Consider the following 61,173-nt stretch of genomic DNA (forward strand, 5'->3'; position numbering starts at 1 on the left):
TTCCCTGAAGCAGAAGATGTAAATTTGGCTCCCCAATGGTGGAAAGATGAGTCAATGGTACTTAAGAAGGCAGTGATTGTGTTTTCCTTTTTCACATGAGAGATTCTCAACCATTGTTATGGACTTCATGTATTGTTACTCTTTCTGTATTGCGTTTTAAATACATGCAGTTCAATGTAAAGAGACAGATTCAATTAAGTTCCGATTTGGTGCAAATGATCGTAGGACCATCAGTATGTTAGAAGCTGTCAACTTCTACAGATCTCCTCCAGATTACTACATTTTCGCAAAGCTAATAGCTCAAGTTTGGGGAAATGGTCGCTTGATATATTCCACTGTACAATCCTAGTTCGTCCAGTTTCAAGAACTTGGGCTGTTGAAACTCGTGGTCACTGGTGTCCCATTTCATCCTTTAAGGAAACAACTAGTTTCAAGACCTCAAGATGCGACAATCTCCCAATCATCGAAATTTCTATCCAAGAAAGTTTGAATTTATGTAGAGCTCGTTTTCTCGGAGCAAGAGGAAACTGAGCATGTATTGTAACCAATCCAAATTACAGATTGAGTGATTTGAGCTGTGTAAGGAAGTCTATCACGGGATACATTCGAGATGGATGCTGATAACAAAGAGGATTTTAATATAACAAGATATGAAAAAAAATCTCAAAATTTCATTATTCATATCACTATTTTAAATATAAACAAAATTAATCCGTCTCAAGAATAAACTGTCGCACAAGAAAATACTCTTATTAAAAATCTTGGAAGAATGGTTTGAGATAAAGTTGGACATCAATTAAAATTACCAAATATAATACTAATTATTTAGAATTTTTAAAATATTATAATATAAAAAGAAATTTGAATAACATCATATTGTGCTTTGAATCTACATTATTTGGTTATTCTTTATACTAATGCATGGACAATAAACGTTATATGTTCATATAATATATATTTTTTGAAATAAAAAATTATTTTAATAAATTTGAATTTAATTATAAATTTTGCTTCAAAGTTAGGATAATGTGATAGTGGTTACTGTTAGGATAATAGGGTAGTGAGAAGAGAATGTGAGAAGTCTCTGAGTGAAGAATTTACTCTTTTTTTTTTTTTGCATCTTTATTATTACAAATCTTGGAAGAATAATAAAATATAAATTTAGACATAATTTAATTTTTCTAGGTTAACTTGGATTGATGAATTTTAAAGCTATTGATTTTAAATATATTCAAATTCTATTTTTGTTATTTAGCTATTTGTTATTTATACATTATATTTTTTATTATTAATGCGTAAATAAGTTAGTTGTGAATTTAAGGTTTAATCTATTGTGTTATTGTAAAATAACAAGACTATAATTGAAATCAACTAATTTAAAATCTATCAACCAAAATAAAATATAATTTAAGGCGTTTATGCATTATAATAAATATTAAAGCACAAAATGTTGAGATGTATAATAACAAAAAAACTAAAAGTAGCCAAGATTTTGGAGCAAATTATTTGTTAATAAAATCTAAATTACTGCCAAAAAAACCAATAAAATGCAGGTTTTTATCCTTGTTGAATTTGAGTAAACCGATTACCACGAAATTTATTTCACACCCACTACACTATGGCCTAATATACTCTAATTCTATACTTCAGATCGGCTTAATTAAATCACACACTCCATTTCTATTTCAAATTATTTTTAATTCATTGTTGCAAATAATTTGACACTTATTCCTCAACTTCAAATCATATCGTTCTTGGTATTTCAATTTATTACTCTCGCGTCTTCCACTTTATACAGTATTAAATTACATCCAAATTTAAACTTATGTCCATTTATAATCCAGAACATTTTTTTTTTTTGGCGGATAGAGAGAAACTTAATAAATTACATCCTCCATTTTAATTTGAAAGCATTTTTAAATTTGTTTTTTTTTTAAGAAAAAACGTTTTTAATTTAAAGCCTCATTCATTACATCATTTCCCGAAACTTTTTTATTATTATTATTTGACTATAGCAAATACTAATAACATGCCTTCATTTTAATAAGTGTCCACATCAACCAAAAAAAAAATGAATATCGGAGAAGGTTTTTAACAAGCTTCGGTTTAAGCCCATTTCCGTCACCTGTCAGCAGCGTAAAAGATATTCATTAATATAGCACTCCGGCAGGTACAATTCAAACTCAAAAATAAGATTAGTTTCACAGACTAATGTCATATAAATATATGTTGCACCTCTTCCTTCGTGCATTATGTATAATAATATATACAAAATCATTTTTAAATTTAACTTCAAGACATATTGCTCATGCGTGTGTGAGTAGTAAAACATCAGATGAAACATCTCGAGTGCATCGATATGCAGCAGCTAATACATAGACCAGAGCACCTGGACTTTCAATGATATTTCTTACGAACATAGGAAGACAAAAACGATGGCTTGCAAGTTGTTCTTTTTACCATTTTCGACCTTTCTCTTTTGCCCTTTTCTTGATCTGCTGTAAGTTGTAACTAGCACCTTCAAATATATACCAAATTTGTGTAATCCATTGTATAGTTCCACTCACAATGGCTTTGCATATCCCCGAGGGCTGTCATCCTTTCCATGACATCATATCTTAGTACGTTTCAGATAGACCAAAACTCCTATGCTTGTTAAAACAACAGCCCCTGCGAATATCCCAGTGGTGAGAGAGATCAATCCAATTCTCTGTGCAGTCTCTGATTCAGACGACACCTTCCTCGCTACTTGACTTGCATCATAGTAATCCAGATGTAATCTTAAAACCTGGTTGAAAAAAAAGAGGCAAGTTATGGACACTGACATAAATACAACCAAAATTATCAGAAATTAAAATAATCCCACTGAAACCTAGGAAACATATAACAATGAATATCAGTGCAATTTCCCAAGCTTTACCAGCCACTAGCAGGTGAGGCAAGCGCGACACACAAAAACATGGTCCATTCTAAACCTTCAGTATACACATCACTGACCACATTCCAAGCTCTCATCTCTTTACATCAGATTGTGTTTATCGTACGCCGTAAACAGAATAAACTAAAATTATTATGGTTCAGAAGAAGAAGCATGCTTCTTGGATGCACAAATTATATAATTTCGCATTTTATGATTCTAAGAAGTAGATATAAAAGCACATTCATGAAAAACTTGGAGACCACAATAACTTTGTTGATAGTCATTTATAATTGCGGTGATTCGTAGGATATAAAAGGTAAGAAAGCTAATTCTTCTCAAGAAAACAATGGTAAAAATTTATTAGCTCAGGCAAAGTGGATAATGACTCAAGAATCAAAGTTTGAAAAAATAATTTGAGGTCACAAGAGATCTGGTTATAAGAATGAGATTGCTGAATAGTCTAATAAGATCTAAAGGTGCCAGGCATGAAGAGAGAGATTTTTTTGGCATTGACTCTGTTAAAGATGTCTAAAACTACCATCAGAAGTAGCAGGAACCAATACTGACTGTGTAGAACCACCAAAATTTATACAAGATTCTTACTATGCAAATATTCTAAATCTTTTCACCAATCAAGAAGATCAAAATAACAGACATTGAATGTCCTTGTAAGATGTGGTGGGTAAAAAAATCATTCTCACACCTTTAGTCCCACTGATCTTGCATGGCTAACAGCACTGACAAGATCTGAGTCTGTCATGAGCAGGACTTTATCTCCTTCGTCATCTTCATACTAAACAGAATTAGAAAAATAAATTAAAAGGTCTTAATTGGTTTGACATGAAAATTTACCAAAATTCTTCAATGTTCTTTTTACTCACCAAAAGTTGAGAGAAAATCTGATCGTTTGATGCACCCAGCCTTTGCATAACAGCAGAAACAAGCTCAGATAAATTCTCAAAGCCTGAATGGGAGAGGGAATCAGAACATGGAACATCAAAAGGGATGACTTTGTTCATTAAACTTGATAACAAAAGGACTGCAACCAAAAATTCGAGCCCACTGCCTATTGTAAAAAAAAAAATTCAACAGCTAGACATTTAAACAAATCAACCTTCTCATAGAGAACAATGCAATTTCCTGTTGCACAGCAACTTCGACATGTTATATATATTTTTCTTCATTTTCTTGCTTCATTTGTTCACAAAACCAAACACTGAATGCACCACCAACACTTGATGCTGCTGTTGTAGTACTAACAGTCCGGCCTTAAAAGCTGATTTTGAAAAACAATTTTGGGTTCATACAAGAAATGGACTAGAATAAATACAATACCAAGTAAAAGATATACAATCATATGAGAGAGTATGAATCATGAGGTGTTCAGTTTCATCTAACCTATGCCGCCAATAAAGTCTAACTCACCAAAATTAAATCGATGCACACGTCCTTTATGGTCCACAAATTTGAAAGAAAATGAACTCCCAAAACCGAGAGATGGGTATGTAGCCTTTGTGTGTTCAGTTCCTTCTGATGCCATGTATTGGGACATTGACATCTCACTGTACAGCAAAGCATGCAAGGGGAACAGTCATATCTATAGATCATTAATTATGTTCTCAATAGAAAGGTGAAGGACAACCTGTGAGTGTCATAATCATCTGGGGGCTCTAGATTTAGTGCTGAATCCCAGAACTTTTGCATCACTGTATTTGCTACATCATTGGCAACATCAGAGCTACTTTCAACCTTCATAGAAATATTTAACCCTCTCAATTCTCTAAACTCTCTGAAAAAATCATCACTACCATGTTCAATTAAATTCTATTTTGTTCCCATTTTATTAAATGCTGATTCTTATTCATATAAATAAAAGCATATTTCAAGAACATTTTACCCAGAAGAAATGCCTCAGCAAAAGAATATGTACCCACTTTCACAAAAAAAAATTCTACTTCTATATCATAACGACTCTCTAAAACGAAAGGCAGAAGTATATAAATACAAGATTACAGTCATTCACGATGTAAAAATTTCCCATAAAAAGTTGATACAAACAAAAGAAATGCTGACTAATGTCATTTTTTATCATCCAATAAATGTGTCCTTCAAAAACACAAAAAGCAGAGAAAAGCATAGAAATATCTTATTTATGCAACCTCATTGAGTGTAAGAAGTAAATAGACAGCCTTACATAAAATATGTGCCATTAAAATTCAAAGAACTAAAAACAAGTTGATAATATCATCAACTAAAATGGCCATCTACTTCCCCAACTGGAAGAATCATCTCAAGTTACCAAAACTCAACAATAGATCGTATTCCTTGAAAAAAATCAAGATCGCATTTAAGAAATGGAAGACATGAAGTAAGTTGGTAACAGTTGGCAATAAAAAGTTTAAAACATCCATGCAGGCAATATATTGTGCACGGGCCTTAAAACAGCACTCAAAGGATAAAAATAACTTTACCATAGAAATTGCTGCCTGAGTTATCTGCAAAACATCCATGCAGGCAGCAATACCTCCGTCTGCCGCCATCCCCAAATATAAAAAGTATTAAAAACTCGAAGCTTGTAATCAGATCATTTTGCATAGAATAGAAAAGGATGACAATACGATCACCTTTTTCCAGAACAGGCAAATGTAAAAATTTCCCATCATGCATTATGTGCAATGCTTCAAGGATTGTTGACTCCAGTGTTACACATTCTGGGTTCTGTGTCATTACCTAGACAAAGAGATGTAGCATTGGAAAAAGATAAGTCAGCATTGGGAAAAGATAAGTCAGCAGAAACATCTACATCCAAACAACCGTGGAGTAAAAGTTCGGCAACACAGTCCACTAGGTCATTCGATTTTTAGTCTGTTATCACACAGAAGTGTTCTCCAGCACAATATACAGCACAGACAAAAGCCTAAAACAAGAAAGAAACAGCTCCAAACCTTTTCCACTAAAGTCAACTCGGGAGAGAGATTTTGGGCCACAACTCGCATGAGTATATCCTTTGAACTGCAACAATATCCAAATAATAGCCATGAGCAAGGATAAAAAGCACAAATCAATTCAGAATCCACACATGAATATACGTAAACATATATATATATATATATATATATATGAACATACGTAAACATATATATATATATATATAATAAAGTAAAAGAAAGATGTTCTGGACAAAAGTCGTACGTTAATATCCCCTGAATCTTATTTCCTGTCACGACAACCACCGAATTGACTCGTAACTCACGCATCATTTTAGCAGCAACATAAACAAGATCTGATGGAGATATTCTTGCAACCCTGAATTTGTGATCAATTACATGGTAATTTTTTAAATGCAGACAATAAGACAACTTTCCATCTAAAGGAATAGGGTATCAATTTCCGTTGTACCTAGAATTATCGGAAATGATAGCTGATAAAGAAGGCTTGAACATGCGTTCCCTGAGAGTTTCTACAAAAGCTGATGGTGCTGAAATATAGAAGAACAACCAAATTAAAAAACAGCTACAGTGGAAATTGAATTAGCTGACAAACAAACCTTGTAATTTTTTTTGACAGAAAATATCCCTTTTATAGAATTGTTATTTTACACAATAGCCACAGAAATACAAACTGACCAGAGAAATTGCTCCCGAACTGACGTTCAACTCCTTCAACTGCTGCTGCAATGGCACTTCCCTGCTCTGCGGCCTTCTCCATTCTCGATATTGCATCATAAAGACATTTTGTGATGTCTAAAAGAGCTATAACTTCTCCATTCTCGACAACAGGGAGGTGCCGGAATTTACCTATTGTAGGTAAAAGAATACCAGGAAAAGTTAACACTGTACTTATAAGTAAAGGTGCATGTTCAAAATGAGATTAGTGGAGCAAGTTAACAGAAACATAAAACCTAAGTTCATGAATATTACGCTAAGAGTAATTTTTTTGACATATCTTGTTGGGATAAAATGGAAATAAAGTTGTAGCATATAAACACTTATAATCGACATTTCGCAGAAAATTATAATCTAGGAAGGTAAAACATTTTAAAAATGATTACACAGGTACCATTAGCGTTTGAGGTCATAAAGCATTAATGTTTGAGGTCATAAAGCAAGACAACCACCCAAGGTCAAGGAGCAGAACCATTGTCACCTGTTTAAATAGCTTGTTTTTATCTGGTGATCAATCTACATGTCCCATATTTTTATTCCATGGTAGCAATTTTCTAAGTACAGAATAAGGTTGACTTTACCCTGTCACCATAAGCTTCGCCATAATACACCATTATCTTTCTGTACAATTGCCAATTCTTTCGACTGTATTACGTTGTCAATAACATGTAGATTTTTTCAAACTCACTTTCTTAAAATCAACCAATTTTAAAAGGCCTGTTCAGAAAGTATTACAACAAGGAAAAAAATACTTAGAAGAAGAAACCTTGAACCATCTTCTGAAGAGCCTCAATAGCCAATGAATCTGAATTCACAAATATTGGGTTCCTTGTCATCACTTTCGAAATTATTGTTTGCTCTGGCCTCAACCCCTCAGCTATGACTCTGGTTGCAATATCCTATTCACACAACACCTGAATTAGTATATAAAAATCATAGACGGTAATGTTATATGTCACGTTTTCCTAGAATTGGAGATCATTAGCTCCATGACAGATAAGGTGTTCACTGCAATAAGCCTATTCAGAAACATTGCCTTATAATGCACCTTCTTCCATCTCCTTCAGGAAAAAATCATAATTTGAAAATTGAAACCAAACCCATTTACTGTAATCATGGATTGTCAGCCAGTTACACACCCCCAATAATACCTTATCAGTTACAATTCCTGAAAGCAGTGCATTAGCATCAGTGAGCAAGACAGCATCAACGCGCCGGGCTGCCATCCTCCTACAGGCATCTGACACAGTGGTCCCTTCAGGAATTGTAAGTGCCTTAGAGAGCCTTAGTTTCTTCACTGTCCTTTCCCCAACAGAGCTACATAGACAACAAAAAATATGATGTCAGCATAGTGCATAGACAGGGAGCGGAACAAAAATGGAGTCAGAATATACATTCGAACATAGAAGTAAAAGAGGGGGAATCCACTATATATTTGGACCTAAATTGTCTGCCTTGATACACTACACTACGAAAAAATGCACAAATACAACGTTAAAATATAATGAGATGGTCATCTGCTGGTTGATATGTTTCACTTCCATATGATACACGGATAAAAATTTAAACCAACAAAATACAAAAAATAAACCAAAGGAGAAACTGAAATAATCTGCATTGATAATGACAGAATATGAGTGCAAGAGACAAGCCGAACCCCCAACGACTACCATTCTAGGTGAGATCTTTTCATGCTTATTAGTCATTCCACATTTTGTTGTAGTGCCAATACGGGGCATGTAACATTACCGACAGTCACCTGGTGGAAACCCTTTCCACCATAACAAGAGCACCAATATTGGGATTTGGGCCATAAGTCCAAGAGAAAGTCCAAACCCAAAAGACTAGCCTTTTAAGTGGAACTGTGGAAGAACCCCTCAAACCTATTGAGCACTCCACTTTTTATAGTGAAGCAAATGTCGACACAAACCATACTACAGGCAGTTACACAATAGTAGCTTTCACAGGTTGCCACCCTTTCTGCCATGTCAACTCTCTGAGCAAGTATATGAACTTAGGCCATTAGCGAAAGAGAAAGCCCAAATCCAAAAACATAGCTTTCTACATTGGAGAAATTATCAAGCCAATTAGTCACTTCATAGCTCATTATGAGGCCATAGTGGGACATGGAACATAGATAGATAATTATGTCAAGACTTGGTATCAGAAGGAGCTCCATAGGAACAAACTATTTACCAAAAGACAATGTTATTTCCATATATATCACTCTCAAAACACACCTGGCCGATCCCAAGATGATCTACATCATAAATTCCAAACCCACATGTACATTTAAATTTTCTGCTTCTGAATTTTTCAATTAACGTGGCAAGCAGTTCCTGACTCAGAATATTTCAGGAACCCGGAATATTTCAGCTTGTTCGAGTTCCTGACTCAGAATATTTCAGCTTCAAGATTCAATCTCTTTCTCCCAAGACCCATAATTCCAAAATTGAACTTAATTATTAAATATGATGTAAAAAAGAATTTTTACTAACGAGAAATCTGACACAAATAAAATAAATCACGGAAACTTACGATTGAGTAGGGGAAGTAGGCTTGGCGTGAAACCCATTAGCAGCAGCGGCTCCGTTCTCGGAAGGTGGAGCCGACGACTTCCTGACGGTTGATGAATTGCGTCTTTGAACCGTACTGCCGCGTCTGGGCGGCGGAGGACCCATCTGACCACTCATTTCTTCCAAATATATTTCCTTTTCAATCAATCACCGAGTCATCTACAATTACGAAAATTCTACGGGGAATTAGGGCAGACATTCAGGGGATGCCCTAACACTCTCCCCTTGTGAGGAGCCACAGCAGAAGTTTTTAATTTATACTATTTATTTAAATGGTTGAAATCAAGTGTCTATTCAGGTTGGTCTATTCAGTTCTTACGTTTATTAGCGGCCCTCGCTGTACTCCAATCCACCAGTGTCAACACACCATCAAGTAAAACGCGACTTTTATAGTTGCTAACGACTTGTCAGGTCCACAAAATCTATGAATAAAAAAAAAACAATCGTGAATCAATATTTTGTGTATTCTTATTATTTTGCAAGGCGTAGTATTTCTCATAGCACAAGAGTTTTTTGTTTCTTCTTCACGGGGAGCTTGTAGATGAACACTGAATAAACTCTGAATATTTATTAATGCATACATTTTGTTTTTATTTTTGTTTTTCCGTTTCAAACAATACATGAACATATGTAATTTATTTTTCTAAAAAAAAAATAATATGAAATCTCATTTATTTCAAGATAATGAAATATTGTATGTTTTTTTTTAAAAATAATATGAAATCTCATTTATTTCAAGATAATGAAATATTGTATGTTTTTTAAAAAAAAAAAACATTTTAAGACCCAATTAAAGCATCAAGACAATATTAAAAGAGAAGCTAAACGAAACACATGGATATTGGAATTTACATTCTTCTATGAAAGAACTTTCATGCCAAACAAACAAACATGTATCAAAGAACAAACTATTTAAGAATCTCCTACTTGTGGAGTGAAGTTTTAACCGATCCGGTATCTCTTCATAACATCGTGCGAAACCTAGTCGATCTCCTATCAACATTCCCGCATTTTCGCGATCATAATTCTCAACTCGGACCATCTAGAAATGCTCAAAGTATCTCATATATCATTGAAGGTAAAAACTATGAGAAACCTACATATCCAAACTATATGTGCTATACAAGGAGCATCTCTTATGGTCTAAGAGAGACCATAGCCCGCATATATCATCGAGCTATGTTACCATGAGACCATCGCAACAACCAAGTAAATCAAATTTGAGTAGCTAATTTTTTTACTAGTTCCTAGTACTAAATATCACCCATTGCATAGTTACAGAGATTTTTCTGTCCTGCCCTTTCTCCTTTCGTAGTTTTATGTAACTTAAACTATACAATAATCTTTTCTAGAATAAACATATTTGAGAGGGCCATTGGAACTAAGGATAAATGTCTTGAAACGTAGAGAATTGATTATTATACTGCATCTGGGAGCCAAAAGGATCATCATCTTGAAAACCACCCAAGTAAGTGTGTTGTAAATCAACGGAATTTTCAAATGCACTACACTGAGACACACTTTGAACCTCTTTCTCGCACGTAAACTCGGGTGACGATGCATGCTCTGAGCTGCTCGAATACGGCTGAACCTTAGGTAAATACTTATTCATCTTTTGTAATGGCAAGGACATAGGCGCCTGCATTAGGTTATATATTGTTGCATCAATCTTTGGCTTTGGATCATCAGTGTCAGCTAAATTCATTTCCATATGATCCATTTTGTAATGCTTTTCAAGAATTCCTCTTTTGTTGTATATTCGACATAATACCCAATCATCAAGCTGCATCAAGTGCACACATCAGAAGATAATTGTGAAATCAAGTTTGGAGATCACATATGAAAATTTTGTCCAAACTAATTATAACCTAACTGGCAAAAAAAAAATCAAGATGCACGAGTTAGCAATAGTACCCTCAAGTTGTTTCTATTTCCAGCAGATCTGTCAACGTTAGCCAGACGATATTCATGCATAATCCAATTAGTCTTGATACCCTTTGGAGCTTTTCCGACATAAAACACCAAAGCCTTCTTTATCCCGAGTGTCGTAGGCTTCCCAACCGCCTTATCAGCTCCAGTTGCCTTCCAGTAACCGGATCCGGCTGTCCGGTTGGGCCGTGAACCATTCGGGTACTTTCGATCTCTTGGAGAAAAGAAGTACCATTCTTTTTCACCATACAGTGCCATACCTGACATAAAGCATTTAATGTAAGCATTCTTTTCTTAGATATTAGTTAGATTTTATAGATGGCCAGCTAAGATATACGTACCAAAACAATCGAACCGAACTTTAGAAACTTGAACGAATAAACACATTTATCATACAAAGCAGTCTAAACAATCCATGATCAGAGATACCAAACATCAGGGAAAAAATATCTGTTCCAAGTTCCATCAATAATTTTTTAAGAACAGTTATTAATAATAAAAAATCGAACTTCTTTACCCGATATTTCTAAAACTCAACCGCCAAACTAGTTTGGTTCTCCAGGTCGGTTTTGGTCATATCAAATTCGACTACCCACTAACCAGATATGCAAGAAAATGAAGAACATATTACGGCCAACTTTCAGATACCATCTTAATTTACCTTAAATCCCATTGGACTCAATCTGGATAACAAGTGATAAACTTGGAGCATTTCAAGTTAACCATTCAACATTTTCGTGAATTACTCGAAGCAACAAATTAAGGAAGTGTGTCCGTGTCCGTGTGTCTGTCAAAAAACCAGGAACGAAACCCATGGATCGAACTTATACAGATCAATCTCAGCAATGATGTGAACATCAATTTGCTGGTCAGAGCACTTGCGGCAGAGGTAATGCACTACCAGCTCCTCGTCGGTCGGATGGAACCTGAATCCCGCCGGCAGAATCAACTCCTGATCACCACCCTTCATTCACACTCGGGAATTCTTCGTTTTTGTTTTAAAAAAAAATTCTACGATTTTGCTACGCGCAATTAGTTTGGAAGGAAAGAAAGAGGAACTATCTTGCTGGTTGTATATATATACGCCAATATCACACAACAGCTGGCTTTTGATGTGGGAGGGCGGCGGTGCAGCTGACTGCGAGTCTTGGTGCACGTGGGGGACATTTCATCTGTTCCATTATACTATTAATAATTAATTAATGACATTTATTTATTTCTTTTATTATTATAAATGGCTAAATGGTCAAACATTTTAATTTTACTAGTCTTGGGTGTGTCATAATTATTATCAAAATCTAGATCAAATCGAATGAAATACCTATATTTACTATATTCTATACTATAATATAATAATAATAATAATTCTTAAAAAGTAGAGCTTATTATATCGATATCAATTTTTTTTTCAAATTTTATCTCTTTATCGTATTCTGCACGTAGATTTATTAATGTGATTTTATTTAAAAAAAATTGGGAATAATTTTATTTTTTAAGTTACTTGAATTTGTAATATTATTAAAAATAAATAAATTTAATTGTTTTATTATCCAAACTGTAATGATATTAATGAGGTTGACCGCAGACAAGAAAATAGAAGTTGACTCTCTAATCATAAAATTCCACGTGGATGGGAAATCTCACGTGTGGTCATCGCTTTCGTCACCCTCACTAAACTCTTGTGAAAAAGAGCAAATTAATTTAATGAACCGCAATTTCATTTTTTTAGAGAGGACCATTTTTATTTTATATATATATATATATTTATATGTAATAAAATATATATTTCTATCTATTTCATAAATATATGAAATTTCAATATTTCTCAAAATATATTTCTATATGTATATATACCTAAACAAATACACACATATATTTTGTGTGTTATTAATTAATTGTATATGTAGATAGAGAGAGAGAGAGGTCGATATAGATGGCTAGTAGATTCACTTAACCAATACTGAAAGTAGAAAATTCATCTTGTCGACAAGAAAAACAAGATTGACTCTTCAATGTTCAACAATTTGTCGACCATGCCAGTCCATTCAAACCCAGAGAGAACCTGCTGCGCTGCTTCCTCCAAAAGCCACCTTTATTTTTTCCTTTTCTTTTCTTTTATTTTAAGTTATGGTAACAGCTATAGTTTATTCAATTATTTATATTTTTTGAGTACGTAAGTCACTGTTACTTTTTTGTGGAAAATGAGTGATACATAGTTTTTTTTTTTTTTTTTTACTGTGACAAATCTAAAAAATTTTGTGAGTGGGAATATTAATTATAGGAGTCAAAATCTCATTGGAATGCTTAAATTTGTAGCTAGAACGTACCTACAAATTTCGTTTAATTAACTAGAAATCACTCTTTTATACGATCTATAGTTAAATCTTGATTAATTGTTTTTTGCATTTACCTTTCATGTATTTAATAATGTGTTTGACACTTGCATGTTATAATATAATTTCCACACGATAAGACAGATACGTGCTAAATACATTAAATACATGAGAGGTGAACACAAAAATCCCGTATCTTTTCTATTACTATGTAGTATGTTAATTGTCAACTTCAGTTAGATGATGTTCTGTAGGTTTCTGCAGCCAAGTGGGGAAGAACAAGGCAGGTGATGATCCAAGAAATAAGCCGCTGCATATGATCGTAATGTTTGAATCCAATGCCTCATTACTTAAAAGACTTCCAATATATTGGATCCCAGCATGCAAGTTGATATGTGGGTATATGGATATAAAAACACTTTAAAAATCAACTTTACCTAGGACCCGAGAATTGCTGTGACAAGATAAAGATTTACATGGGTAGGAGTAGGATTATTGGGTGGTCTTTGTTACCTTAACTCATTCTGCTCAACGGGGTCATATCTCCTCAGAATGCTCAGACACTCTATCCTTGGCTTGCCATGGGTAGGAGTAGGATTATTGGGTGGTCTTTGTTACCTTAACTAATTCTGCTCAACCAGGGTTATATCTCCTCAGAAAGCTCAGACACTCTATCCTTGGCTTGCCTAATGGCATCCAGCCTTCTAACAGCCAACCACATCAGCCCAGACCTCAATTTTGGTTCTACATGCAAATTAAAATGTGGACTAGTTAACTTATACGAAGGTAATTCTAACAAGTGGCAGGAGTATATGACCTTCATTCCTGGTCCCTTACTCTTGTGCTCTTTTGTATAATTACCCGAAAACATGTCTATATCCGACACAGTAGGTGTGTGTGTATATGGTGCGGAGAGCTGTTGTTAACTTTATCATATGTTGAAACCACTGCCAGACATTATAGGGTGTGTTTGGTTAAGTTGATTAAATAAGGATAGATTAATAGTTAAATATTTATCGTTAAAATTTTAAGATGTTTTAATAATCATTTTGACCCGGTTTATGATCCAATTTTATTAATCAAATAGTTATCCATAAAATTGGATCATAAACCGGGTCAAAATGATTATTAAAACATCTTAAAATTTTAACGATAAATATTTGACTATTAATCTATTCTTATTTAATACACTCAACCAAACGGAGCATATAGGTTTAGAAATTGCAGCGGCTTATTTCTTGGATCACATGTTTGAGTACTTCATTGCAAATTACAAACTTCTAGGAACATCACATATTTGATTTGTAAAAAACAATAAACATACAGAAATTACTCTGAGTTAGCAATTAGCATATGAATAACGATATTTAAAATGTAAAATCCATAATTTTGCAAAGTTTGACGTGAAAAAGATGACAGACCATTTTTTGAAATCTTATATTAAGCCATAACCATAAAAATATTTAAACGTAATTAATTCTCCAACATTAAATACATCTCATTTAAATGGAACATGCACTAAGACGTAATAATATATTTCATCCAACTCCCGCACCATCAGGAGTTCCTATTCTTCTTCCCTGAAACACAAAAAGCAAATCAGAAATGCCACTAGACTATATTGTATATCTAAACAGACGACCATATTAGTATTAATTGAGAAAGTAAGTTCAATAATTTAATAGCTGATATATAAAACTAACAAACCTCATATAATCTTCCATTATGCGACGCAATTCACGCTTGCGTCTATAACATAGAGAATCTCATCAGATAAGTAATTTTTTTGCAAAAATCAGATAATACTGTATATGTATATTTCTAGCAGTAATCAGAATACAACGTAATGTTCGTAATTGCTGAAAAGGGTAAAAGATAATTTAAGAATACATTTGCATCAAACATCGAAACTTCGTTAATGATGTGCTTATCCTCTATACACATTAAGGCATAGTTTAAAAAGGCATGGACGTTTCAAGCACAAGAATTAAGAATTTGTATTATAATTAGTTTAGTCATTTTCTGTAATGTTGTGTAAATTTCGATAAAACCATGTAAATATATATCTATTAGTTTAAGGATAGGAGTAGGCAGTTTTATTTACTTGGATACCGCTAAACAGTTTTATTTCTTGGTTGGGGAATATTCTGTATATATTCTCTATAACGAGCCTCACTTCGATATTAAACAATAGGTAGTTACAGAAGAAAATAGAACAAAAAGAAACACACGCAGGAAATTTAATGATTTTACAGCAAATACACCCATAACAAGATCCATTTCACAAACACATGACAAATTGGTATCAGCCCCAAGAGTAATGGGGGATTTAAGGTCTTGCAAGATCAGTTTGAGATGTTCCTGAAAATATCAGGATGAAAAGTTTCCAATTAAAGGCGACAACGAGAATGGAATAATTCAGTTAAGAGGAAATGTCCAAGAATGAATCAAAATTGCGGAAAGAAGCAAAGGAGGATCGAGGTACACGCAAAGTCCCATGACTCCTAGCGACCAGCACTCACGACACAAGCAGGTACAGGGTGAAGGTCATTCTTATGTTAACAGGTATTCAAAATTGGATTTCCCTTGTTACGATGGTCACACAAATCCATTGAGGATGGCTTCATCGATTTTGAGCATTTCTTTCGTCCCCAACATACATCAAAGGAAGATAAATCGGGTCGGCATCCTTCCATCTTGAAGGGGATGGCCAATTATGTTTTTTGAAGTTGGAAAAGGATTGACTAAATCTGTCATGGGAGGACTTCAAGCACCAATGTGATTTGTAATTTGGACATCCTGTACAAGGCAACACATTGGGGGAGTTATATAAATTGCAGCAACAAGGAACCGTCGAAGATTATCAATGCCAGTTTGAGCTTTCTTGCAGCAGGGGCTTGCTTGCTCTTTATCAGGCGAACAAGAAGTGAAGATTTTCAATAATAAATAGCAGTGAAAGTTGAACCGCATCAACTCAAGGATTTAACAAGTACAATGAGACTTGTGAGGTTGTATGAAAAAAGGTGTGCATGGCAATCCATAACTTCAGATCTGCCATGAAAATCATCCGATAATAATAATAACTTCCAACCTCGGTTCGTAAAGTAACTCACAAGATCCGAGATGAAGGAGCGACAATTAAAGGATTGTGTTCGAATTGTGACAAGTTATATACTCCAAGCACAGATGTAAGAGAGTATTTTGGTTCGGTTGGAAACGGTTAATGAAGGAATTCCATCAAATGAAGTTGACGTGAATTCTGAGGATCTGGAAATTTCAATTCATGCGATCACAGATACCAAGGGGCGTAAACCATGCAGGTTGATGGATCTATTCAGCAACATTCTTACTTGTTTTCATCGACTCCGGAAGTACGCATTGTTTCTCAGGTAATTCATTGGTAGAGATGTCGGGTCTGCCGAAAGAAAATTAAATTGCTTTATCGGTAATCGTCACTGGCCATCTCTTTCCATGCTTAAGTGGTGTCCAGGGGTCGTAAATTTCTTTGACAAACACGCTTTATGCTTGAATTTTTTTGTTATTCCATTAGGAGGTTTTAATGGGAGTCAATGAGCTACAAAATTTTGGACCAATCCAATGGGATTTTGCAAAAATGTGCACGCAGCTTGAATACAATGGGATGACAGTCCTTTGCATCATTGGAGCAAAGCACGTGATATAAGGACCCGGAAGATACCCACCAGACAAATTCAAATTGTTGGTAGAATTTTAAAACATGGCGTCTTGTCAATTTTTATCATATACTAGTGACGTGACGGCATTTTCTGTGTTGTATATAATATTATATACAAATATTATGTAATATTTATTTTTGTTGGAATATTATACAATATAACATATTTGAATTAGATCGTTTCTACCAACTATATCTTTTAATAAAATTTTAAATACTTGATCTTACAATAAATATCATTGGTTGTTTATGTATGATATTTTTAAAAATTTTCAAATAATTATTTTAAATATAATTATTATGTTTAATGATGATTAAATACATTAAAAAGTGATTTACCAAAGGAATTTGTTGAGAAAATTTTGGTGACATGACTATATAAAATAAAATATCTACATATTAGAATGTTGAGATAAAAATTGGAAAGATTTTGCTGTTACTCTAATGATCTCAAGCTTTATATTATATATTATATTATTAATATAAATGAGGCATGAAAGGGAAGTGTGAGAATTATACAGAGACTAATCAAGCACAAGGTGCAGATCGGAAGATTACTGTATGACAAAACATCTGCGGTTTTAACAAATGCAGGAAGAAAGAGCAACTATCCAGAAGTTTGTATTAGTGTAACAAACAAATTACATATGTGAACACAGTGAAAATAGAGTGTTCTTGGCATCCCCACATCCAAACTCCGAATTGAAACTTGCAAAACCATAGTGCCTGAAGATAAAATTGGAAGTTAGCTTCAATAATCTTTATTTTAATATAATGATTGTTAGATTTTGACACCTTATTTTGTGCCCGTGAGATATTTTAATATAAAATATCTGAAAATGGAGTTTGACACCTTATTTTGTGCCATGTTATAGCCACCTCTACATTTCAACCACCGACTCAAAATTTTCCGTAATCTCTATTTACATGTACCGATTAATCTGCAAATATAATCACATAACAAACTCTAATGGCACGTATTTTGTAGAAAAGTAATATACAATTTTTTATTCGACTTATTGGCCGTTCGTCAACCAAAAACAATCTATGTTGGTTTAAAATCTAATAGCATTTTCGGGAGTTTGCACTTGAACTATACCTTGGAATATTTGGAAGCATTCCCAACAGCCAACAAGTGAGCATATATATTTTATTTTTTCACGAATATCGTCTCCCTTTTCATTGCATTAATTTGGTTGACTCGAAAGAATTAAAATCATCTTCACGCTTCAGATGCTGGCTATCTCGATCAACACTTGCCTACCCGCCCCTTAAACAAAAGCGTGCATAACCGATGGCCGCCTCGCCTCTGTCGCGTTTAGAAAAATTAATCTTCTGTTTCAAATTTGATATAGAAATATCAATGATATCAAATCTTGCTATTTTTTTCTTAATAGTAGAGGACATCTGAGAATCTTGATCATCCTTTGATTAATTCTTTTTTATCCAATCAGACTTTATTTGATTTTATTTAATACTCTATTTGATTGCATATCTGACTGTTAAATATCAAATTATTACTAAATTATTGATAGGCCTAACATACTATTTAAAATATTCCGGGTTCGACCTTATTGACATGTTCATGCTCAAAAAGATGAGATCGAGAAGCAATATCTTCGCAATGAATACAAGGCATGACAGTGCTAACCTTTCAAACCATATTCGTCTTCCACGGGACGGGCACGAACAATAATTTTCCTCTCTACTTGTTTTGATAAAAGATTGCGAACACCATTCCTAAAAACACATGAATTAGTTGTTATTGATAGAATATTAATAGGGGAGATTGAGCTCATACCTAATCGGAGACATTTCCGCCCGCCGTTCGTCTCGTTTCGTGGGGAGAAAGGGAGACACGAAAGCAAAATAATTTCTTTTTTCTATAATTTATATTTATATTAAAAAAAACCATTTTCAATAGGATTCAATGTTTGTGTGTGTGTGTTTTTTTTTTCTTTTGTAAATAATACCAACAAAATTTAAATTTTAGTTTCAACTATCTATTGACCAAACTTTATTTTTTTCCTTAATTATATAATATCAAATATAAACATCCCCAAGTCATAAATTTTTTTGTTATTATAAATAATTAAAATTTAATAAAATTTTAATTTTTATTGAATTAGTTAAATTTTTTAGTGTTAATATTGTGTTCTTTATTATTTTATGATTAATATTATATTATTAATTTATTTTCTTTCATTTATTGTTATTATTGTTGTTTTAAATATTATTTTATGAATATTTGATTATATAATTTAAAAAATAATCGAAATAACGATTTAGATTATTTATTATTAATAATTTTTTTCTTATAATTAATTATATTATCATCTAATTTTCTAAATTTTTCATTTTTTTAATTAAAATTTTATAATTAACATTATCATTATAATTATCAATCCAATATTTCTTTTGATCATAAAATAAATATTTTAAATAATTCTCGCTATTAATAAAATTATAAATTATTATTATTATTTGAATTAATATCGTATTATTATTTAAAAAATGATAAATAACAAGATAAAATTATTTTAATTATTTTGAAATGTGATTTTAATTTTAATAAACTATATTAATTTATTGACATGAGAAAATGAAAATAAGATATATTTTAGGATTATTAAACTACAAAATATTAAATGATATAATTTTTAGTAGTTAAGGCTATTTTTAAAAATAGAGTATCAACATGAACTAGAATAAATAATTTTTTTTTATTTCCCTTAGTTACATTTAGATACTGATATTTTAGAATTATTTATTAATATTATTTATTTTTAAAAATAAACATGTTACGTACTCGTGATGGAATACGATTATATACTTATTTGAACTAAAACATATCTAATTTGGATTAACATACAAATGATTTTCCATGTTGATGCTTGCATTTTGTGAGAAAATAGTCAATATTCAAGTTGTCACAATACACGAATTTAATGTTGATGTTGCCATGGAAGATACGTTATGATGACTTACTAATGTTATTTATTTTAAAATAAACATGTTATGTAATTATCGTGTAACACAATTAAATACTTATTTGTCATAAAAAAACACTTATTTAGATTTAACAGATACCTGATTTTACCACGTTGATACTCAGTTTTGATAAGAAAATATTTGATCTTCGAATGACCACCATATATAAAGTTTGTGCTTATGTTATCATAGAAGATGCATTATGATGACTTATTAATGGTATTTATTTTTAAAAAAATAAATATGTCGTGTAGTTATCATGTAATACAATTAAATACTTAATATGACCTAAAAGTACTTAATTTGATTTAATATATATCTGATTTTGTCAAGTTGATACTCAATTTTGATGAAAAAATATTAGATTTTCGAGTGGTCACAATAAATGAAGCATGTGTCGGTATTGCTAAATAAGATGCATTAGGATGTCTTACAAATGCATCTTCAATGGAAACTCTGGTAGGACATCGTTTATAGTGAACACTCGAATATCAAATTAAGTACTTTTTAGGCTGAATTAACAAGGAAAAAATCACACACACACACATATATATATAATCAAATTAAGTATTTTAAAGTTGAATTAATTATTTAACCGTATTCTATTATAACTACACAATATGTTTATTTGTGTAGTTATGTCTGTATATTTAGCAGTATCATCATTTGTTACCATTTACTTTACGGTGCTTCGCTGACAAACCCTGCAACGTTTCTTTATAAATTCAGCTCCAGTTGCATCAGCACTAGGTGTTGATGGCTCTATGGAATCTACTCGACTCCTTTGTCGAACAAGTTTTTGGTCGTTCCATAATTTGAAATTTATAGCATCCACCTTTCTTTCTTTGTCAGATCCCAGGTCATTTCTGTAACCCTGATCCACTTCTCTAGCCATATGAAGTCGAGAAGAATGCTCCTTAATGGTGTTATCTGTTTGCTGCAGATGAGAGGCAAATGGTGTCCTTAATATTCCCACTCGACCAGCAAGTATCTATGACATTGAATCAAACTCGGAGTCAGAGGACGAGTAATTGGCACAAATTAATAATGGATCCAATTCCATGAAAAGTTTGCCTTTAAATCCAAGCCAAAAGAAAGCACAATAATACATACATTAAGTGAAAGAAATACAGGAAATTACCTCGGAATACACTTTGAGTGCCCTCTGAGTTGCTGAATCCAAAATATGCTTTAAAATAAGGCGTGCATGATCATCCAACTGTTCAAAAAATAATAACAACAAATAAGAATATGGAAGGGTCTTATGAACTTTGTGTCATCTTTTAACCAAAGTCCTGGCAGTTGTAATATCTATAACATGTCAGAACAAGCCTGGATTCTAAGATGCTAAAAATTATTGAGACCACAATTCTAGCCACATGAACTGAAACCTCGTCCATGGTTCTGATATATCAATGGAGAAGTTCTTATGCATGTTCTAGTACAACAAATATATTTGCAGAAAAACCAACCAAGAATTGTAATTTTCTGAATAAATCCCAAGGATACATTTGGATTCAGAAATATATAACTAGCAGTTGCCGCAGCGCGATGAGAAAACATCATTTTATGCAAAGAACAATAAAATTTCAATATGTGCTTTCATAGACAAGTATAAGAGCACACAACTTCAGGAGATAAGAGTCTGGAGTATTGGCAGAGAAAAAAGAAAAGAAAAACATGAAAGACGAAAAAAATGCATGAGAGCATACCATATTAGAGGCTGGATTTGCCGTACCATCTCCATCGCATTTAAGAAGACCATACAACTTCTGTAGAGCTAGAACCTCTGATTTTATATCCCTGGCATCCATGATCTATTAAACAACGAAGTTACGGAATGCCTGTCAGGCTGCCACCAAAAACGTAAATGTATTAGCAAACAAAATTAGGAAGTTATTTTACCTCGGCTATTATTTCCAATATCCCAGTAGGAAAAAACACAAGGATGCAAAGTGCAAACATCACACGAATCTTAGTTAATGAAGCAATTTGAAGATTATCAATTCAAAATCTTCAGTTAGTCTTATTTCGTGGCGAATATAGAAAATATGACTAGAACCAATAACTTCACAATGTTCCCATAACTAGCCCAATGCAACAGAATCAATATCATGTGAAATGCCAATAGCTTCAATCGATCTTCACCAGATGTATCGAATACTATCTGCTCTTTTACTTCTATAAATCAGTCAGCAAACCCATTTCTCCTTTAAAAAAAATTTACCAACTGAAAAACTTACGGTCTAAAATTCTCAAAAAAACTTGCTATAAATTTACCATTTCAATTAAAAAAAATTACAACGGAGAGAATTACATGCCACTGCTTCTTCCAAGAATTGCTTCTAATTTTGAGTGGATTTCTACCAAAATATTCCAATATAATGTAGACGTAAACCGATTGCAGCTTTTGAAGGGAAATGGTGCGGTAAAAGAAACGTTCCAAGGAGGGTATAATAGGAATATTAAGAAAAATCACCATTTTCAGTTATTATTATTTTTTAAAAAGAATTTCGCTAAATGCACCACTACACTATGGCCTAATATACTCTAATTCTATAAAAATATATAATATATATTTTTCAGATCGGTTTAATTAAATCACAGACTCCATTTCGATTTCAAATTACTTTTTAATTCATTGTTGCAAATAATTTGACACTTATTCCTCAACTTCAAATCATATCGTTCGTGGTATTTCAAATTATTACTCTCGCATCTTCCACTTTTATACAGTATTAAATTACATCCAAATTTATACTTATGTCCATTGATCGTAATGTTTGAATCCAGTGCCTGATTACTTACTTAAAAGACTTCTAATATATTGGATCCCAGCATGCAAGTTGATATGTGGGTATATGGATATAAAAACACTTTAAAAATCAACTTTACCTAGGACCCGAGACTTGCTGTGACAAGATAAAGATTTACATGGGTAGGAATAGGATTATTGGGTGGTCTTTGTTACCTTAACTCATTCTGCTCAATGGGGTCATATCTCCTCAGAAAGCTCAGACACTCTATCCTTGGCTTGCCATGGGTAGGAGTAGGATTATTGGGTGGTCTTTGTTACCTTAACTGATTCTGCTCAACGGGGTTATATCTCCTCAGAAAGCTCAGACACTCTATCCTTGGCTTGCCTAAAGGCATCCAGCCTTCTAACATGCCAACCACATCAGCCTAGGCCTCAATTTTGCTTCTACATGCAAATTAAAATGTGGACTAGTTAACTTATACGAAGGTAATTCTAACAAGTGGCAGGAGTATATGACCTTCATTCCTGGTCCCTTACTCTTGTGCTCTTTTGTATAATTGCCCGAAAACATGTCTATATCCGACACAGTAGGAGTGTGTGTATATGGTGCGGAGAGCTGCTGTTAACTTTATCATATGTTGAAACCACTGCCAGACATTATAGGTTTAGGTGGATCATTCATAAGCCTTTTGAGTACTTCATTGCAAATTACAAACTTCTCCACCGTATGTTTAAAGTGGACACTGATGATTAAATTCATGTTTCTCTTACAGGCAGAACTATTGATACGGCATGTTCCAGTGTTTATAGAAGAGTTACATCAGTACAATTTCGGTTCAGTAAGTCCTTATATTCACAGATTGAGTTTTGCATGTACAACGAAAGTCATGGAATTTCGTTATTCATTATCATCTTTTCTATTACTATGTAGTATGTTAATTGCTTAAAGGCATCCAGCCTTCTAACATGCCAACCACATCAGCCATTCAAGGCCTCAATTTTGGTTCTAACTTGCAGTGACCGACAACTGTGTCGTGACACCCTTTTCACTGATTATTTTTCCACCAGTAGCTCTATATCTTAAAAGTATGATAGACAACCGTTGAGCATAATACACATGGTCAAGACACATGATGCCTTTAGTAACGTGCTCAATCAGGAGGCTCTCATTTTCAAGTTTCAGCATATACTTCTGGTCACAGAATTCTATCAACTGTTTTCTAAGAGTTGCTGCATCGGCCCTCAGTCCCCTAACTCCAATCAAGATGTAAACAACATAGCGGATATAGTCAATCTTCCTAGTCTTATCTGGGCCACTTAAAGCAACTATCAAGAACTTCATTACGTGAAGCCAACAGATCCTGAATCCTCCAGAGCAGAGCTTGTGATGAACTAAGTATTCAGGTGTATGCGTACATGCTTATACCCTCCCTTATTTCCCGGTAACAGAAAACCAAAAAAAGAAAAGGTTAAACGGTAAAATAAAAAATTCAGAAGCCTTATGTTAGAAATATAAGATAGAAAACAATTTTTAAAAAATGATGTTTTCGTAAATAAACAATCCAATAGATGTACATCAATTGTACGGAGTTGACATTTTCGTAAATAAATAGTCACTAAAATGCAAAAAATAAGGTAAATGGAGATGATAAGTCTGAATCCTATAGATATTTTAGGGATTTTAGTTTATCGTGCTTATCTGATATTTTTATTCATTATTTTGTGGTTATTTAAATAAATTTTATATCGTGGGTTTGATTAAAAGATGAAAAAAACTTAATTTTGAAGATAAGTGTACAAAGTTAAAACAAAATTATTATTATTTCTCTCGGCTTCAGATTTTTAGAAGGAGAATTTTCTTCTTTATGCGGAGATTAGAAGGGCGGTATGCAGAGAACTTCACGTCGTGCAATATATCAACTTCGCTCCCTTGGGCGTGACAACTAGGGCTTAAAAACTAGGAGAGGAAGATTTCAAGATTCACAATAAGACACATTAAAACGAATTAGATTTCTTTTAATTATTTTTTATAATATTTTTTTCTATGAATTTAAACACGATTTTTTGTTTTGTTTTAAATTTATGAAGTAGACTTTTATAAACAAAGACCACGATAAAAGACAAACAATATTGTGCTTGATATTTGATTTATTTTCAATAAATTATAATCTTGATTTCATTTATTGATTAATGTTGGTTTAATATATATATATATATATATATATATTTGTATGTTTATTGATTATGATCACAAATGCATAGTATTTTCGTAGACACATTTTATTAATATTTCAACTTGTAGAACCTGCAAATTGGACTGCGTATAAGTCATGCATAATTCTAGTATTTAAATTAAAATGATTTTTATTGCATGAGTATTTTAAATTCTTTTCTTTAAATTTATTTATTTTACGCTGTAGTTTCATTGTTACCTTTTCAGTTAAATAAGTGAGGTCGGACTGGAGATGGAGTATTGAGATAAGTTAATAAAGACTTATTTAAGAAGTGGTAATTTAGCATGTTAGTAAATATATTTTTAAAAAAAGTTGGCATGCATGCAAGTTATTAAACTTCTTTGGTATTTTATTTAATTATTTTTAAAGCATTAAATACATGTTTATTTCACTAATTTATGTTTAATTATTTTTATGCATTTTAGGCATAACTCATGCATGATAGGATTTGTTTCATGAAATTTTAAAAGTTCATGCTTAAAGATTTTTAAGTTGCATTTCACGATCGAATGAGGAACGGATGCCGGAGAATTTTCAAGAAAATTATTTTATTACATGGTTAATTTTTATTAATTAATATAAGGTGTTTTTAAGGGTGTTTTCAAAAATAGGATTTTATTGAGTATTTTACCCGCAGGATTTTAATTTTTGACGGTACATAAATTTTATTGAATCGAGAGACTTTTTAATGGTTCGGCTATTATTTTCAAAACCATTTCAACACGAAATATTTTTCGAGGGTGAGTTTGGGCTTAATGGGCCTACTTTTGAGTTTATAGGACTTAATTATCTTTTTAATAGTTAATTAAACAATTTAGGCCCATTAACTAATATTTTATCTATATAATTAACCCAAACACCCATTTAACCAAAACCTAAACTCCAATCAGCCGACACCTCCACTCCTCCCCACTCACAAACCTCCCCGTGAGATGCAACATCCAGGAAGTCGGTTTCTCCATTTCCTTTGAGCTCAAGCTTTCCCCGTGCCTCGGTCGTGTTCACTTCTAGCATTTGTTCACAAAAGAATCATCAGGCACGCATTGTATTATTCTTTATGCATCATATACGTATTATATACTGATGAAGGTGTCCTTGCATTCAAACTTTCGATCTACCCTTGTACCTGAAAGATTTTCGAGTCACATATATTTTTCCTTGCATTCTTGTTTGTGCTCACGGTTTTCTGAATTTTTGCGTGTAAGGGGGCTGCTGTATGGAGTCATAAGAAGCTGTGGATGTTGAGAGAGATGAGAATTAGTACCTGGAGTCGAAGTTTGATAGATCTAAATGTCATATCTTGAGGGCTGTTCGGAGTCGGTGCGTGTTGTGAGGGTGAAAATGGGTTCGATTGATGTAGGGGGGATTCGGCTATGCATGGGCTCGTACCCAGCCATGTCTCAGTCCTTGTAAGGTCTGGTGTGATGTTAGGAGTGAGCCATATGTACTTGGTCGAGGGAGAAGCTCGGTCCTTGGAGGCTTAGCTTGATCGAGAGAGGTTGTGAGAGGAGTGATCGATTCCTACGTGTAGTTTGTTCAGCAGATTTTTGGATTGGTTTGGCTTAGTTTAGAAGGGTCATTAGGGTCCTAATGGTGTGGTTTAAAGGTTGGATAGGTGGTGGGATTAGAGAGGACCGAAAGGTTGTGAGTTTTTGGGAGATTAGTGTGCATGAGGTGGCATAATAAGAATGGGCCGAGAGCTTTGTTCAAATTCTGAATTTAATAGCCGAGAGTTTTGGATCTAATCTTGTGGTATTATGAGCTTCATGGTGTTTTTAAAATATGATACAAAGTTGGGAAGATTTCGGTTTAGTTTCGGTTTGATTCGGGTTAAAACCGGGACCCCGGTCCAAGTTTTAAAACGAACCGATTAAGTTTGAGATTTGGGCTCGAGTTTACGTCTAGGAACGCTTTTAAAAATGTTTTGGGACATTTTAAGGAGTTTGGTAAGCTTCGGGTCAATTTTAGAGGTCCATGGTTTAAACGACAATTTTTTCGGTTTATAGGGGCAAAATGGTCATTTTGCACCCGGGGTGAGATTTTAGTCCTAGCAGCGCCCTGAGCACAAATCATAATATTTTTAAATGTTCATGCATCACATTTACGATTTTTACGCTATTATAATAATTATGGTGCATGTTTGGTTTAAAGGAATTAAGAGAGAAAAAGTAAGAAAGTGAAGAGCACTCCATCTCCGCCGCGCCGCGTCGTTATTTCGTTTGTTTTCTGTCAAAACAAACCAAGGCATGTTTATAACTTCTTTCACTCTTCAGTCAAGCCATATAGGTATTTTTAAATATCGCAAGTACATGATTTTAATGGAAGAAGATCGAAATTGTTCATATTTAATTATGTTGGTTAATTATATTACGTGCAAAAATATTCATTTTGAGATTTATGCGATATTTCTTGTGGTCACTTTACTATCATGATTAAATCCGGTCGTCAGTTACCGGTCCGGTCGTCAGTTACCGGTTATGAGAGCATTACTAAGTCTTGTCACCAGTTACAGGCCCGGTCGCCAGTTACCGGTCAGTTCATTTGTTTCACCCAGTACTGTGGCAGTGGTCTGATCAGACGTACATTACTAAGTCATGTCGCCAGTTACAGGCCCGGTCGCCAGTTACCGGTCAGTTCAGTTCAGGGATCACATGCATAGACCATAATCTCACCAGTAAAATTATTACAGGCTATTTTATTACAGGGCTCCAAGGAGCACACATTTTCACTATGATTTTCAGTTCAGATATGCACGTAATATAATTGCTCATGACAAGTTATTTTCTCATTATGTCTCATGACATGATATTTTTACTCTCATGAAATTTTACTATTTATTTACTTGTTATTTACGATATATGCATGTTGAGTCTTTAGACTCACTAGACTTGATTGTTGTAGGTGCTGATGATGTCGGGATCGAGGGCGGGGACCAGTGAGCCAGCTCGAGTCGGCAGTAGTAGGACCCGAGGACCTCATTTTCCAGCATTTACTATTTTATGATCAAACATTTTTATCTGTCGTTGGATTATTTTTTTTTACGGTTATTTTGCAAACACTAAATACTTCCGCTGCTATTTTGAACCTTTAACTTTATTTATCAATTTAATTATGAATGAGGTCTTTTATTTATTTAAAGAGAAAATTTTCAAATTTTTCCGCAAATTTTCAAATACGAATTTTCGGGCCGTTATACAACTGGTAACTGAACAAATTTATTCACGATTCTTGCCATTATACACTTCATAAACAAACTACTTTAATAATGAAATAGCATATGAATAACGATATTTAAAATGTAAAATCCATAATTTTGCAAAGTTTGACGTGAAAATTAAGATGACAGACCATTTTTAGAAATCTTATATTTAAGCCATAACCATAAAAATATTTAAAAGTAAATTAATTCTGCCACATTAAATACATCTCATTTCAATGAAACATGGACTAAGACGGAATAATATCTTTCATCCAACTCCGGCACCATCAGGAGTTCCTATTCTACTTCCCTGAAACACAAAAGCAAATCAGAAATACCATTAGACTATGTTGTATATCTAAACAGACAACCATATTAGTGTTAATTGAGAAAGTAAATACAATAATTTAATAGCTGATATATAAAACTCACAAACCTCATATAAGCTTCCTCTCTGCGACGCGATTCAAGTCCATAAAATAATTCTCTAACAATGGACAGAGCATAATGCGGTTCGACCTTATTGACAAGTTCATGCTCAAAAAGATGAGATCGAGAAGCAATGCATGGAAATGTTGTCCAAAGGTTTTATTCGACAAAACGATTCTACTTTTCTTCTCCACTTAACTTGGTTAAGAAATCGGACAAAGCTTGGAAATTTTGTGTGGAGTATTGAAATAATTGTGAAACATAAGCAGATGGGCTTTATTTTCGTAATGAATACAAGGCTGGACATTCTAATATTGTTGTCGATGCTCTATCACGAAGAGAAGAAGACGTGGTCATTTACATGCTATTTCTATGCCAACTTGGGACTTCTTGACAGATGCCAAATCTGAGATAACTCAAAAGAGCTTCAACAATTAAGTAAAAAGGTGACAGAGAGGGAGTCACTTGAACAATGGACGTACAAGGATGGGATTTTATTTTACAAAAATAAGATTAATTCACCCAAACATTCCACTTACATTGACAGGATCGTTGGGTTCTTTCATAACGCATGTCATGAAAGATATCAAAAGACTACACCGAGTTTCATTTGACTTTCATTTGCCTGGTACGCGACGCCATGTTCTTGATTACATCTCTAATTGTTTGTTAACCAGGGGAGTGACATCCTCGCTATTTTGGTAAAATAATTTACAAAGGATTGGAAGACCAGAAGTGTTGGTCCATTGGCAGGAATTGCCTACGGAAAAAGCTTCTTAGGACGATGTTTTTTTGTTCGCAACGCACCATCATTCCTTCGTGTTTGAAGACAAACACGAATTTCAAGGGGTGGGTGATGTGATGAACCAGACGACATGTCCAGCCAAGATCCCAAGTCCAAAAGAGCATGTTCACAAACGATTCACTCATGAACGTTTTAAGCACAATAATTAAGAATTTGTATCGTAATTAGTTTAGTTATTTTTTGTATGGTCGTGTAAAATTCGAATAAATCATATATATATATATATATATATATATATATATATATATATATATATATTATTATCTCTACTCTCCTTTGATATTAAACAATCGGTAGTTACAGAAGTAAATCGAACAAAAGAAACACCCCCTGAAAATCAATGATTTTTACGTCAAATAGACGCATTTCACAACTCAAATGGCAAACACATGACAGTATCGTTGGAATCACATGAAAATGGAAAAATTATGGAATTTTGCTAATCTTCCAAACCATGTTTTTTCACGGGAGGGACTCAGCCCTAGCCTCCTGGCACATCGTCGGCCCCAGCTCGGCTCAGGCATGGTCACGATCTTGGACATGGTAGTAGCAAACACCATCATTTTTTTGACATCAGTCTCCAATTTTTCACGGATTTTCTAATATCTTCTGCAACATTCAATTGCTCCTAGGGATTTTCATCGTTTGTGAGCACTACGAAGCTGGCAACGCAAGCTATAGAAGCTACATTCATCAGTGCGTAGTGGAATGTGTTGTTTCTAACAAAATTATTCAGATTCTGAAAACATGGAGAAAAATAGGTAGAAGATGTGAAAACCTTGTAACATTCGTAAATACTCATTTCTACACTACGTAAAATGAGGGTTGAAATCAGGCTATAGGGTATTAGTATATATTGAAAAATCATGGGGCTATTTGCGACGTGCTCCGTCGCCTCCATGAGAGAGGATGCACACATTGATAGTCGTACTCAGTCCGTTAATTCTCCACCTCTATCTAATATTTTTTGTAACCATCTCAATATTAATTAATTCATATATTTTTCTTAATTATTTTAATATGTTGAGTAAGTTTTTTAATAGATAAATTCTATGTATCTATGTAAAATTTAGTTATTTTCTGTATGGTTGTGTAAAATTCGAATAAATCATATATATATATATATATATATATATATATAATCTCTACTCTGTTTTGATGTTAAACAATAGGTCGTTATAGAAGAAAATCGAACAAAATAAACACCCCCTGGAAATCAACGATTTTTACGTCAAATAGACGCATTTCACAATTCAAATTGCAAACATATGATAGTATCGTTGGAATCACATGAAAAGGGAAAAATAATGGAATTTTACTAACCTTCCAAACCATGTTTTTCCACGGGAGGGACTCAGCCCTACCTTCCTGGTACATCGTCGGCCCCGGCTCGGCTCAGACACGGTCACGGTTTTGGGCATGACTGTAGCAAACACCATCACTTTTTTGACATCAGTCTCTAATGTTTTCACTGATTTTCTAATATCTTCCGCAACATTCAATTGCTCCTGGGATTTTCATCGGTTGCAAGCAATACGAAGCTGGTAACGCAAGCTATCGAAGCTACATTCACCAGGGTTGATTCCATCTTACATGTAGGGGCACTACCCCCATGATAGAATCAAGAGTCCAAATTGAGCCACACATACATGGAGTTCACTAATTTTTTTAAAATCACATATGTGTGTGAATCTTGTTCATCCAACCCATGTGGGGCAGTGCCCCCACATGTAGCATCGAAGCTACCATTCACCAGTGCGTAGTGGAATGTGTTGTTTCTAACAAAATCATTCAGATTCTGAAAACATGGAGAAAAATAGGTAGAAGATGTGAATTTAAGCGAAAAATTTTGTTAGCACATGGAGAAAAATAGGTAGAGAGTTTGACTTAACAAGATTCTTTTATCTAAATTTAAGCGAACATTATATTAAATTACAAATCCACTTACATCAATCAACAGCACCAGCACTGGGTCTGGGACTCAGCCCGAGGCTGTCATCACATTTCGGCTCCAGCTCGGCCGCACAATCTCGGGCACGGTAGTAGCAGACGCCGTTATTTTTTTGACTTCATTCTCCAAATTATTCACTGATTTTCTGATATCTTCTGTCTTCAAAAGCTCCCTCTCTAATATTTTTACTGATTTCCTTATATCTTCTGTAATATTCATATGCTCTTGGGGTTTTTCATCAGTGGCCAGCAAGACGAGGCTCACAACACATGCTACAGAAGTTGTATCCACCATTGCGAAATGAAATGAGTTTTTTTCCAGCAGAAGTTTTTAGATTCCGAAAGCAAGTCTCCAGGCGTGAAAAATACGGAGAAGCTTTGAAAACTTTGAAAAATTCAGAAATACCCATTTCTGCGTAAATTGGGGATTGAAACGAGGGAGGTCGTATAAGGTTTATATTGAAAACCAAAATAATGGGCTATTTGTGTGCTCCGTCTCTGCATCCTCTCTCATGGAGGAGACGGAGCCTAATCGATTGTCAGTACAGGCAAGGGGTTTTCCATCGGTTGCAAGCAATACCAAGCTGGCAACACAATCTATCGAAGCTACATTCAACAGTGCGTAGTGGATTGTGTTGTTTCTAAAAAAGTTCTTCAGATTCTGAAAACAAGGAGAAAAATAGGTAGAAGATGTGAAAATCTTGTAAAATTCGTAAATACTCATTTCTACACTACGTAAAATGGGGGATGAAATCAGGCTATACATTATTAATATATATTGAAAAATCATGAGGCTATTTGCGACGTGATCTGTCTCCTCCATGAGAGATGATGCACACATTGACAGTCATACTAAGTCTGCTAATTCTCCACCTTCATCTAATTTTTTCCGGAACCATTTCAATATTAATTAATTCATATATTTTCCTTAATTATTTTAATATGTTCAGTAAATTTTTCAATAGATAAATTATATGTATCCATGTAAAATTTAGTTATTTTCTGTATGGTTGTGTGAAATTCGAATAAATCATATATATATATATATATATATATATATATATATATATATATATATATATATATATATATTTATTATTATTATCTCTACTCTGCTTTGATATTAAACAATACGTCGTTAAAAAAGTAAATCGAACAAAAGAAACACCCCCTGGAAATCAATGATTTTTGCGTCAAATAGACGCATTTCACAACTCAAATGTCAAACACATGACAGTAACGTTGAAATCACATGAAAAGGGAAAAATAATGGAATTTTACTAACCTTCCAAACCATGTTTTTCCACGGGAAGGACTCAGCCCTAGCCTCCTGGCACATCATCGGCCCCAGCTCGGCTCAGGCACGGTCACGGTCTTGGGCATGGCAGTAGCAAACACCATCATTTTTTTTGACATCAGTCTCCAATGTTTTCACTGATTTTCTAATCCCTTCCGCAACATTCAATTGCTCCTGGGGATTTCCATCGGTTGCAAGCAATACGAAGCTGGCAACGCAAGCTATCGAAGCTACATTCAACAGTGCGTAGTGGAATGTGTTGTTTCTAAAAAAATTCTTCAGATTCTGAAAACAAGGAGAAAAATAGGTAGAAGATGTGAAAACCTTGTAACATTTTTAAATACCCATTTCTACACTACGTAAAATGAGGGTTGAAATCAGGCTATAGGGTATTAGTATATATTGAAAAATCATGGGGCTATTTGCGACGTGCTCCATCTCCTCCATGGGAGAGGATGCACACACTGACAGTTGTACTCGGTCTGTTAATTCTCCACCTTCATCTAATTTTTTTCCGGAACCATTTCAATATTAATTAATTCATATATTTTCCTTAATTATTTTAATATTTTCAGTAAATTTTTCCATAGATAAATTATATGTATCCATGTAAAATTTACTTATTTTCTGTATGGTAGTGTAAAATTCGAATAAATCATATATATATTTATTTATTTATTATTATTATCTCTACTCTGCTTTGATATTAAACAATAGATCGTTACAGAAGTAAATCGAACAAAAGAAACACCCCCTGCAAATCAATGATTTTTACGTCAAATAGACGCATTTCACAACTCAAATGGCAAACACATGACAGTATCGTTGGAATCACATGAAAAGGGAAAAATAATGGAATTTTGTTAACCTTCCAAACCATGTTTTTCCACGGGAGGGACTCAGCCCTAGCCTCCTGGCACAACGTCGGCCCCAGCTCGGCTCAGGCACCGTCACGGTCTTGGGCATGGCAGTAGCAAACACCATCATTTTTTTTTACATCAGTCTCCAATGTTTTCACTGATTTTCTAATATCTTCCGCAACATTCAATTGCTCTTGGGGATTTTCATCGGTTGCAAGCAATACGAAGCTGGCAACGCAAGCTATCGAAGCTACATTCAACAGTGCGTAGTGGAATGTGTTGTTTCTAAAAAAATTCTTTAGATTCTGAAAAGAAGGACAAAAATAGGTAGAAGATGTGAAAACCTTGTAACATTGTTAAATACCCATTTCTACACTACGTAAAATGAGGGTTGAAATCAGGCTATAGGTTATTAGTATATATTGAAAAATCATGGGGCTATTTGCGACGTGCTCCGTCTCCTCCATGCGAGAGGTTGCACACACTTACAGTTGTACTCGGTCTGTTAATTCTTCACCTTCATCTAATTTTTTCCGGAACCATTTCAATATTAATTAATTCATATATTTTCCTTAATTATTTTAATATGTTCAGTAAATTTTTCAATAGATAAATTATATGTATCCATGTAAAATTTAGTTATTTTCTGTATGGTTGGGTGAAATTCGAATAAATCATATATATATTTATTTATTATTATTATCTCTACTTCTGCTTTGATATTAAACAATAGATCGTTATAGAAGTAAATCGAACAAAAGAAACACCCCCTGGAAATCAATGATTTTTACGTCAAATAGACGCATTTCACAACTCAAATGTCAAACACATGACAGTATCGTTGGAATCACATGAAAAGGGAAAAATAATGGAATTTTGCTAACCTTCCAAACCATGTTTTTCCACGGGAGGGACTCAGCCCTAGCCTCCTGGCACATCGTCGGCCCCAGCTCGGCTCCGGCACGGTCACGGTCTTGGGCATGGCAGTAGCAAACACCATCATTTTTTTTGACATCAGTCTCCAATGTTTTCACTGATTTTCTAATACCTTCCGCAACATTCAATTGCTCCTGTGGATTTTCATCGGTTGCAAGCAATACGAAGCTGGCAACGCAAGCTATCGAAGCTACATTCAACAGTGCGTAGTCGAATGTGTTGTTTCTAAAAAAATTCTTCAGATTCTGAAAACAAGGAGAAAAATAGGTAGAAGATGTGAAAACCTTGTAACATTTTTAAATACCCATTTCTACACTACGTAAAATGAGGGTTGAAATTAGGCTATAGTGTATTAGTATATATTGAAAAATCATAGGGCTATTTGCGACGTGCTCTGTCTCCTCCATGGGACCATGGGAGAGGATGCACACACTGACAGTTGTACGCAGTCTGTTAATTCTCCACCTTCATCTAATTTTTTTCCGGAACCATTTCAATATTAATTAATTCATATATTTTCCTTAATTATTTTAATATGTTCAGTAAATTTTTCAATAGATAAATTATATGTATCCATGTAAAATTTTGTTATTTTCTGTATGGTTGTGTAAAATTCGAATAAATCATATATATATATATATATATATATATATATATATATATATATATATATATATATATATATATATCTATACTATCTATTAAGTGTGAGGACATTATAATAACTATCTAGAGAGGACATTATTTTTTTCCAGTTTTACCCTTATATGATACTAATATTACACTTTTTTTTTTAAATTGCAACACACTTTTTTTTATTTTTTTATTTCAACCATTCAAATATCGATTTAGTCCCTTCATAATTTGTCAAATTTCACTTTAATCCATCGATAATGATAAAAAAAAATTGTACACACATGCAACGCGTGTGCAGAGTAACTAGTATTTATTATTATTATCTCTACTTCTGCTTTGATATTAAACAATAGATCGTTACAGAAGTAAATCGAACAAAAGAAAAACCCCCAGGAAACCAATGATTTTTCCGTCAAATAGACGCATTTCACAACTCAAATGTCAAACACATGACAGTATCGTTGGAATCACATGAAAAGGGAAAAATAATGGAATTTTGTTAACCTTCCAAACCATGTTTTTCCACGGGAGGGACTCAGCCCTAGCCTCCTGGCACATCGTCGGCCCCAGCTCGGCTCAGGCACAGTCACGGTCTTGGGCATGGCAGTAGCAAACACCATCATTTTTTTTTGACATCAGTCTCCAATGTTTTCACTGATTTTCTAATATCTTCCGCAACATTCAATTGCTCCTGGGGATTTTCATCGGTTGCAAGCAATACGAAGCTGGCAACGCAAGCTATCGAAGCTACATTCAACAGTGCGTAGTGGAATGTGTTGTTTCTAAAAAAATTCTTCAGATTCTGAAAACAATGAGAAAAATAGGTAGAAGATGTGAAAACCTTGTAACATTTTTAAATACCCATTTCTACACTACGTAAAATGAGGGTTGAAATCGAGCTTGGGCTGTTTGCCCAGTTGGAAAAGCTCACCATCCCCTTGTAATGGGTCTCGGGATCGAGACCTCCCCCTCCCCCTAGATTAGGAAATCAAAAAAAAAATGAGGGTTGAAATCAGACTATAGGGTATTAGTATATATTGAAAAATCAAGGGGCTATTTGAGACGTTCTCCGTCTCCTCCATGGGAGAGGATGCACACACTTACAGTTGTACTCAGTCTGTTAATTCTCCACCTTCATCTAATTTTTTCCGGAACCATTTCAATATTAATTAATTCATATATTTTCCTTAATTATTTTAATATGTTCAGTAAATTTTTCAATAGATAAATTATATGTATCCATGTAAAATTTAGTTATTTTCTGTATGGTTGTGTAAAATTCGAATAAATCATATATATATTTATTTATTATTATTATCTCTACTTCTGCTTTGATATTAAACAATAGATCGTTACAGAAGTAAATCGAACAAAAGAAACACCCCTTGGAAATCAATGATTTTTACGTCAAATAGACGCATTTCACAACTCAAAATGTCAACACATGACAGTATCGTTGGAATCACATGAAAATGGAAAAATAACGGAATTTCGCTAACCTTCCAAACCATGTTTTTCCACGGGAGGGACTCAGCCCTAGCCTCCTGGCACATCGTCGGCCCCAGCTCGGCTCAGGCACGGTCACGGTCTTGGGCATGACTGTAGCAAACACCATCATTTTTTTGACATCAGTCTCCAATGTTTTCACTGATTTTCTAATATCTTCCGCAACATTCAATTGCTCCTGGGGATTTTCATCGGTTGCAAGCAATACGAAGCTGGCAACGCAAGCTATCAAAGCTACATTCACCAGGGTTGATTCCATCTTACATGTAGGAGCACTACCCCCATGATAGAATCAAGGGCCCAAATTTAGCCACACATACATGGAGTTCACTAATTTTTTTAAAAATCACATATGTGTGTGAATCTTGTTCATCCAACTTATGTGGGGGCAGTGCCCCCACATGTAGCATCGAAGCTATCATTCACCAGTGCATAGTGGAATGTGTTGTTTCTAACAAAATTCTTCAGATTCTGAAAACATGGAGAAAAATAGGTAGAAGATGTGAATTTAAGCGAAAAATTTTGTTAGCACATGGAGAAAAATAGGTAGAGAGTTTGACTTAACAAGATTCTTTTATCTAAATTTAAGCGAACATTATATTAAATTACAAATCCACTTACATCAATCAACAGCACCAGCACTAGGTCTGGGACTCAGTCCTAGGCTGTTAGCACATCTTCGGCTCCAGCTCGGCCGCACAATCTCGGGCACGGCAGTAGCAAACGTCGTTATTTTTTTGACTTCATTCTCCAAATTATTCACTGATTTTCTAATATCTTCTGTCTTCAAATGCTCCCTCTCTAATATTTTTACTGCTTTCCTTATATCTTCTGTAATATTCATATGCTCTTGGGGTTTTTAATCAGTGGCCAGCAAGACGAGGCTCGCAACACATGCTACAGAAGTTGTATCCACCATTGCGAAATGAAATGAGTTTTTTCCAGCAGAAGTTTTTAGATTCCGAAAGCAAGTCTCCAGACGTGAAAAATACGGAGAAGCTTTGAAAACTTTGAAAAATTCAGAAATACCCATTTCTGCGTAAATTGGGGATTGAAACGAGGGAGGTCGTATAAGGTTTATATTGAAAAACAAAATAATGGGCTATTTGTGTGCTCCGTCTATACTGACAATCGATTAGGCTCCGTCTCCTCCATGAGAGAGGATGCAGAGACGGACAACAGTCTGTTAATTCTCCAATTCAGCTTAAAATTTCTCCATCATAAATTAATTCATGTCTTTTCTTTAATTATTTTAATATGTTGGAATATCGAGTAAGTTTTCTGATAGATAAATTTTATGTATCCATGTAAAATTTAGTCTATTAAAATTTAAAATTAGTTACAATTGTGAGATGTTTTTATATATTTTTATTAATAAAATGAATCAATTATTTTCATATTTATAATGAAAAATAATATTTTTTCATTCAAATAAACGATCGTCTCACAAATATAACTCGTGGTTTTTTTTAAAAACTCAAAATTCAAAAATAAATTTCAAATTTTGATTTATAATTTTAAAAACATTAATATATTTTTAAAAGTTTATTTTCCTATCAGCTAATTTAACTAAAAATAAATATAAAAAACAATAAAAACCAGAGTATATTCACTAAATTCTATATTCACTAAATGTTAAATAAAAACCAGAGTATATTCACTAAATTGTATATACAACAAAACCAGAGTATATTCACTAAATAATACATATTATTTATATTTAATATAGTTACAAATATTTCTATATTCACATTTTTTTCTTTCATTCAAATTAAATTACTTACATTTGATTAAAAAAGTGATAAATAAATTTTTTATACATGTATAAATATATTCTCACACAATACGTGTGGATTGAAAGTTATTACTGTATTAAAGTCAAACTTCTAATGTTAAATATTTGGTGTATATTGGTGAGACTTTTAATAATTGTCTCTATTACTTCCAAATTCTTCAACTTTCATTATGACCCTTCCTTAAGTCTGCAAGATCCATCTTTCACTAGTAGAATTTCATTGATGTACTTCGCATATTAAATAAAGTAATAGATAGATAATTATCGAAATAGACGCACGTGAAGTAATAGGATAACATTTTACTTCGCATTATCAACGAAGTCGTATCCAAAAAATTAGTGAAGTCTTGAAGTAAAACGTCTTCTACGTCATCGATTTTGTAAAGTGCATAATTAATAGTTTACATTGACTGACGAAATAAATGTGTTGTACAACTTCACATGTTTTGTATTTTTGTGAAGTAATAAATACAAAATTAGCGACGGTAAAAAATCTGTCGCTAATTAATTAGCGACAATAGCGAAGGGTAATCTCATAAACCGTCGTTAATTAGCGACATTCACTTTGAACACTGTCGCTAATCAGCGACCATCACGCTGAAAACCGTCGCTAATTAGCGACAGTTTTGATTAAGACCATCGCTACTTCGCGGCCGTTTTTTAAAATCGTCGCTAACTATATTATATTTTTTTAAAAAAATTAGTTTTATATTTTAATAATAATTATTTGTACATATTTTAAAATAATCTTATCAACTCATCAAAAGATCATAATTTTAAATTTGTTAATAATCTATAAAACGATTTAAAAAATAAAATAAGCAAACAATAAAATTTAATTTATTATCATAAATAAAAAATCGAAGTGAAAAAATTTAGCCTAAAGCGAAATTAAAATCTTTCAAAAGAGAAAAATGGATCGAAGCTGTGAAGTAGTGTGGGGAAAACGAGGTAAGGAGGCTAATAGTGACAGTTTATGTCACTCTGTCGCGAATTGGCTACGGTTTTATTTAATCCGTCGCTAAGTGGCGAGTAACGATTTTATAGACCCGTCGCCGATTTGTTTCAGCTGAGCGACGGTTTAATGAAACTGTCGCTAATTACTGTTTCAACTGAGCGACGGTTTAACCAAAAATTCTACTAGTGTTTGCACTTTGAATCCGGTCTCTCACGTCCTCAGCCGTGAACAATTCGACAATACATCTAGCTTCATAGGCAATGTCTGTGACAGTTATATCACAACCCTTTCGAGTTCCCGAATCACTCCCTTTTGTTCTGCCTCTCCATATCACTGAATAATGTTGGAACATAATTTCAATTTAATGGGTTTATACGTTAATAATTATGTATTGATGACTGTCAAATGAAGTTAGCCCATAAAAGTTATCTAAACAAGGCTTAAAGTTATTTGGGCTTTAATAAATATTGTATAGGGTGAACTTTTGATGTGTAGAGACTAAGTAGACTTTTTTATTTGAATGATGAGCTCAAATGGAAAATATAATCTATAAATAAGAGATTATGGTTTTCAGGTTATACACGAAGTCATTCTACACTATATTCTATCAATAGTTAGAAAGCGTATTTAAAAAACTTTCAACGTAAATCGTGTTGATCCGGAAGGTCAATCAATGCAGATATGCAAGATTAACAATGATTATGATTCGGTTACAATTCTATTTATTGATCTAAATTTATCGGTGATTTAACATAAAATCTTGATATTTAGATTTCATAAAATAAGAATTCAAAGACACTTCCTCCTCCCTCATAAAAGGTTCTCATTAGCCATTTCATCAATCACATCATCATCTTCTCGATTCGTTTGTTCTTCCAAATCCTCGAGAAGAAAATGAAGCACATCCGGCGCGCAAGACAACATAACTTGCGGCAGTCGTTCTACTTAATGTCTTAACAGGGTTCTTCCAAATCCTCAAGAAGATCAATTAGCTAGGGAAATAGTGTTGTGGGCAGCTGAAATATATTCAGGCAGGTAGTCGATGGCCGAGCAGCTGATTGAAACCTAACGTTCGTTCCTGTAGTGATGTTGGATCACGTGTTATGTAAATTCCATCAATGTCTAAATAACACATAATGACATTAATAAATAAATTATATAATGGAATCAGAAACTAGAAAACATATATCCAATTCATTTAATTTAGACATTTTTATTGTTTATTTTTAATTTCCAAAATGGATTTAGTGGAACTCAAATTTTACATAAATTGAATTAATGAAGATTTTAACATTATATCTGTTGGTTTTCTTTAAAAAAAAAATCAAAGTGCATTAATGTTATTTCTTATTTCATTAACTTATACTTACACCGAAGTCGAAGTAATATGGATGAACAATATAAATTACATGTGTTTAAACGTTCAAAAAATTAGATTGAATTAATGAAAATTTTAACATTGTATTCATTTTTAAAAAAAATTCGTTAACTTATATTTACCAATATTGTAACTACATATAAATTCTTCGAGTTTAGGCGTTCAGTTACTTTTGGGCCTTTTTTTGTGTTGAAGTATTGACAATTTTAATTTTATTCTGTATATGAAGTATACCAAATTTTTTGCTACAATTCTGAGTAAATTCACTCATTAAATATCAACGCGATCAACATTTAAATATCTATAATCTTATATTAAGTGTGAGGGTCTTAGAAAAACTACCTTTGAGGACACCAAAATATTTAATTCCATAATTACCCTTCTTACTCTACTAAAAACTTTTTCAAATCACTCAATATTTTAAATATAAAAAAATCAAAACAAAACTTCTCTTTTAAATCAAACAACTTTTCTAAATCGAAAATAATTTCGTGTTAATTATTTAGTATTATTTAAGCAAATTAAAAATAATTGCATGTGCATCTTTTACTAGTGTATGTTAATGTTGCATTTGAATGGATAGATTTCAAATTCAAAGATTTCAAATGCATTTTCGTTGTTTAGAGATGTAAAACCATAAACTTCAAATTCACATTTATATGTTTTATGTTAATTAGGATAATTTTCATGGTAAACCATAATTATGTCATTTGAAATCATTGACGTATAAATAAGTAAAGTGCGAACTAAAGATTTAATTTATTATTTTATTATATAATCAATAAAACTATAATCAAAATCAATGAATTTCAAATTCATCTACCAAATATACCCTAAGCTAACCGTTGAAATAGAAGTATGTGTTCATTAGATATTAGTAGGAAAATTAGAGTGGAAAATTAATTTAATATAGACACAAATCTATTAGTCTATTACCAATTTTATAACACTTTAATTTAATAATTCAGGGTTAACTGTACCACACCTAGATGAAAAGTCTAAAAAGCATAGAACCTCCTAAAAATATTAATAGCTAATATATCTTCTATTTTTTAAAAAAATAATTAATATTTAACTCATGTGTTAAAAAATTTGTAGCACATTTACCTAATTTCTAGTGGGTTTCAGGAATGAATTTTAAAACACAAGATTTTTTTAATATAATTTTTACAAAGAGGTGTTGATGTAATTTGCTTTAATAATTCATCAATCTCTGACATGCTAAAATAAAATCAACTTTTGAATTCTTGAAAAAATATTGGGATTAGTTTATTCACTAGCTAATAGCAATATCACAATTTTTTAAACGAAGCATAAATCTATATCTATATATATATAAAAGTAGAGTTTTTACCAAAAATAGTAATTTCCCGCCAAAATGTCATTTCTAAAAAAAGAAAGAGTGAAAAATGTTCTCAAATAATGTCATATATATATAATAGAGTTTTTATTCTGTTTAAAAAGTTTTCGCCAACACTAATATGCTATAAAAGAAAAATATTTGATAACTATTAATATATTGACCTATCATATTAAATATTTGAAACAAATAAGAAATAAATATGTAATGAAATGTGATTTTTTTTTCAATTTATTTTTGAAAATTTAAATTTAATTTTGATGTTCTTTGAAAAGATAAACTACATTTAAGTATTTGCATTGATTATATCATTGTATTTAATTCCAATTATGTTTTTAAGTTGTTTGTTATTTTGATATAGTTAATTTTTACTACTCTATATCATATTAAATAAAGTATCAAATTTTAATATAATATTAAGTTTTTCAACTATTTTATAAAATGTCATTAATTTTTGGTATATTAACTGCCCGTGAAATGTTATTATTATCATATATCTTAATTGAACTTTAATATATTTATCTTAATAAAAATTTAATATAATATTTTTAACATTTTCAAAAATTAAATAAATATATTCATCTAAATAAGTGACAAATTTTTTTTTTAAAAAAAAAGTGTTTATTTATTATTTAAACATTTGATAAACAAATAATATATGATTTTAGTATGTAGGCTGTTGAACTTGATTCCAAACTATTGGATCAACTGTGCTGAAAAGTCATTCTTAATTTAATTCCTTTTATTGGTATTTTATTTTGGGACACGAAATATACCTATATCATGGTACCCCTGCAATTAGTATAATCAAGTGTTTTTTATCTTCATTTTGCAATAATTGGGAATATTAAATCTGAATTATCACTAGCCTGACACAGTATCACCATCCGATCATATGAATTACCATGCATCAGAAATTTGTATAATTAATAAGGTATAATAATGTGCACGGCTCTTGAATGTAATTTATCTAAAATTTATCTTCTCAACCCCCTCTTATTACAAAATCATACCTCAGAAATTGTCATATTTGTTTCTTCCGTTGCTCAAACTCGACTTGTCATGTTTTAACATAAATTTCACTGTTCACGTATTACGCTGCTGCAGGTGGACAGCAATCACACAATTAGCTCATCATGGGATGCTGTTTATTCCCATTGGATACACTTTCGGAGGTGGTATGTTCAAAATGGATTCCATCAGAGGATAAATAAGATTAAAACAAGCGTAAAGCACTCACTGAATACATGCGGCCATCCCTCGTTAATGCAACGGAGTTAGTACCTCCACAAAGAAACCTGCAAAGAAGAGAAAAGTTTTTATCATTTGGTTTTTCAAAAATGCATACTATAAATAACAAAACAAGATGTTCACGTCTCAACATGGCCTAATTGCTCATCATAAAGGGACAAAGCACAAAACATAGAAAAGAAAATAAGTAGTAAATAAATATAAGTCAGTTAGGGTGTAAATACCATCGGTTTAGAACAAAACAAGAATAACAAGGATGCTGACACATGTAAGAACCTGAACAATGTCCTCGCCCACTAAAAGTTGAACCCTTCGAGGAACCATTTTGCTGCTCTTGTCATCTCCAAATCCAAGTCTTCTGTGCTCTCCTCTGCCCCAACCATGCACCTAAGAAAAACATGAATTAGATAGACAGTCATCACTTAATTTAACAAGATTCATAATTGTATATTAAGACTCCATAGTGGTAAACAGCAAACAAAAGGAAAAAACACCAAAAGATAGATTAAACTGAAGTAAAGAGAGAATTTGCTATTATCAGAATTTGGTTGATGTATTGAAAAAAATATAATCATTTGGTGCCAAGCAAAGGGTGGGGGTGGGGGGTGTTATGGGGGATTATGAGTGGTGGCATGGTTGCATTTGACACAAAATAAATGCAGTGATGTTTACAGTAAATAATTTCAGGAATCCTAAGATACGAGCATAAGTCCTGGCTAAGGACTCCCAATACACTGTTACAAATGTAAATATCCCAAATAGCAGCATTAACAAAAGTAGAAAAAACTGCAAGGATATATTTCAGGTGAAACCAACAGATTGCTGCCTAAGAGAACCAGAAAGACAGGGAACATGTTGCCAAAAAATAAGATGAAATTAAGGTATTTAGCTTCTCTTCATGTCTGAATGGCTACGCATTGTTCTTGTGTACATAGTAGCACCGAGATGCGTTCAAACGTGCAAATGTTTAAAAGAATGAAGAGATATAATATATACCTCTCCATCATCAGTCAATGCAGTAGAATGCCATCCTCCAGCAGCAATATCAACGTGGACATCAATGCATAGAATCTCTAACTCCAACCATAAATAATACAGAAGACTTTCAATTTCTCAAAACTTATCATGGCAACAAGTTCTAAACTTTACTCTTTTGCCATAGAACTCCAAATTGATATTACCATCTGATATCATTAATTTTATGACGTATAACCTTCAAAATTCCATATCTATTCTCTGATTTTGTTCAGAAGACACACTTAAACTTGCTGATCACTAAAACATCAGATCCCTAACTATTTGTAAATCCCCCATTGCCATCTCTTTCATCATAGAAATTCAGAGGCTTCCAAATGAAACTTCACTGTTTTTTTTTTTTTTGGCAATGGGGGAAATTAAGACTTTTTCAAAGAATACATTTTTTTTTCTTTATGGTCTACAAGATTCATACAAAACAATTATCAAAGGTCATATAGCATAAAAAATTATCGATACTATGAAAGACCAACCAAAGCAGTTGGTTGAAGTCGATATAATGAACCAACACTGACTGGTGGCAAAAATAAAATGCTCATAAGATTCTATGCATTAGAAAAAGGAAATTAATGGCCACCAGAGAATATATAGAGGATAGTAACACAAACCAAAGTAAGATCAGAGAGGCCCTGGACAGGAATAGGCTGTGATCTTGGTTGGGTATCACCAGTTCCAAGCTGACCATACTCATTATTGCCCCAAGCCATTAAAGTTCCACCATCAAGAAGGGCTAAATTATGAAAGACACGAACTGCAATTAACCTAACACTATCAAGACCTTGCACTCGCACTGGGGTTGAAATTTGCTTTCTGTAGATTGATTAAAGTTAAACAAGTGTAAGCAACTGATTAAGCTACTAAATCCAATGAATGCTTGCAACATGAAAAAATCAGACAATAAATAATATATTTATCTCAGACTTCACTAAACCAAACATACATGTCTCCAGGAGGCCATGGTTGACCCCATGTCCATACATGTCCTTCTCGGGTAAGAACAACAGAATGAGTGCCACCAGCAGCTACCTGTGGGATGAAAAAGTTTGGACTCTAACTTGTGAATCTGATTAGTGGCTTGGTGCATGTGTATTGCATATACATTAGAATATCAAACACATAGCAAAAAAGTAAATGCTACTTCTTGGGTTGATACAAAAGAATTCTAATTCCTTGGGGGGTTTGCAAAGGTGATAAGAACTATCGATGGTAGTCAAAGTTAATCTAGAAGAATACTCATCAGTTATGCTTGATACTGAAAACATTTCAATTCAGTACCAAGTTCACTACTACAATTTTGTTCATATTAATTAACCCTATCATCCAAGGGGAAATGAGTGTTAAAATGCTTATAATTCCATATTTCAAAACTGACACACAAGTTTAACCACCTGACGAACAGATAGTCTTGGTACGCATCGCTGTGGAATGATTATATCTCTTCTGACAGGTTTGCCCGTGTCTTCTTTCCGTTCAGGTTCTTCACCACTCTGTCCATACTCATTCCCACCTGCACAAAAGTGGGTTCGCCCTTCAGAAACAAAAGAAGCTAACTCCACTTTTGCGTCCACATTTGAATCAAACCCTATGACACTATCCAACGCACAAGATCAAAATTTCCACCTATCAACCACAAATAACTTTGAAAGCTGAAACTTCAATTTTTTTATCCGTAACTCCCATTATTGGCCTCTATAGACACATTCAAAAAGGTATAAGCGTACCCCATGCATAAGCTCGACCTTGTGCCAGCCGCCAATAGCAACCTATGATCAAAACCAGACACTTTACTGACAAGAATGCCAAACTCTACACCATTGTCAAAATAAATGAATAAATCACAGAAAAGAAACCACGAGACACCTGAATAATTTTGACATTGGCAAGTGCCTTAACTTGGCTAGGAGCATTCTCATTTTTTGTTTCCTGTGGATGGCCCAGTGTTCCTCTTTGATTCCAGCCCCATGTAAATAACTAAATCATCACAAGTAAAAAATCAAACACAGTGTAGTCCCACCATCTTCACAGTAAAACCAAGATAAAGGACTTCAAAATCAAAACCTTTCCGTCATCACATATAGCAAGGGAGTTGCGGCTGCCGGCCACGACGGAGCAAACGTTGCTAGAACTCAGAGTAGAAATGGCACAAACCCATTCTTTCTCCTCACTGTTTCCCATTCCCATCTGCCCATCTTCTCCAGAACCCCTAAAAAACCATTGAAAAAAGAAAGAAAGGAGTGAAAATTGAGAACAGAGCATGAAGGGTGACTGTAGTTTGCTGAGGTAACGGGGGAGACCAAGCAATGACAACAGTTTTGGAGGCCATAATTAGTGGGATGCCACTGCACCGGTGGGCTTCTACGGCAAGTTCTCAAAGAACGTGTCTTTTGATGAAGACCGTGGCTGCGCAGCTAAAAATGGTTCAAATTTCGGGTAGGTTTCAGCGGTGGTTGCAAGTTGAACGGAAGAGCGTATCTTATTCGGAATCCATCATTTCATGGATGATACACTTCCAGAAATAAATTCCACGTCACAAATATTTTAGGAATTTTTGTGCATATAAATATCAAGTATAAAAAAAATTAAAAATTTAATATCTATATATATATAAAAGCAGGGTTTTTGCTAAAAATAGTAGTTTCCCGTCAAAATGTCATTTCTAAAAAAGGAAATATTTATCATCAATATTGACATACGTACACTGCAATAAATGACCGTTTCAATTATTGTCTGCATTGATTATATCAATTCATTTAATTCAATTTCGAATTTAATTAATTTTTATATTATTTCAAATGTAATTTATGTATTATATGTTTTAATTTTTTTACTCAAATTAAAACTAAACTATATTAAAAAATTTTGCATTAATTATATCAATCAGTTTAAGTAAAAACTGTATAAATAAATTTAAAATAAAAATGATTGCAATGTTCAGTATCACTCATAAGGTAAATCATCCAAAAATAATTTTTGCTATTTTAAGTAATTTACTGCCCAAATTACTTACTAAAAAGAAATACAATATTTAATTAGTTTATTTAAATTTTATAAAAATAAAATTGGTTGAGTATTAAAAATCTATATATATATATATATATATATATATCTATATATATATAAAAGCAGAGTTTTTGCCAAAAATAGTAATCTCCCGCCAAAATGATATTTCTAAAAAAAGAAAGATTTATCATCAATATTGAAATATGTGCACTGCAATAAATGATTACTTCAATTATTGTTTGCATTGATTATATCAATTCATTTACTTCAATTTTGAATTTAATTAATGTTTATATTATTTCAAATATAATTTATGCATTATATGTTTTTTTTATTTTTTTACTCAAATTAAAACTAAACTATATTGAAAAAGTAAATCATATAAAAAATTTTGTATTGATTATATCAATCAATTTAAATAAAAATTGTATAAATAAATTTAAAATAAAAATTATTGCAATGTTCAGTATCACTTATGAGGTAAATCATTCAAAAATAAATTTTGTTATTTTAAGTAATTTACTGCTCAAATTACTTACTAAAAAAATACAATATTTAATTATTTAATTTAATCATTACAACAAAATTTTCCAATAGACATTAATTTACTATTTAATAATCATAATTTTTAATCTCAAATACATTTTATTTCGAAATTATCTTAATTCAAAAGAATTAATGCATTGTAGTTTTTTTTCGAAAACTATGTATATTGTATATCTTGAATTTTTTTCTTCAAAATTCAAATAAGAGAGCACAAGAAAATTAAAATAAATAGATTCAAAAGAGTTTCAAATGAACATTAAATTACTTTAAATAAACATATATATTACCCTCAATAATCAGATATGTTTGACACTCAATGCATGCAATTCGGATTTCCATAATTGGAAAGAGTTCATGTATGATATAATTTTTTCAAAAGCTTCCAATGTATACTTTTGTCCCTTGAGATGTCTTATTTGAATTTTAAATTATAAATAATGCAATATTGCATATTATATTAGAAACCAATTTTATTCTATTTATCTTATTAGATTTATCTATTCCAAAATTGAATTCTGAAATGACTCTTCTTTTCAGCACCATATATGAGTTGAATCATTCAAGATGTAATGTTCATTTAAATTTAGATTTGTTCGTTGTTATGAAATACCTACATATAGAAACAACGAGACATTAAGTTTGAAATCTATCTTCCATTATCAAGAAGTAAAAAATATTATTCTTCTATTTGTATAAAATTTCAATTATTACGTATTACAAATGTGATAATTTTCTTCTATATTACGAAGTTCACGGATACATGATTGTATAATGTCCCGTAATGGAAATGATTAAACCAATTCTAAAGAAAGCAAGCATCTGAAGACACCTTATAAAATTTGTTGACATTGTTTGGGAATACACATAGTAAATGTTAATAAAATAACTTTTCTGATTTATACATAATCTTATGATCACATGTTTCATTTTTCTTTCGGAATAAGGCTGTTGTGTGTATTACGAAGAGATTTTGTAAATTAAATCACAACTCATTTGGATAAAAATATTGATGAAAAAATTATTGTTATCATTCAAATGTGTCAAACACGTGTCATGTCACAAAATTGTTTGTGAATGTGGATTTAGACGAAATTACTGAATTTTTTAAAAAATATTTCTCATTAATTTTATTGAATGTAATTTTAAAATATTTTTGTATCACATGTTAATAAATAATAATATATAACTTCTCGAAAAGTAAAGAATTAAATAGATATTAAGGTTGAGTGGCCGATATCAATACACTAGACACGATAAGCATCATGTCATTGTCTTAGGCTAACACGATCTAAAATTTTGATATATGATAGTGATTATTAGCCAAAAATATTAATCAACATGCGTTGTATTTAAAAACTTTTCAAAATTAGCGAAAAAATAGTTTTTATTTTTTATAATTGTATTAATTTTTTAAATTTAAATATCTATTCATTTTTCACTAATTTTTAATAATATCATCCCGTGCATCGTACGGGTTAAATACTAGTATGTAATATGTGTCAGACACGTAAATACTAATTATAAATAAAAATTAATATATGATTTAAATAAGATAACTTATGCAGTACATAGATTCCGAACAAATTCAAATCACCAAAAGTTATAATTCTGATGTCTCCCTTAAATTAATTTGCTCTTTTTCACGAGAGTTTGGTGAGGGTGACGAAAGCGGTGACCACACGTGAGGTTTCCCATCCACTTGGAATTCTATGATTAGAGAGTCAACTTCTATTTCTTGTCTGCGGTCAACCCAGTAATATCATTACAGTTTGGATAATAAAACAATTATATTTATTTATTTTTAATAATATCATAAAATAGGATTAAAAACAAATTCAAGTAACTTAAAAAATAAAATTATTCCCAATTTTTTTAAATAATATATTTTCATTCGATTTGATATAGATTTTGATAATAATTATTACACACCCAAAACTAGTAAAATTAAAATGTTTGACCATTTAGTCATTTATAATAGTAAAAGAAATAAATAAATGTCATTAATTAATTATTAATAGTATAATGGAACAGATGAAATACCCCCCACGTGCACTAAGACTCGCAGAGTTGCAGTCAGCTGCACCGCCGCCCACCCACACCTCTTTCTTTCCTTCCAAACTAATTGCGCGTAGCAAAATCGTTGAATTTTTTTTAAAAAAAAACAAAGAATTCCCGAGTGTGAATGAAGGGTGGTGATCAGGAGTTGATTCTGCCGGCGGGATTCAGGTTCCATCCGACCGACGAGGAGCTGGTGGTGCATTACCTCTGCCACAAGTGCTCTGACCAGCAAATTGATGTTCACATCATTGCTGAGATTGATCTGTATAAGTTCGATCCATGGGACCTTCCTGGTACCTATTTCTTTATTTTCGTTCCTAGTTTTTGACAGACACACGGACACAGAAACAGAAACAGACACAGACACAGACACACTTCATTAATTTGTTGCTTCGAGTAATTCACGAGAATGTTGAATGGTTAACTTGAAATGCTCCAAGTTTATCACTTGTTATCAAGATTGAGTCCAATGTGATTTGAGGTAAATTAAGATGGTATTTGAAAGTTGGCCGTAATATGTTCTTCATTTTCTTGCATCTCTAGTTAGTGGGTAGTCGAATTTGATATGACCAAAATCGACGGGCGGAGGCACACCATTATTCACCCGGGCTTTAGCCCGGGTGTTCCAAAAATTTTTAAAAAAATTTATATGTAATTATTTTTTATAATTTTGGATAAATTTGATATTAGCTCAGGTTGATCAATTTAAAATATTAAAGGATTTTAGAGTTTAAAATTCTAGCCCGGGTATAATCGGATTCTTGGCTCCGCCACCTGGAGAACCAAACTAGTTTGGTGGTTGAGTTTTAGAAATATCGGGTAAAGAAGTTCGATTTTTTATTATTAATAATTGTTCTTCAAAAATTATTGGTGGAACTTGGAACAAATATTTTTTTCCTGATGTTTGGTATCTCTGATCATGGCTTGTTTAGATTGCTTTGTAATTTGTATGATAAATGTGTTAATTCGTTCAAGTTTCTAAAGTTCGGTTCCGTTGTTTTGGTACGTATATCTTAGCTGGCCATCTATAAAATCTAACTCATATATATAAAGGCTTTGGTGTTTTATGTCGGAAAAGCTCCAAAGGGTATCAAGACTAATTGGATTATGCATGAATATCGTCTAGCTAACGTGGACAGATCTGCTGGAAAGAGAAACAACTTGAGGGAACTATTGCTCACTCGGGCATCTTGATTTTTTTTTTTGCCAGATAGGTTATAATTAATTTGGACAAATTTTCATATGTGATCTGCAAACTTGATTTCACAATTATCTTCTGATGTGTGCACTTGATGCAGCTTGATGATTGGGTATTATGTCGAATATACAACAAAAGAGGAATTCTTGAAAAGCATTACAAAATGGATCACACATGGCAATGAATTTAGCTGACACTGATGATCTGAAGCCAAAGATTGACCATCAAAACAGAACAAGGCGCGCGGCCGCGCAGCTTCTCACGCGGGCGCGGGCGCCTTGCTGTGCGGGCAGGCCTTCGAACAGAACAATGCGCGCGGCCGCGCAGCTTCTCGCGCGGGCACGCGCGCCTTGCTGAGTGCGCGACAGAACGTCACGCGCGGCCGCGCGTAATGTCGCGCGGATGCGCGCGCGGCGCTGTTTCTGAATACATGCGCGTCCCTTGGCTTTCGAAGCATCCATTCTTGGCTGCTTTTGCACCAAACCATGTGTCCATTGCCTACAATTGTGACTCTTCTCCGCACCCGGTATGGAAAGACGCTTCTCTTCAACACATCCGGTCATCTTTTATAAATAATCCCCATCAACCAATTAGTTGGCTGCTGAATAATTTTCGCTACATTGCTTCTTCTTCACATATTGCTGCATCCTTTATTTCGAAAGACTTGAAAGTTCAAACATATTATTGTTCACTGTGTTCAAAAGTTTGTAGTGCTGCATTCTTTTGATTGAAGTCGTTGTATCTTGGGGACGATTGCTTGCAACGTATAACACTTTGATACGGACAATTTCGTCTTGCGGACAAAGGAGATTTCCTTGACTCGACTTGCTCTGTTTGCTGCTGACTTGTTCGTGATTCAAGACCCGATTTTCAAAAACAAAGAGAAACATCAACAACATCTCTTAGACCATAAGAGATGCTCCTTGTATAGCACATATAGTTTGGATATGTAGGTTTCTCATAGTTTTTACCTTCAATGATATATGAGATACTTTGAGCATATCTAGATGGTCCGAGTTGAGAATTATGATCGCGAAAATGCCGGAATGGTGGTAGGAGATCGACTAGGTTTCGCATGATGTTATGAAGGTGACGCGATTCTTCAAACACGAAAAGCAAACGCGCTCAAAAACGGAGTCACGCCCTCGATTCGATGAAATAAAGAAACGGTTGTGTTGTCCCGATCTTTTTGACACAAGTAAGGGTGTAATATTCACCTCTAAATTAACAAGAATTTAGCAACAAATGTTAACGAGATAACAATTGGAATTCAAGCAAACCTTCAAAGAACTCGTCTTTGAAAATCCGAGTGAAGAACAATCGACAAACGCCACAAAGTTATAAACTTTGATAAGTTTGATTTGAGAAACACGCAAAGGTGTATACAAAGCCAAGCTTGAGAGAAAAACTCACAAAATATGATTAAACTCAATGAATAAATCTTTATAATGATAAATTTTCGTCCATATATTATAACAAAATCAACAAGATATCAAATCTAATAACATAACAAAATAAAACTCTAAAGAAGGAAAAATCTCGCAAAAATCGTCTCAGGCACGGACCCCGTGTGCACCTCCGTGTACGGGTCCGTGCTCGCTCGAATAAAATTCTCGTCGTCGGAAACAAGGGACACGGACCCCGTGTAGAGGTCCGGAAGGGAGTCCGTGTACGCACTGGAATTCTCCATCTCGGGTGTATAGGACACGGACCCGTGTACGGGTCCGTGCTCGGGGCCATGTACGCTCGGTCCTCCAAATACATGCTTGAATAATGTTTCGTTGTCCTCCAAACGTACTCCCATGCATTACGAGCCCTTCTTGCTTGCTCATGACCCCCAGCAATGCTTCCTTGAATCTTCTCCCATCCATTAGCACATCATGCTCGGCCAGATTCACATCATACTCCCCTTCTTCAAAAAGATTTGTCCTCAAATCTTGTCCACCTACGCAAAAACGAAGCAAATTAGTAATAAAAAGAATTAAATTATCAACATTGTAGAGCCCAATTTCGTACACGTAAAACCCATGCATTTATTTAAATTTAAATTATTAAAGCATTTAATTAATTTTAAAGGAGTTTTAGTCATGCATGATTTATTTAAATGCATTATCTTTAAATTAATTATGTTGCGTGATGCACGTTAAAATGTCTTTTGAGTTTCATGTTTCAGGTGTTTATTCGAAGCGGGATTGAGGAAAAGACCCGGTGACGATGTTGGCAATTTAAAGCGTGGTATTTTATTTTTAAGTTGAGTTTGAGGGTATTTTAAATAAATGGTGGAGTTTTAGTATTTTTGAGCCTAAACCATTCAAATTAGTAATTTTAAGAGTTTAGAGAATTTTATTAAAAATTAGTGTGTATTTGTTTTAATTAAGGGGTTTTATTTTAAAGGTAAATGAGAGTTAGTGTTTACTTAGTAGATAATTATTTTAATTAAGCAAAAAGTTAGTCTTTTAATTTAATTAAAACACACGCTGCACAAACACACTTTTACACACAGTAATACATGCCTAAACACACACACAAGTTTCATTCTAGTTTTTATTATTTTGAGAGAAAGAAAGCTAGGGTTCTTCACTAGCATAGCAGCCGCCCCCTTCCCTGTATTTTCCAGCAAGATTTCGTTCAGTTTATCGCAAGAAATCGGTGCCACGTTCGTCCTGGATCATCCCTCGCTCCTTTCTTGCTTCGGTGACGCCGTTCGGTAACGTTTATCGTTAAAAAGGCACGTATATTTTGTTCTTGTTGCGTCGATCATGTCATATTATGCGTGCGTTGTTATTTATGCGTAAAACCATGTGTATGATGCGTAGAAGTTTGAGCAATCACGTTGGGATCACTTTTGAAATACTTTTCAGATCTGCAATTTTCGTTTTTACTGTTCTGGTGAAAACTGTCATTTTTCGGTTCATATTTTGAGAAAACTTTCAACGTGAAAAATGTAGAACTTTTTGATGCCTTCGATTTGATATAAAATTCGAGATTTTTGGATAAATATTGAGTGAGTTATGGCGTTTTTCGTGGGACTGCTCAAACTGCGTTTTCAGAAAATTTATGATATTGATGTATTCTTGAAGTTTCAATGTTGCATGCTTCGTTGGAGATCGACGGGTGATCGTTGCTGCGTATGGGTATGTTAGTAATGATGTTAAGAGTGTTTTTGAGGTTTCGTTTCTTGTTGATAGGCACTCGAATTAATTAGAAGTCGTAGGAAGTGATTTGATGCCCTTTGCCGTATTTGGTGTCGTATGTGTCGTAGAACGAACGTTGTTGCTTTGGAACGTTTGTACGACTTGGATTGATGTTATGGAGTGCTAGGATAGGTCTCGAGGTGTCGGTTCATGGTCCGTATAATCGAGTCTAGAAGGATAAACATTGGGTGTTCAGAATTTTCGTAAGTTTCTGATTTGCGCAGGTACACGGACCCATACACGGATCCTGGCACGGGGTCCGTGCATTTGTTTCCTCCGGAGTGCCAGTTTTGCGAGATGACACGGACCCCCACACGGACCAGGGCACATGGTCCGTGCCTTTGTTTTCCCTTGAATGTCAAATTTGCGCACGGACACGGACCCTCACCCGGACCCAAGCACGGGGTCCGTGCCCCTTCTCCTTTCCGAGTATTCTTTTAGCGAACCTACACGGACCTGTACACGGGCCCGGGGTCGGGGTCTGTGTACTCACGTTTTTGGGAAAAATAATATGGTTGTTTTAAGGTTGATGTCATGGTTTAGTGCAAGGATTATCAAGGTCATGTTATGGGAAATTATAGAACGTCCTAAGAATTTGATTAACTTGAGAGTAAGTATGATTTCTACGGCTAAGTTATGCAAGTTAAGAATGGAATTTCATGTTAGTATGTGCAGCAACGGCCCCAGTCGACGTCCAACGAATCCCTCAACGCCAAGTAAGTATGCATGACGTGCAAAGAAAATATTTGAAGTTTTTGAGGTATGCTAAATGTCTTGTGACCAAAAAGTGTATGGGTTTGGAAGTCGGTGAACGTGGCCGAGGACCTCTCCACCCCGTTAAATGATGAACGGGTTAGATCGTGGTTGGAAAGCGTTAAATGATGAACGGGGACCAACTGGCCCGTTAAATTATGAACGGGGATCTCATGTATGTGGCAGTGGATACGTCCCTGTCAGTCCAGTACTGTGGTGTGTCTGATCAGGCGTTTATTAAGTTAAGGGTCACTTGCTTTGAAACATCCTCTACGCAAAATGATGAAGTTTAGTATGTTGAAGTATGAATGCATGTTTAAGAAAAGTTTATGTTCATAGCACGTCATAGTATGCATGTTCAAGTTCAAGTTTAATTCAAGTTTAAGTTTATTACGCAAAGTTCAAGTTTCAAGTTATACATGTCCTATTTTTAAGATGCATGCGATTTTATTATGTAATACTCGTTATTTGCAGTTTATACGTGTTGACTCTTTAGACTCACTAGACTTGATTGATGCAGGTGAGTACGTTGATGAGGAGACAGGAGGTGGCGACCAAGGGGCAGGTTTGGACTGAGCGGCAGGCTAAACCCGAGGACCGCAAGTTTATGTTTTTAAGCACAGTTTAAAATACTCTGAATTTTTATGATTTGATGTGAGACATTTCGAGATAGCCTTTCTTTAAACAATTTTTATTGGTGATGGATGATTTCAAAACTATTTATGAATGTTGAGTGACTACCGTATGGAGGTTTACATTTAATAAAGAAAATTTTTAATTTTTCCGTAAATTTTTAAGTAGTAAAAGTACGGTACGTTACAAACATGCTTACCTTTCAACACTAGATTGTAGGTGCAATCATTTGCTCGCTCCATCAGCACAGGAAATCCCAACATCACCGTTGCCTTTCCTATAAACTCAACAACTTCACCAAACATCAAATAACAGATGCCACCAAATGAATAAATACCATTAAGTATCACAAAATTAAATTCCTCCCCTTCTTAGACCTAGTTAACAACACAAAAATTTCCACACAAGTGCAAAACCATAGTTCACTAGGAATAAGAATCGCTTCATGCCACACATAAGAATTAAGCTTAGGTGCCATCTCCCTATATGCAATGCACCTTTCACTACACCACTTAACATATCTCTTCATATGCAACCAACACATATAATCATGAATTAGATCAATGATGAAATCACAACTACATGCATCACTAGCACATAACTTATGCAATGAATATAGAATGAAGAATTTATTCTCCTTGAAATTGTATTCATTATGATCATAAAAATTCTTATATTCATTCATGCTCTCTCCAAGGTCACCATCACACAAGTAGGAATCATGCAAATAGAACACACTAGATGTACTACCCATGTAAACATTTAACTCATCACAAAGATTTGAACACAATGCATACAATTCATTGTCATGACAAAACCTCATAAATTTGACAACCTTTGAGCACTCCAAATCGATAACATTTGAATTTAATTCATGCAATGTGTCACAATTCTCAACTCTATGACACTTTGACAGAAACGTTAATTCACAATTAGACCATTTGAACATCACACTCTCAACACTCACTCCAAATTCTTGACTACAACACAACAACGAATTAAGATAAGAACGAAAGTCATACCTCATGGTTGTCGCGTTGACAACTAAACTTACCTCTCCTTTATTAGTTTCAAACTCATATGGATCATCCCACTGCATTTTCACAACATCAACACTTTCTTGCCTCCTCCTCATGATTTCATCAGATTCCTGCAAAGAAAAAATAACAATGCTCGGGGTTGAACCGGCTATATCATCACAATGAGAATAAACCTCTTTGTACAAAGGTACTATAAGGGGTTTCTACACAAGTAAAGAACTCTCAATCTCACTCTTTTGGGCCTTAAATTCAATTTTCTTTTCTTTTTCATTGGCCTCTTTCGCATTTTCTTTTTCTTTTCTTTCTATGGCCATCTCACTCTTTTGATCACTCATTCTTTCGGCCATTTTAAATTCTTTTTCACTCACTTCATGAATAAATTTCAATTGATCCTCAAGAACATTTGGATTTAATTGAACCAATGAAATATTTTGTTCCTCAAGAAATTTATGCACAACAATTTCTCCTTGTCTATTCTCCTCCTCCATAGTACACAAAATAGGCACTTCTCCTCCACCTAATGATTCAGTTTCAAATGTACATCGTTTAACATCATTCAACTCCCTAACTTGTGGAATACCATCATCATCAACTTTATCAACCACAACATCAGTTTTAGGCTCAACTACAACCCCAACTTCATGTTTAAGTTCGATAACAACTTCATACTCCACTTGAGATTTAAGCTCACCCACAACATCAACATCTACTTGAGATTCAAGCTCAACCGCAACATCAACCGTCATTTGAGATTTAGGCTCAACGGACGATTTAACTACGGTTACATCCTCAACTGGACATTGACTAATATCATGACCAACTGCTAAACACCAACAACATATAATATCACAAGTACTAGAATTGGAGTTTTTAAATGTACCTTGATATTCATATTTGCTAGCCTCACGTCTCGACTCCTTCTTCTCTCCACTTGACCTTCGTGCGGATGTCAAGAACTCCTTCCACGAGTCACTTCCACGCCTACCACTCGATTTGCACCTCCGATCATCATAACGATCCCCATGCATCTCATCTCCTCCACATCTACTACCTCGCATATTAACATGCCTATCATAGGTCCCAACTTCTTCACACCTCCTATACCTCTCACGTAGAGGTTTAAACTCCTTCTCCCACATTTTATCCAACCCCCTTAACATCGCTTGAAATTGACGATCGTCAACCATTATACCTGCAAGAAAAGGTTAGTATAAAACAATAAAAGAATAAAGTTTCCTCACCACAAATTCTCACTAGTCACTCCAATGAAAATTCACTCGACTCTCCTTTTTTTTCTCTCTTTTTTTTTTTGTCCTCACTACAAAACCTCACACGTCACTCCAAGAAATAACGCTCGCCCTCAAGTATTTCACTCGATTTTGAGAATTCTCTCGTAGGGTATGCCTTAGGCTTTGTAGCTTGTGTGCATCAAACTCACAAGTTCAAACTTCAAGACACTTGCAAACTGACTTACACGGACTGCGTAAAACAAGAAATTTATCCCTCCTCCTCCTTGCACAAGGCTGATTTGTGCACTCGAAAATTCAAAAAAAAATCACAAAATTTCGAGAATCAAAGATCCACGAAAAATGAAGAACGAAAGGATAAAACAGATCTGATACAAACGAAGGATAAACACAGATCTGATAATAAAAAGGATAAGCTTACTTGAATCAAAGGGAACCTAAAGCTCTGATACCAAATGACGCGATTCTTCAAACACGAAAAGCAAACGCGCTCAAAAACGGAGTCACGCCCTCGATTCGATGAAATAAAGAAACGGTTGTGTTGGCCCGATCTTTTTGACACAAGTAAGGGTGTAATATTCACCTATAAATTAACAAGAATTTAGCAACAAATATTAACGAGATAACAATTGGAATTCAAGCGAACCTTCAAAGAACTCGTCTTTGACAAACCGAGTGAAGAACAATCGACAAACGCCACAAAGTTATAAACTTTGATAAGTTTGATTTGAGAAACACACAAAGATGTATACAAAGCCAAGCTTTGAAATTGAGAGAAAAACTCACCAAATATGATTAAACTCAATGAATAAATCTTTACAATGATAAATTTTCGTCCATATATTGTAACAAAATCAACAAGATATCAAATCTAGTTACCTAACAAAATAAAACTCTAAAGAAGGAAAAATCTCGCAAAAATCGTCTCAGGCACGGACCCCGTGTGCACCTCCGTGTACGGGTCCGTGCTCGCTCGAATAAAATTCTCGTCGTCGGAAACAAAGGACACGGACCCCGTGTAGAGGTCCGGAAGGGGGTCCATGTACGCACTGAAATTCTCCATCTCGGGTGTATAGGACACGGACCCCGTGTACGGGTCCGTGCTCGGGTCCGCGTACGCTCGGTCCTCCAAATACATGCTTGAATAATGTTTCGTTGTCCTCCAAACGTACTCTCATGCATTACGAGCCCTTCTTGCTTGCTCATGACCCCCAGCAATGCTTCCTTGAATCTTCTCCCATCCATTAGCACGTCATGCTCGGCCAGATTCACATCAGAAGGGATACCGGATCGGTTAAAACTTCACTCAGCAGGTAGGAGATTCTTAAATAGTTTGTTCTTTGATACATGTTTGTTTGTTTGGCATGAAACGTTCTTTCATAGAAGAATGTAGTATTATAAATTCCAATATCCATATGTTTCGTGTAGCTTCTTCTCTTTTAAGATTGTCTTGATGCTTTAATTGAGTCTTAAAATGTTTTTTGTTTAAACGAGGACATTCGTGAAGTTCTTGAAAATCAAGATAAAATAATTTGCAAGATCAAATTTCTGATTTCACCCGACAAATATTTAGAGACTAATAATTATTTGTATGTAGTATGATAATATTACCGACATACATTTGAGTATTTGCAAAGGTAATTCGTATAATCACCCTTTTATTTGCATACAAGAAGGATTCCTTATTATATTATTAAAGCATACAATAGCTTATTCTCTTTTAAAATTCTTCATCTGATTTTGTCACGACAATTTATTAACCGGCTCAAAGTTTGTCCATCGTCCCTACTAAAATCAATCTTGTTCATTATCCTCGAGGTAATGGAAAAATGATAATTGTGCACTTTCTTCTTAGAGAATGGACAATGTTTATCCATAAATTAGTATTTAAAATGCCGGAGTTGGTCAGATATTAGACAATAAAAACCACTCGAGATCAAGATAATGAAATAAATGGGATTCCATATCATTTTGTTTTAGAAAATAAATTACATATGTTCATGTATGATTTGAAACGGAAAAACAAAAACAAATTATATGCATTAATAACACAAGCACAAACTTCATTATGGTAGCCACTCGAAGATCGAATATTTTTTTTAATCAAAATTGAGTATCAACGTGGTAAAATCAGGTATCTGTTGAATCTAAATAAGTATTTTTTATGACAAATAAATATTTAATTGTATTACACGATAATTACGTAACATGTTTATTTTAAAATAAATAACATTAGTAAGTCATCATAACGCATCTTCCATGACAACATCGACATTGAATTTGTGTATTGTGACAACTTGAATATTGGATATTTTCTCACAAAATGTAAGCATCTACATGGAAAATCAGTTGTATGTTAATCCAAATTAGATATGTTTTAGTTCAAATAAGTATTTAATCGTATTCCTTCACGAGTACGGAACATGTTTATTTTGAAAAATAAATAATATTAATAAATAATCCTAAAATATCAGTATTTAAATGTAACTAAGGGAAATAAAAAAAATTATTTATTCTAGTTCATGTTGATAGTCTATTTTTAAAAATAGCCTTAACTACTAAAAATTATATCATTTAACATTTTGTAGTTTAATAATCCTAAAATATATCTTATTTTCATTTTCTCATGTCAATAAATTAATATAGTTTATTAAAATTAATATCACATTTCAAAATAATTAAAATAATTTTATCTTTATTATTTATCATTTTTTAAATAATAATTATCATTTTTTAAATAATAATACAATATTAATTCAAATAATAAAAATAATTTATAATTTTATTAACATCGAGAATTATTTAAAATATTTATTTTATGATCAAAAGAAATATTGGTTTGATAATAATAATGATAATATTAATTATAAAAATTTTAATTAAAAAAATGAAAAAATTAGAAAATTAGATGATAATATAATTAATTATAAGAAAAAAATTATTAATAATAAATAATTTAAAATCGTTATTTCGATTATTTTTTAAAATATATAATCAGATAATTAATAA

General features: G+C 33.4%; 3 protein-coding genes, 1 long non-coding RNA gene and 1 pseudogene across 8 annotated transcripts; all 5 read right to left on the bottom strand.

The window, feature by feature from the left end:
* Positions 1–2,171: 2,171 nt before the first annotated feature.
* Positions 2,172–9,456, bottom strand: LOC140821770 (CBS domain-containing protein CBSCBSPB3-like). Of its 4 annotated transcripts, none has more exons than XM_073182362.1 (14): positions 9,124–9,456; positions 7,737–7,905; positions 7,352–7,484; positions 6,547–6,717; positions 6,320–6,398; positions 6,113–6,226; positions 5,866–5,932; positions 5,545–5,650; positions 5,392–5,450; positions 4,563–4,669; positions 4,319–4,482; positions 3,802–3,884; positions 3,624–3,713; positions 2,172–2,788 (listed from the first exon to the last, which is right to left on the bottom strand). In XM_073182362.1, the coding sequence occupies exons 1-14, from the start codon at positions 9,276–9,278 to the stop codon at positions 2,612–2,614; spliced, it is 1,674 nt and encodes a 557-aa protein (XP_073038463.1). In that variant the 5' UTR covers positions 9,279–9,456; the 3' UTR covers positions 2,172–2,611. The 4 variants fall into 4 exon arrangements, with proteins under 4 accessions (XP_073038463.1, XP_073038464.1, XP_073038465.1 ...); XM_073182363.1 differs by having other exon boundaries at positions 7,737–7,902; positions 9,124–9,454; XM_073182364.1 differs by having other exon boundaries at positions 4,346–4,482; positions 9,124–9,453.
* A 581-nt stretch (positions 9,457–10,037) lies between these two features.
* Positions 10,038–12,200, bottom strand: LOC140822079 (NAC transcription factor 32-like). Of its 2 annotated transcripts, none has more exons than XM_073182803.1 (3): positions 11,902–12,200; positions 11,076–11,378; positions 10,038–10,944 (listed from the first exon to the last, which is right to left on the bottom strand). In XM_073182803.1, exons 1-3 carry the CDS (start codon positions 12,058–12,060, stop codon positions 10,543–10,545), a joined length of 864 nt encoding a protein of 287 aa, XP_073038904.1. In that variant the 5' UTR covers positions 12,061–12,200; the 3' UTR covers positions 10,038–10,542. The 2 variants fall into 2 exon arrangements, with proteins under 2 accessions (XP_073038904.1, XP_073038903.1); XM_073182802.1 differs by lacking the exon at positions 11,902–12,200 and adding an exon at positions 11,432–11,880 and having other exon boundaries at positions 11,076–11,350.
* Positions 12,201–14,789: 2,589 nt separating this feature from the next.
* LOC140822081 (uncharacterized) lies at positions 14,790–18,993 on the bottom strand. The gene is made up of 3 exons (XR_012115901.1): positions 18,919–18,993; positions 18,769–18,857; positions 14,790–15,172 (listed from the first exon to the last, which is right to left on the bottom strand). It is a non-coding gene; the product is annotated as an uncharacterized lncRNA (long non-coding RNA).
* A 1,752-nt stretch (positions 18,994–20,745) lies between these two features.
* Positions 20,746–22,096, bottom strand: LOC140822085 (uncharacterized). Its single transcript, XM_073182809.1, has 3 exons — positions 21,821–22,096; positions 21,250–21,327; positions 20,746–21,099 (listed from the first exon to the last, which is right to left on the bottom strand). The coding sequence occupies exons 1-3, from the start codon at positions 21,920–21,922 to the stop codon at positions 20,785–20,787; spliced, it is 495 nt and encodes a 164-aa protein (XP_073038910.1). The 5' UTR covers positions 21,923–22,096; the 3' UTR covers positions 20,746–20,784.
* Positions 22,097–43,459: 21,363 nt separating this feature from the next.
* LOC140821717 (ultraviolet-B receptor UVR8-like) lies at positions 43,460–47,010 on the bottom strand (annotated as a pseudogene).
* Between the last annotated feature and the right edge of the window lie 14,163 nt (positions 47,011–61,173).

The sequence above is a fragment of the Primulina eburnea genome, unplaced genomic scaffold (genome assembly GCF_022965805.1).
Source record: "Primulina eburnea isolate SZY01 unplaced genomic scaffold, ASM2296580v1 ctg739_ERROPOS11973397, whole genome shotgun sequence".
NCBI lineage: Eukaryota > Viridiplantae > Streptophyta > Magnoliopsida > Lamiales > Gesneriaceae > Primulina > Primulina eburnea.

Excerpts from the sequence above, each read along its gene's own strand:
- LOC140822079 (XM_073182803.1), bottom strand. The coding sequence starts at position 12,060 with ATGAAGGGTGGTGATCAGGAGTTGATTCTGCCGGCGGGATTCAGGTTC. Across the intron at positions 11,379-11,901 it reads TGTATAAGTTCGATCCATGG|AATGCTTACATTAAATGCTT; the intron begins GTTTCGTTCCTG and ends ATCTAAGAAAAG. Across the intron at positions 10,945-11,075 it reads GAAATAGAAACAACTTGAGG|CTTGATGATTGGGTATTATG; the intron begins GTACTATTGCTA and ends CACTTGATGCAG.
- LOC140822085 (XM_073182809.1), bottom strand. The coding sequence starts at position 21,922 with ATGGATGCCAGGGATATAAAATCAGAGGTTCTAGCTCTACAGAAGTTG. Across the intron at positions 21,328-21,820 it reads CAAATCCAGCCTCTAATATG|TTGGATGATCATGCACGCCT; the intron begins GTATGCTCTCAT and ends TTTTTTGAACAG. Across the intron at positions 21,100-21,249 it reads CACTCAAAGTGTATTCCGAG|ATACTTGCTGGTCGAGTGGG; the intron begins GTAATTTCCTGT and ends TCAATGTCATAG.
- LOC140821770 (XM_073182362.1), bottom strand. The coding sequence starts at position 9,278 with ATGAGTGGTCAGATGGGTCCTCCGCCGCCCAGACGCGGCAGTACGGTT. Across the intron at positions 4,670-5,391 it reads CTCAGGCAGCAATTTCTATG|GTTGAAAGTAGCTCTGATGT; the intron begins GTAAAGTTATTT and ends ATTTCTATGAAG. Across the intron at positions 4,483-4,562 it reads GATGATTATGACACTCACAG|TGAGATGTCAATGTCCCAAT; the intron begins GTTGTCCTTCAC and ends TTTGCTGTACAG.